General features: G+C 40.7%; 2 protein-coding genes across 7 annotated transcripts in view; one reads left to right on the forward strand and one right to left on the reverse strand.

Moving 5' to 3' along the window:
- SLC25A21 (solute carrier family 25 member 21) overlaps positions 1 to 2841 on the forward strand; it is a 424384-nt gene extending 421543 nt beyond the window's left edge. For 4 of the 6 annotated variants that reach the window (XM_016138606.2, XM_036238731.1, XM_016138608.2 and 1 more), the window contains one exon: positions 1 to 2410. This exon is cut by the window's left edge and continues 624 nt beyond it. Coding sequence is in view for 2 of the 6 variants with exons in the window: in XM_016138605.2 (XP_015994091.1) it covers positions 2452 to 2513 (62 nt within the window). In the remaining 4 variants the exon portion in view is untranslated. Of the gene's footprint in view, positions 2411 to 2451 lie in introns of those variants that run through there. The other 2 variants (XM_016138605.2, XM_016138607.2) reach the window with 1 other exon arrangement.
- A 3746-nt stretch (positions 2842 to 6587) lies between these two features.
- PAX9 (paired box 9) lies at positions 6588 to 20256 on the reverse strand. Its single transcript, XM_016138609.2, has 4 exons — positions 20110 to 20256; positions 18781 to 19407; positions 15650 to 15792; positions 6588 to 6918 (listed from the first exon to the last, which is right to left on the reverse strand). The coding sequence occupies exons 1-4, from the start codon at positions 20111 to 20113 to the stop codon at positions 6664 to 6666; spliced, it is 1029 nt and encodes a 342-aa protein (XP_015994095.1). The 5' UTR covers positions 20114 to 20256; the 3' UTR covers positions 6588 to 6663.
- Positions 20257 to 72089: the final 51833 nt, after the last annotated feature.

Raw genomic sequence — 72089 nt, forward strand, 5'->3', positions numbered from 1 at the left:
AAGCCCACAAATAAACTGGCTGCCATCCCCACAGAGAGAGTCAGCTGTCTCTATGTAAATAGATAAGAAAATAACTGCTGCAGATTCAACTGCCTGGGCAAATAGTCTTGGACTATTTGCAACCTAGTGAATAAGTATGGAAGTATGTGCTAGACCACACTTTTTTTTTTTTTTTTTCACCAGGCCACACTCACCTACTAAGACATCCTGGTAACCTCTCCTAGAACTTTCTCCGTCCTCCTCCCCTACCATACTCACACACATGCACATTTACCTCTAGATCTCAATCCAGTGAACCAGCATTCCTAAGAACCTGAGATATAGTCTATAAATTGAAGCTGGTGAGCAGTTCATACCTTCGTATTTAGAAAACACTCTTCAATTCCCAGTCCATCTATCCCAACCTTTTTAGGCATTTAAGCCTGGATTCTGCTTCATATTTGAGATTCAGACCTGCTTTGTTAGTCATTGACCCATGCATAAAAATGAACCCAATAATAATATTGGTGATTTAATGCAACTCTCTCTGCAAATATGTGGTGTTTTTCCTTCACCACGCAGTAAAAACCTGCTAGTCGACCTAGTATTTGAGAAAATCGTAAGACCGTGGCCCTAATACAGCTTTCTCAGGAGGGGGGATGGGCCTGCAAAGGGTGGCGACCCAGGAGAGTTGACTAAAATGGTAATTGACTGGAACCTTAATCCAAAATTCGTTAAATAATCTAACCCCAAGTTTTGTTAGAGGCTTGCAAATGTTTGGTTGGCTTTTTAAATGTTTTTGCATGAGGTGTTCTGTGTCACTGTGGTGTTAAATCCAATGAAAAGGGTTGCTGTGAACGTACTGCCCAGGCTAAACAACATTGTGAATAACTGGATATCTCATTCAAAACCCGGCCTTCTCTCTCATTCCAAATGTGCAAGTCCTAGCAACTACAAAGGAAGGAAAGGTAGAGAGAAAGGTAAGAGTTTTGAGTTAAAGAAAAGATTTTTAAAAAAGAAGAAGAGAGAGAGAGTAAAAAGGAAAAGAAAGGTCAACCTGGAATTGTCATCCTTCGTCCTAGAGAAGTCCTCTCCTCTTATTTCCAGCCCCCCACTGGTAAATATCTCATCTTATTTTTATAACAGCCTTAGCAGCTATATGTGGCTAACAGTAGGTACCTCCCATGAAAGGAGAAGCTTGAAGTCTGTGGTTTAAACTCCAAATATTACTTGGCTGAAAACCAGCCCAGTTCCATGTGACCTTGTCTTACATCGTGAACAGTTAATAAAAGTAAATGCATTAGTTATATCATATTAATGACCTTCTGTAGTGCATCCCTTCATGTTTGCCAGAGAGCTAAGAGGGCTACAGCAGCTGAGGGGAGTCTCATAGAATATCTGCATGGTTTAAAAATGAAAATTACAGGCAGATAATTATCTTTGGTATAAGGTTACACAAACGTGTGACCTGTAGATTTTTTAAGTGTATGACAAAATAACTAAAATCAAAATCAAGTTCTATTTTTTTCCATCACAAGTCAATCTCTTGTTCATATAGCCAAGTCTTCTCTAAGTTGTGCTGAGGATATTTGTCCACATTTTGATTTTGTGATATTTTTCACATGGGCATGAAAGGATAGAGATTATCTTAAAGGATATGTGCTATTTACTGTATCAGACAGAACACAAAATCATCCACATACGAATGCTCTCCTGATGTCTAGATATTCAGCGGGCTCAGGGCCTGTTTTCCTGTATCATGTTCCATTTGACATATTATGTAGCAAGCCTCTTTGCAACCAGTTTTATAATTCTTCTCTTCTAAGACAAATGGTGCTTATGACATCCTATCCCTACTACCAAATTTTCATATTAAGTGCAATTCATATGTGTCCTAGGCAGATAAAAGGAATGAAAGCAAAAGAAAGTTGAAAGCTAGCTTAGTTTTGCAATACAGATTTTTTAACTAGTCACAAGCTATTTTTCACAATGCAATTTTGAAAACTGTAAGAGAAAAACCAGACTCATTCATCAAGTACCATCTCAGAGATTTTCTTCTTGAATGCAACTACCACAATGCTAATTATAGACAGAAAAAGATAAATCCTTTGCCTACATATGAAGAATCTAAAGGTCTCTGTTCTTGGGAAAGCTACATGCCTTTACATGACTAAATGTCTAAATTTATTTACTTTTAAAAATTAACAGTGCCTGAAAAAGAATTTGATGAGAAATGACAAAAGTTACAGAAACTCTAAAGGGGAAAATGTATTTGGAGACTCAAAATGGTCTTGATTTTGCTCTGAGAATTTTCCACAATAGTTTCATATCTATGTATTAGAGCTCAAGAAATGATTCTGAGTAGCCCCTGCCCAATAGGGTGTGTGAGACTTCATGGATTCAGACACCCAGTGGGAAAGACAACACTACCACACAGGCTTTACAGTAACAGCCAGCTCTTTCCTTTTCTAGGTGGTGCGGTGATGCTGCTGGTTTATGAATATACCTATTCATGGCTTCAGGAGAACTGGTGATTGTCTCTGAAGTGTTTTCCTCCTTGAGATAATGGATATTTGCTATACCTTGAGAAGGCAAGACTATCAATCATCTAAGCCAATACAATTATAAATTATAATTGTACAATTATATACAATCATAAAGGGGAAAACATTCCAAGAACAAAATTTATTTTGATACCTCAAAAATTATCTCTAGACAATTTGAGACTGTAGTTTTGGCCACGTCCATAAAACTGTGAGAAGAAACATAGTTTAAAGCAATGAGGTATATAAACTGAATATGGAAAAATAGCATGGAAATCAGCTGTATTTCTTTATGTTTATAATAAATTTATAAAAGCAATATCAATTTTGTGACCTATGTTTTTCTTACATTGCTTCACAATGAAAACCCAATGTGTTGATAATCATTTTTTCCCGAGGTCAAGAAATGCTTAAAGAAAAAAAATTAAGCCAAAATTTAAAGTTTTTATAAGGAATTAAACTTTTCCATAAATAGTATTTAAAAGTCACAAGGAAAATATCTTTAAAGTGCACAAAAATGGCCTTTTAAAATGTTGACTTATGTTAAGATGTAAATCTCTTGGTTTTCTTTAGTAATAATACACATCTCAGCTATATGTTTCTAAATCTACTTTATATTTTGCACTGTTGTTTAAACCAGATCATATTTGAAATGATATTTGAAGTCCTTTATGATGAAAACATAAAGTTATATTAAACCACATTCCTTTACACAGTTCCCTAAGAAAACAAGTTTTGTTGCTGAAATATATTCTTGTGAAATCACAAATTGGAACCAATCCTTTGGCCCATTTGTGCTGTCTGTATTTGCATGCAAATACTTTTGTTCAGAACTCTTACCTATGCTGTTCTTAAAAAGAATGTTTAGAGTACATTTCCAGGTTATTAGTTATAAGTGACAGCTTCAGATGTGAAGTCTGCTATTTGCAGTGTTAAAATATGTATTATGCAGGGGAAAATGTTTCAAAATAGAAGTACATTCTTAGCATTTCCAAAGATTCCTGTATTAACATGCACTCCAAAAAATATCTCCTTGGCCTTGATATAACCAAACTTGATTTTATATCTGCATCCCAAATGATGCTACTTCAGTAGCTAAAGTCAACAAAAATACCTGCACGTTCTAGATGACACCTGTTCTTACTACTAGTATGAGATATTTCCACCATTAGGCTATGTCACTAAAGCATTTTAAGAATAAAAAAAAATAAAAGATAACATGGTAAGTATTACTTTTTATTAATTTAGAGCATTTGAAGTATAAAAATAAAGGCTTTTTGACATACTGTATATACATATACAGCCTTCAGTTGTACATCCTTTCCAACGTGTTTGATTTATAGTTCAACCCAGTATTCAATAAGAGGGTCATTAAAAGTAGGAAAAAGCAAGAGAAATAAGAATGTGTCTGTTGTACAACTGCATCTTATCCTTGCAGGTAATACTCTTGCATCCTGTGAGAGAGAGAGCGCTGCCTGCATAGAGGCCATGAAATTGAACCTTTAACCTCTCCATGTGGATGGGATGGAAAAGGATCTCTGAAGAGTGCATTTTCCAGTTTAAAAACAACACTTTTACCCCCTAAGAAACAGAGGAAATATGTCAACATTAACCGATAATAATAATGTTTAAAAATCAAACAAACCTAACCCCATATCCCATCCCATTTTCCTTCTCTATTTTTAAAAGTAGCTTTAAACCATAATTTGCTTTGAATAGCAAATTGTATCTGGGGTTTCTGTTGTCTTTTTAAATTTACTTCATATGAGTTCATTGTTGCTAAGAAAAGACCTAGCAGGGGGGAAAGAAAAAAAAAAGAAAACTGTATCATTAATATTAGATTTTTAAAAATACAAGAACCAGAAAAAATTATAAATAGCACAATAACAAGAGATTTCTTAATTTAGATAAAGAAAATAACATTTAGCTGTGTTTCCATAAAAAAGACTGATATTTTTTTAAAGACTCTTAATAGCCACCTCAAAACATCTGATAAGGAATAATTCTGTACCTTATGTCAGTTTTTCTGGACGGCAGGAGAGTCCCTGTACAGTATGGTTTTAAAGTTTCCACCCAAATATTGGACTAGTACCTTTGTTCCATTCAGTTTATAGTCTATTTTCTCACCAGACTGGGAACTCCAGATGTCAACAGGAGTTTTACAAGATCAAAGGAAGACTATGGCCCTGAGAGTTCATCTGCTGCTTCTGCTTATTCTTCTCCCGAAGTTATAATCCTCTGTTTGTAGCACTGAATTTCAGTTGCTTTAGAAATAAACGCAGTTCAAAGCTCTCTATAAGATATCTGCTGCTTGAAAAAAGCAACTCCTCGAACATAACTTGTATGTCAGAAATCTGCATACTGTTTACATCCTAGTGATTTGAAAACCTAACTAATCTAGCCATCTGAGTTTTAAATGAAGCCATGAAACCAATGTGACGGAACTGAATTCCCCATGTAGTCTGTGCACAGCACAGATAGGAAGAAATCAAAATCACCGACGAATGCATCTTTAACATCCATATCTAGTGATGTGCCTTTTCAGTTATTGCACAGAATTAATACCCCCAAACTCCAATATATTAATTTTCCAATAGATGGATTGTACGAATGTTTTAAAAACGTATTTTCAAGCCTATATTGCCAAGCAGGAAGAATTTCCTAAACAGAAGAGATAAAAACTGTAGAATTTTGTCCAAGAAAATCGTTTTAAAATACAACACATAATCACACGCTCACACACACATATACCCCACAGCTCTATTATTAACATTAAAATTGGTCTAGAAAGATTTATCAGTTAAACTGTGTCCTGTAACTCCAGAAATGAATAAAGGGAATTTTTAAAAATTAAATAGCATTTGTATTTCTAATACCACCACCAGTTTACCTACATGTGAAACATGCTTCTGTACAACAATGTAAACTTCACAGCAAGCCATTTTTACATTCATTAGCGCAGAATTTTCCATATTCTTTAAATCACAACATAATTTTGGGCTGAGATTGCGGAACACACAGGTAAGCCAACAATAACAGTACGATTTAGTTTCACAGTGGTTTTCTTAACATAAAGTTCATTTTAAGTGTCTTTGCAAAGCATTTCACATTAAACTTAAGTTTCTAAGTGACTTCCTTTAGAGCCTTCTCGTTCAGATATGTTCCACCCTCTTGTCTTTATATGTTTGGCATGTGTGTTTGATTAGAATATAAAATGGGAGACTGGCTTGTTTTATGTTTTTCTGAATCTTCTGCTGTAGAAAGAAAGGGTCCTTCATGAGATGTTGAAGCCTTCACTGCACACACAGAATCTGGGGCAAGTCCAGGTCCAGGAGCCCGAGCAGCCCACCACCAAACAGAGAAAAAGACATTGCCAGAAAGTCATCTTTGCAAAAAGAAAGAAAAAATAAAAAGGGGTGGGGGAGGGGAGTATCCCGTGGAATGAAAACACAAATGTACCATCCAGCATCCATATTTACAAACTAATAGAAAATATAAACATTATCGTATTTGGAACCAAGTCAAAACACCAGGAAGAGCTAAATTCAGATATTGCTTGTGTTATACATATATTCTCCAACAAAATAGGTCATCTCTTAAAAACAAACAAAAGATCACTCAAACAGATCAAATTATTGATTGGTTTCCTAATGATGAATTAAAGCTTATTGTCACCTTATTTGATTAGAGGGTATAACATAACTTTTTTTCTATATGTATTTTCCTTTATTAATTTTGCAAAATCTCAACAATTGCACGTTTCAAAAGTTTAGGCTGATTTAGAATAAATATACACATGTGGTTTTACCAAAGACTAATTTTAAAAGTTCCTTAAGCCCTTTGAGGGGTGCAGGTTTCTTCACTACATTAAAACAGTGTGTGGGCAGCACAAATGTCTCTCATTCAGTCCTTAATATTGCTTTTGTTTTTAAATCCTAAAGTCATGTCAGGTTTTCTGTGAGAGAGAAAGATGGCAAGAAATATTTAAGTGTCATCGGCACAAAAGATGTGAGTCTGTAAAGCCAGCTCTCCAGGCAGAAGGGTTGAAGGGCAGGAGGGGCGGGATCCAAGACCAGGGAACAGGGGCAGGGTGTGCTGACAGGGGGAACCCCGGTGAAGCTGTTGCAGATGGAACTTCCCATCAGAGTGCAGAAGCTGTGACAGAGTGACTACCTTCTCTGGCTGCCTGCATTCCCTTGAACGCCAGCGATGCGGGAATGTCACAGTTGTGGGGGGAAAGTGGGGTACCGCTGGCATGTTGCCACCCATGTCCAGCAACATAACCAGAAGGAGCAGCACTGTAGGTCATGTAAGGCGACACTTGGGCTGGGGTAGGATAAGGAGCCATGGTGGATGCTGATACAAAACTGCTCACAGCTGGGAGACCATTTGGTGCCTAAGAGGAGTAGGAGAAAAGAAGAGGTGAAAATAATCACATTATAGTAGTTGACATTTCATGGGTTCTTAGAAGGAGACTATAAGTTCTGAGTAGTAGCAGCTAACAATATTGACTCTACTTTCTGATTCTTTTTTAGATTTGACCTTAATTATACTTTAAATGCATTGACAGTCTTGCTTCTTAAAAGAACAATGCCAAAAGACAAGATATTCTTTCCACAAAGCTTTTGAGAAGGCTACAACCAGAAAATTCACAATATTTGCTTTGCTATTTGGTATTATAGAAAGGCAATGTAGGGTGAGGAAAGAATTAATGGTGGTTAAATACTCTTAGAATCTGTTCAGCTATCCATATGCCTCTGTCAGCCTTCCCCGTACTTGGGTTTTGTTTGGCTCTTTTGTTGAGGCATCTGTGAAGGGCCCGGTTGGTGCAGCTTTCATTTCCAGTAACGGAGGGCACAGAGTGTGTGCTGTCAGCTTAGAGACTCAAAATGAGCACGACCTTTGTTAAATAAAACACGGGCCGTATTTTAAAACATCACGAGTTGTAAATAAATGCCTGTCGGACAAAGGAGTGCAAAATTAGGCGGTTGTCTTGTAAGCATTCTTAAATGAAGATTGGGGCTATTTTATCAGAAAGGAAATTGGCTATGGAAGTACAAAAGAGCCGTATATGTGTGGTTTTGAAATGAGAAAACTGGCTTGCAAAGTTTTGGGGCCCTGTAATGTGAAGTTTTAAAAGCCACAAGGATAAAGCTCTTGAAATGAATTTAAATGTAAAATCTTAGTTTGCAAACAAAACGCAGCAATCTGGCAGGCAAGTCTGACTAGAAACCCGTACTCTTGGCATCCAATTATTGTTGGTGTTGTTACTATTAACGACACTAAAAACAGCCTGATTTTTTATTCTGGCATAAACACACTGCATCCTTCTTCAAGTAACTTAATTTTCCTCCCTCGATTTCTACATTATTTAGAAATAAAGAGTAAGTCCTGTTTTCCAATAGTGATGTGAATGAATTAACATATCAACATATTTCCTAGTGAAAGTAAAATGCAAATAATAGTTATTAGTAAAATTGATTTAATCTTTAGATGTAAGTAAAGCAGACATGTTAATTAACACTTTTACAATTCAACTGCAACATAGGAATTGTCTTCTAATTTAAATCATTTGTTGATTATTTTCATTGATAGGGTCCTCAGAAATGATTTTCTCAATTTAGAGTAATACATGCAGTAGAGTATATACATGAGTGACTTAACACTTGTCTGGCTTTCCAACAAAATCAGAATATAAGTAGAGAGGTTAACTTGTGTCCTTGGTCTGTAAGAACATATACCACATGTTCTGTTTGTCAAAGTTCCCATCCTTGGAAAAATGGGAAAAGGAAAAGGAAACTAAGGCTTCCTGAGTATGTCCACTGTCCTGGTACCAAGAACTAGCCAACATATTTTACCAAATAATGAGAATTGATAAATTGCAGCTCATTATAAACTACTGGGTTTATAATAATTACAAGATAATTTATAAGTAGTACAACAGAATGTTGAATTAAAATTAAAATGTATTACAAGGGTCCCAAAGGGCGATACCATATTTTGTAACAAAGAAGTCATTCCACGTCACATTTGAATATAAATGAAATCTTATCCTCTTTTTATAGACAAGAATACAGGAATTTAGCCATTTACCCTAGGCCAATTGGTAAGTCAGTGGCCTTGTGTTAAGAGAAGTTATCATCCCTGTCTGATACAGGATCCTCTGCAGCAAAACATTTTCTACTTTTGCTGGACAATTTAAAAACAGACACAATTTAATCTCAAACCAGAGCATCTTTTGAGATAACATCTGGTAAAAGGGTTCTTTCTTCTTCTAGAACCCTATTCTCATTGCTAGATCCTCATTCTGTTTTTCTGAAAAAAATAAACAATTCCTTCTTTCTGAGAATAACTCATTAGAGAATGGCTCAAGGGAGACACTTTAAGGCTTTCAGCAGATAAGTATGAAGATAACTATCAAATTGCAGAAGAAATCTAGCATTGCATAGAGTTATAATTCTGATCATGTTTATTTAGGATTTTTCCCAATAACCTATGAGAAATTAGTTTGGAAAGGAATTGTTCCAGTTCAGTTACGGAAAGGCCTGCATTTGGCCTCTTCTATTCTAGCATTAATTAATATTTTATCCTATTGATGCCAATGTGTGCCAAGAGTCATATATTAAAATGTTAAGATTAAAATGTCAAGGTTAAATCACTTTTAAAATAATGAAAACCTTTGCTCGACATTTTGCAAATACATAGGTTACGCTATTTAATATTACAAATGACAGAAACACCGTTATAGTTAGCAGGAAAAAAAAAATATTGGTGAGTTCTCATTTTCATCACAGCTACACTTTTCCTACTTGTTCTGTTTTCTTTGTATTTTTCTATCACCCAAAATTATGGTTCTCATTGAAATACTTGCTTTGTCATTTTCCCTTTCCTCTCCTTACAGCCTTTCCTTGAAACCACTGCTCCTCGGTGTGCCCCCTTTATTTGAGACTCCTCAGTTGTTTTATTGCTATGTCCTCAATCCCTTTACATACATCCACTTCTTTTTCGCCAGAGACGCTCTCATTGAGAAACCAGACTGGGCGAAGCTCTCATTTTAGAAGCTGTTCCTGGGGTTTAGAGGAAGGTAGAATATGAGATTCAGGCCCATGTTCTCTCCAGGTGTCTTACGTATTCTACGACTACATTTGTTCGTCAAATGTAAAAATACTACTCATTTTTTCCATGTTTTTCCAATTTCTCAAACTTAGGATGTCAAACTTGCTTTTATGTTATTATTCCTATTAGTATTAAATATTTCAAAATTCTCTAAAATCTGTGATATATTTAGAGTAATTTCAGTGATGTAGTCTCCTCCATTACAGACAGGAAGGAAAGCTTGGGGAAGTCTGACCTTCTCATCTTGTACAAAAAGGCAAGGGGAGGCTAAAGTGTTTGCTTTCAAAAAAAAGAAAGAAAATAAAAAGAAAAATAGCTCTTAGCTTTCCCTTACGTTAAGTTATGGCCCAGATTTGGAATGAAAAGTTTTGTCTTAATTTTTCATTTTCCTTTTAAGTTCAGATTTAGAAATTTAGGGGGAAAATGGTATAAGCAAGATGAGAGAACAAACAACATACTTTAAAGCGTACCTGCTACCTTCACTATTAATTTGTTCTAGTGACTCCAAAAAACACATCAATTTTCTCACTATTAATTTTGAAATATGACATTAGTAAAGATATAAATTTCTACTAGGTAAAGTAATTGTTATTTATGAAGCAATCACTGAAGTAGTAAAATTTTCCACTGCAAAGGAAAATAACTACAGGTAGCTGATGTTTGTTTATTCTTTCCAGTAAAAGAGTACATGACTTAAACTTCCCAAATCTGTTTAATGTTTTCAGTGAAGGGCATGTAGTTAATCTGAAAAGATAGTTAGGCTGAGTAGAGACTACCAAATGTCCGCCATAAATATAGTGGAAGCAAACATGCAAAATTACTCTTATTTAATTGGATTATAAATGTGATTTATAAATCAACCAACATATGGAACCCCCAGGGAAGAGTAAACAAATTTTCCAAATGAAACCCCAGCAATGGGCAGGTAATGGAAATCTCATTTTTGAAAATGATTTTACCTAAAGATTCCATAAATAAGACCTCAATCCATCAACCCCTTTTTTATGTGGATCTTCCTTGAAAGCCATGAGAGAATCTGTACAAGGGTCCTCCCTGAAGCAAACTATCTACTTTCTAATTTTGAGAATGAGATTTACTAATACAAAGTAAAATAGACCAAATTGCATATCCTGAAAAAAGTAAGCCACTTGCTTTGGTGAATATTTTTAGAAAAAGATTTTATTCCATTGATATTAAAGGAAATAAATACCTGAGATGCAATGTAATCTAGTTAAGGTCATCACAAGAATAAATGAAAGCATGAGTTTTCATTTCACTTGTTCTAAAAAGTTAGAAATATAGATATGCCAGTTTTTAAGAATATGTTTTTAAATGAATATGTTGAGAAGCTGTATGACAGAGAGCTAGATTGTAAACAGTTTGAGAACAGGGACTTCCCCTAATCATCTATCTCCACAAAACAGGACACTTTATAGGTGTTTCATAATCATTTGTATACTTATGTTAGTGCAGCCTTTTGAAAGCAAAAGATGTGATAATCTTGTTTTTTAAAAAAAAAAAAAAAGGCATCCTTTATTACCAAACAAGCATTACACTTTAAGCAAAATGAATAAAGTTGTTGAAAAAAGTAAATAAAAGTTCTAACCTATCCATTTCATTAGTTGATTTATGGTCGTTCCATTTATTCCCACCCCCAAGAAAATGGAAATGCATTAGTAGCCAAACACTTACAACCATGAAAAAAAACTGGTATGACAACTGTCTGGCAATTTGAGGTTATAGACTATTCTTCAAATTCTGGGAACTGTCTACTCAACATTTTCTCTCTACAAGAAAATGCAAATAGCGGTGCCAAGTCCTCTACCCACAATCTTTCATACACTCATCAATTCTACCTGGTCCTCCCCTTATGATAAAGTGAGTTACCTTGGCTTTATAACTAAATAGATTTAGCCACAAATAGAGATGTGCTTCACCTAGAATTTCAACCTCAATATATCTCATAAGCAAGAAAATGGTTTGGATCTAAACATAAACAGGATTTTCTCTCTTTTGTGTGAAATCATTTTTCTGATTGTTGTGCTACCCTTCCAAATTCATTATGAAGTGACTTAGTAAAACAGATCTGATCAAACGAAATGACAGTTATAAATATGGTTTCAATATTAATCCAAAGTTATGCTTAGTCACATTACGGATCTAAACGTCTCTAGGTAATGCAAAGCTCTTATTTAAATTTCTTTTTTCTAAGTTTTATGTTTCCAAAATGTTATTAAAATTGATGTACACTTAAAACTTTTTAATCACTTTTTTGTATTTTATATGACACACCTTACTGACACATAATCATTAATTTTGTTTTTAAACACTAATAGTTAAAAGCTAAACAAATCAAAGAATGTCTTTCATAACAGATAACACTGTGAATTTCAAAGACTATACTGGCATTTGTCTAAGATTGCATTCTTTACAAAATTATAAATTAACATAAAATTAACTTTACTCAATTTTAAGAAAATCCAGCGCAACTTCATTTCATTTTTCACAAGAACAGTATGTCTACAAGGACAGCCAGTTTTTAAAATAATACACTAGAAAATTATATTCAGTATTCTGAAATACTACATTTCAAATACAATATACAAACGTATGTTTCATAAGACTTTCAGATTAACTTATGTCTCCAAATTCAACTATTTTCACATGTCTGAACTTTTTCTTAAGTTTAAGTATTTATAGGCTATTCTTCAGTTCTGAATTTCTGACATCTCAATTTGTATACTGTATATCAAAATTGCTGTACGAGTTAATACTACCCCAAAATGAAGTTACTCAAAGCTTATAAACCTACTTTAGAGTGCCGGATATAAAATATTTTTTTTTCTAAGAAAGTATGCTCAATTGTAGAAAATTTTTCAAAAGTTATACAACTATTATAAACTTTAAATAAAATGAGGCATTGATTCACTAAGTACCATGTAAAAGGATAGCTATATTCCAACTCATGCTTCTGTTTTTTTGCCCTGCGATTGCATTTGATAGAGGTTTTATGCTTTCAACATAAGAAAACCAGCCATTAGAAACCAAAGATTATTGACATTCAGAATGAGATGAGATTAGAGAGTTCTAACCTAATATAAATGTGGGTGAAAAAAGCCAAAATAAATAAATATTATTCTCCTATTCTCAGAGGTAGAATATCTGAATGGCACTATAAAATATCAATTATAGTGTAATATTAACATGTAAGACAAGTTCGAATATTCTATTCTAATGTTTCAAAACAAAAGATAGGCATGTCTGTAACATACATACGTAAGATTCTAATTACTAGCAATTAGACATCTTTCTTTGCATTTTACACTGAAAATGGAAACTAGATTATGGTACTCAATTCTACCTACAATAAGATGTCAATTCAGCCTCTTTTGAAATTTTACAGGTGTCTTCTGGGAAAAGATTATGCTCCTATAATTCTGAATTTTCAATTTCTTTCTTTATATACGAAAATAAAACTGGAACCACATAATATTGCACGATTAAAATAACAACCACAAGTGCCCTGAAAGTATTATGTGCAAAAATTTTGAGAATCTATTTTTTCCAAAGATTTCAAATTTGTTTATAATACAAACATATATATATATAACAAATATATATATAAAATATTCCTTACCTTTGCATGTTTATGAGCAAGTATTAAATGTATAATTTTAACCCCAAGGACATCAATGTCTGAATTCCAAATGTCCTCACAAAATGACATAGCCTAAATTTATGTGTCTACTTAACACACCTTCAGCATTAAGCACTATTTTGATCAATGTAATAGAGTAGCCATTGATTTAATTGTGCTTAGAAATTTTTCAAGTTTTGAAATTTTACATCATAATTATCTTACTATATGGCAATGCAGAAGATGAGCATATTGTAATTGAGAACTTTCCAAATATAAGTGTGACATAAATAACTTTCTTGTGGAAAAAAATTTTAACTTGTTCACTTACGTATTTAGAATAATACTTATTTAAGTTATTTGCTTTTATAAATCTGATAATTTAGTGATTTAATATTTGGTGTATAAAACATAATCAATTTTCAATGTTCAGAATATACAGAAGAGATTATTTGAAACTGTTCTATTTTTATTTTTAAATTGATGGATTTAGTTTTGTATGTATAAGTTAATCATTTCTAAACAAGTTTATATGCTAGATCTATAATTCAAGAAAGATAAAAAATCAATCATTTCTGGATTATGACACTGCCTTTTATATAAACGGGGTTCATCAACTATAAGTGGGAATTAGAGACTATTTTTCAATACTTTACAATATTCTATACTTTACTATGTTATTCTAAGAAATGATGACCTAATAAAAATTACTGAGCATCTATTAAATGCTTGCTACTATGCTAGGTACCTTACATACACTCCGACTTTTTGTAACAAAATACCTTGATGCTCTTTGGCTATTAGTTCTCTGAACAAAGTATATTCTGACAAAAAAAAAAAATTGTTTGTAAGTCACCCTCTAACTGCCACTTACAACCACAGTTAATATTTAATGAATGCTTACTATGTGCCACATGCTTCCATTCTTTCATTGAATCTTCACTAAGTCTCTTGATGTTGAGACTATTATTTCCCCTATTTTACAGATGAAGAAATGAAGGCTTTAAAAGGTTAAATAACTTTCTTAAATGGTGGTGGTGCTAGAAGATTAGAGCTCTTAACCATTGTACATACTGTCTCTTCTTTCCGAATTACTGGCCCTTTTGTAAAAGAAAGTTACAAACTTTCTTATAATTTCTTGCTGGCATTCTTAACAGTAGAAACAGACTTAGGAAATGGACTCTTTTTCCTGCTGCTATTTTTCATGATATTTATCAGGGGAGAGCTACTAATATGTATCTGACTTTAATAAAATATGAGAGGGAAGAGGAAATTGAAATGGGTTAGAGAAAATAACAAGTAGGATTTTTTTTCCTCAAGTAAATAAAACTAAAGTTCCATTTTACATAAAAAGCTGGTTTTTACAGTTAAGAAAACATTGAAAGTTTGAAGACTTCAAAAGAATAAAATGAAAATGAGTATTTTGAGTCTTTGCGATTGGAATTTGGTATTAAGAAACTTGCAAACCTACCCAGCTCTGCTCAAAGAAACCCTACGATGATTTAAGATCCCCCCACCGGGGTTGTTTGTTTGTTTGTTTGTTTGCTTTTTGTTTTTTGGTTTTTTGGGGGGTTGGTATTTTGTTTTTTGTTTTTTTGTTTTGTTTTGTTTTGTTTTGTTTGTTTTTTGAGAGAGTTAGTTTTGGCTTTGAATTCCTGATTCTAGCGTGGCGATGAATTTAGACTCAAAACTCTTGGGCTTTTGTTGTTGTGGTTTCTTAGTCTTTCTCAAGAAACAAAAAGAAAGAAAGAGAGACACGGTGCCTTAATTTTTCTTTAGGAAAGTCGAGGGAGGGACAGAGGGGGAAAAATTAAACGGTCCACAGCCAGTCCGTATAATTTGAGGTTTTTCTCACTAAGCTCCCTTGGGAGGTTACGACATGACCTTTAATCGGGAAATGGCAATTTTATTAAGTTTATCTGGTTGCCCTCCTCTCACTACCGCAGGACAAACCTCACTTGTTTGCTTGCGGGGAGCCACGGCGCGCGCAGGGTCGGGGCGTGGGGACCCGCAGCCTCAGGCCGCGACCTCGGGTGTGCGCTCGGCGGGCGTGGAGACCCGTCACCAGGCCTTTCGGAAGCGCAATCCTCGGTAACCCGGCCGGGGCGGAAAGGGCTTCCAAACAGGCCCCCAAGGCGCTTCCAGGGCTGCCCCAAGCCCCGAGGCCCCTGGCGGGGGTCAAGGCCTCAACTCCGCCTGCGAAGGTCGAGGCCTCTGTCCTGCCCGGGTCAACCCAGGATGGGGCCAGTGCAGCAACGGGAGGTCGGCCTGGGCTTCCCCTCCGTCGAGGCTCAGAAAGCCACACGGGTCCTCCATCACCAAAACCCCCCGCGGCCACGCGGCTGGCCCACCGGCGGGTCCCTCGCCTCCTCACCTGCCCGTACTTGGCTTCTTGCTCCAAGGCTCCCTTGTCCAGCCCGTTCACCGCATGCGAGGCAGAGGCTGGGAAATTGTTGCGGCCCAGGCTGCTCCACTCCTCCACCTTGGGGCTGTGGTATGGGGAGCTGTCGCTCACGCCTGGGGAGGAGGAGAAGGCTTCAGGCTGGAGTTCTAAACCGTGCGCCTCTGCCTAGAGATACAACCCGAACCCGCGACCAGCGAGCCCTAGGGCTCTGACCTCAGTCTCCTGCCCTCCGCCTCCAGGGGCACCCGGCGCAGGCGCGGCGGCCTCTCGGGCTTCCAGCCCAGCGCCCGGTGAAATCTACTCCCCTCGGAGTAGGCCTCTCCCAGGTCTCTTACCCACGCCTGCGGGAAGACTTTTTTCTTTATTCTTTTTCTTTTATTTTTTTTTCTTTTCTTTCTTTCTTTCTTTCTTTTTTTTATCAACCGGCCTTTGATTTCCTTCTCCCCTCCTCGCTCCCCTGGAGAAACGAGTGGAAGGATCCCAAGTGTTTTGCCAAAATTTTCCCAAAGCAGGGAAAGAACCTGGGAAGGTGGATGTGCCATTTTCCCAGTCCTAACCCAGCGCCGACTTGGGGTTGACAAAAGTCTGGGACTGGTGCCGATCGAAGAGGGAGAGAGGAGTGTCCTGGCCTAACCTGGACCCTTATGCTGTTGCGCAGACACATGCAGGTAAGTGCTCCCTAGGCTGTAGGTACCTAGTAGTTATGTCAATAGATGGAACAAAAGACCTGCAAAATTCTTTGCAAACAAATAACTAAATGCTACCCACAATACACATGCAAAATATATATGCATAGGATTTTGCCTTGTGTGTGGATATCTTGTGTGTGACCAACCTCAATGCTCTCTCTATACATTAAATATGTGAGCTTGTGTGCATATGACTCAAAAAATAAATACTATAGTTACCATTGTAAATGTCAGTGGTAAGATTACAGAGAGGGAATTGCTTTGTTTTTATATAAAAGTTTAAGAAAATGAAAGCAGAACTGAGTGTTTTGAAAAAGTAGTAAAGCCATCGGTTATCCTTTATGTTCTTACTAGAGATGCAAAGAAAATTATTGTGTGAACTGATTACCACAATCCCTAGGGGTGGGCATACTGAATCATTGGTATCTTTAAGTAACCAAGTGAAGTTTTAAAGAGAAGATGTTTGAAGACTATGAGCAGTGTGTTTTTGTCTATAGGATCTATGGTTGGACAACCAAAGTTTGACAAAACCACTACAACTTGATTTTAAACACATCCATCTGACACAGTGCTTGGAAGCAGTGATCGTTTTATGGAAATGATCACTTATAGAAAAAAATCATTTTATAGTCACACATTTATCAGAAAACAGGTTGTTTAAAGCTGGCATCCAGAATCAACATCTAGAAAAAGGAGTTACTCCTCTCCGTAATTCAATAGTTTTCCAACTGACATTTGGTCTGATTATAGGATCCCTAGGGAAGAAAAGTTTTCTTTTCAACCCTGTCAGTCTTCTTTCACTATTCTTACCCCTCTCCAAAGAATTATATTGTGTTCCAGTTTGCATCAGGAAACTGTATTTTTGGCCCAGAACTGCCAGTCTCTCTTGGCCTTTCTGGACAAAAGGCAATCGGTGGGCACAAGCCTAAAGTTATCTTAAGAAACTGAGATCCCCCTGTGAGCCCCCATTTCTGCTGATCTCACACTTTCCCATGAGCAGGGGCTTCCTTTAAATGTCAGTAAGGTCAGTTTATCCTATAAATCAAGGGCAAACTCTCTCCAACTAAAGCTCCAACCAGCTCCGAATAGGAGAAAATTGAACTCAGAAAGATCTTGTAAATTCACAGTCAGAGAACTAGAAGATGAGAAATTTGGGCTCTGCTTTAATTACTTAAAAAGATAATTGTGACAATGTGATGGTAACCAAGAAAGGCAGGAAATAATTAAAGGAACGATCTTCCTCCCCCTTCCTATTTAAGTTTTCCTCTGTGCTTTTTAAACTTTTAGCTGAGAAATTAAGAAGGTAGGCTCTTTATCTCTGCAACATTTAAATTCTGCATCTAGGGCATTTTGACTTTCTTTTTCTCGCTAAAGAGAAACAAGTTTACCCCGTTTTTGGTTTTGTTTAAACAACGCGGTAAAAGAAAACAAGTTTGGGTCTCTTAAAGAAACCCGCAGGAACAGAACTCGGGGAATCGTTCTGACCTTGCAGAAAAGACACCTAGGACATTGCAAGGTCAAGGGTGAGAGAGGAAAGAAACAGTGGGGTGGCACGGTTAAAAACGTACAGGGACTAGATGTCCCCTCGCATTCCCAGGCACAGAGGGACCCTAAAGGGAAGAGGCAGGCGCGGGGAAAACGGGAAAGAACAGAGTACAGCAAGGAATCGCCAAGCATTTAGTCTCCAACACAACGGTGGTTGGTGTCACTTCCTAACGTATATAGTAAAGTCTGTTAAGGTAAAAGAGGGAGGGAGGAGAGAGAAATAAAGCATAAAGTTATTCCCAGAATGAGCAATGCAGTAACTTGCAAGTTACTAGCAGTAGTAACTTCGGGACCTCCGTTTCCGAGGAAAATGAAGTGAAGCATAAGAACGAAACCAATTAGGTGACATTTGAACTTCCTGCCTGAGCAAATTTGGCCTGATTGCCAGAATCCAAGAAGAATACTGCAATTTCCACAGGGTGCCCGATTCCTCGCGGCCGCGTCTGATCCCAAAACAGGCTGCCCGCAGCGGTGTCTGCAGCCTGCAGCCCCAAGCCGGCTCGGGCCTCCCGGGTTGCGCCCCAAGTCCAGCCCCGGCCGCGCTCCCCAAGTGAGCGAACCGGTCTGAGGCAGCCCCGGCGTGAGAGGCGGGGGAGGGTGGAAAATGCGAACCATGTGTTGGGGATGGGGGGAATGTGTTGGGTCTGGTAGTTTGAGATGAGGCAGGAGACTGTGTGTGGCAAGGAAACGAAGGGCATGAATTTCAAGTTAATGAGATCAGGACACCCCCTGGGAGGACTCCTTACATTTCCAAAGGAAAAAGCCCCAGGTGGTGGGATAAACGCGGGCGGAGGCCGCAGATAGATACACAGGCGAGGGTGGGAAAGGAGGCTCTGCATGTCCACCCAGCAGCCGTTGAGCCCTTACCTTGGTCGGTGATGGAGCGAATGCCCAGGATGTCAGTGACAGAGTGGGAGGAGGGCCAGGTGCGCGGCATGGCCACCGAACCCGGGATGGCAGGCACCCCGGGAGGCGTGGGTACCTTAGCAGCGGCCGCCGTGATGGGGCTGGGGTATGAGTAGATGTGGTTATAGGGCAGAGCGGGCTGCGGCGCGGGCTGGTGCTGCTTGTATGAGTCGTAATGGCCCTGTTGGGCCAAGTTGCCGATCTTGTTGCGCAGGATGCGGCTGATGGAGCTCACAGAGGGTACGTTATACTTGTCACACACGCCGTCCGCCAGTAGGCGGTCCCGGATCTCCCAGGCGAAGATGCCGGGGTCCCTCTGCTTGTAGGTCCGGATATGCTTCACCACGGTGGGGGTGGTGACCCGAGGCTTGCTGCCCCCGATGGCTCCTGGCAAGATAGAGCCTGTCTCGTTGTAGCGCGCCAGGATCTTGCTGACGCAGCCGTGAGAGACCCGTAGCTGGCGGCTGATGTCACACGGTCGGATGCCCAGTTGGGCCAGTTCCACGATGCGAAGCCGGATGGCGTTGGGCAGCGGCCGCCCGTTCACGAATACTCCTCCCAGCTGGTTCACCTCCCCAAAGGCTGGTTCTGCAAAACAAACACACGGCGCGCGAGGACGCGCACCCTCAGTTTGGGACAGCCGCCTGCCACTCGGCCTCCGCGCGCGACAGGGGGCAGGACGGATGCAATCGTTCGGTACTAAAGGCCCGGGGTTTCTCCAAACCATATGGTCCCGAGCATTGTCGAACGGCCCCAAACCACCGCGGTAGAGTCAGAGCCCTGCCCTCATTCCAGTGGTGCCTGTGAGACGCAGGGCCGCTCCGAGTGTTCAAGTCTCGGAAGCAGGCGGGGAAACCGGCTCCTACTCGGCTAACTCCGTACTAAAGTCCTGCTTGATTCCCAGCGCCCCGCCTGGGGACCTGTGCAATTAGACAAGGTCTAGGGGAAACTCCAGGGTTAATTTTCTCCTGTTTTGTTTGCTTGTGTGCATGTATGTGAAACAAAACTTGGTCCGCCACTGGGGCTGCTGGGCTTGCTAATGCCACCGCTCCCTTCTCTTAAAATCCGAAAATGGCATCAACAGCAATCCAGTAGCCAGCGTTTAAACTGAACTGCTGTGAGCCTCTGACCCTTAGCGTGTTCCTACAAGTCGTACGAACAGGAGAAAAGTCAATAAGAAGAGTGTGAGCGCTCAGAGGTGCGCGCCCTCGCGCTCTCTCCCTCCCTCTCTAGCCCGCTCGCTCCCTCCCTCCCTTCCCGGCTCTGACAGTGTCCCCCGCTGCCACTCACCCATTGCTCCGAGCAGCACACCAACCGGGCCCCAGTTCCGCGCTCCCAGAAAGAAACTTTTCTCACGGCCTCAGTGGCCCAGCCTGTCGGTGCCCTGGGCCGCGGGTGCCTCCGCTTTTTCCCGAGAAGAGGCGGCGAGAGTGCAAAAGGAAGGAGTAAAAGGAAGTCTGTGCCCCGATGAAAGAGGCTTGAGTTCTGCATTTCAATCCAAGCAGCAACGTGGGCTGGGCTGAGTGGGGCCGGGCAGCTCAGTCTATCACTCACTAGAAACACGCCCCCCAAAGAGGAGGGCCCGAGGGCAAGCTGCCTGGTGATTGGTGTGGGCCGCTGAGCGACAGTGCGGTCCGGGAAAGTCCTTCCGCTGTCTCTTTCAAGCTGGCTCCGCACCTGGGTGACTAAATACAATGAAAATAGGTGTTTGACACCTTCCGAGGAACAACGCAGACAGACAGCAAAATCAGGCTGATAAAAATGCTGAATAAGCAAATGAAAAGCGTTTGGTCCCAATATGAGAAACTGGAAGAGGGAAGGGGATGAGACTTATTTGGGAGACAGATGGACATCTCAGAATTGTTACTGGCCGAATCTACCTTACGTATGCCTATGCCAGGTGGTGAGAGCACAGGTGTGAGAAGGAAGGCCCATCGAAGAGACAAGGAGATTGGGAGAGACGGAGCCAGAGGTGGAGGCCACTGTTACCGCCAGGTGGAGATCCCTCCTCTATCCCCGCGACTAGTTCCCCATAGCAGTCTCTAGTGGGTCCATCCAGCTGCGCGGGGACAAATCTTAGCCATGCATGCTCCAGGCAGAACCGCGAAGCGTGCAGAGAATGTAACCACTTGCAGCTAAAGCTAGCGCACAACCAAAGCTGACCGATTGCCTGTACGCTGGGCATTCTAGGCGGAGGCCAGCGTGCCGGTCCGCTGGTCCTCGGTGCTAACACTTGCCAGTACCCCACCACCAGCACTAGCAGCAGCAAACCCCTGCAAAGGGGTTTTGTTTAAATATGAAAGAGACTTGGTCCCAAGAGGGTGAACAGCGGGCCTGTACATGTATGTTATTCTGGTGTCTTCGGTTTAGCTAGCCTACTTCTGAATTTCCACTATCGATCACTCTAAATCTAACCTAGAGTATACAGTGCTTTGGGGGGGGGCGGGGGAGGAAGCCAAAACTATTCACATTTTGAGTGAGGGTTTTGTCAAATACGAATCAAAATTTAAAAACAAGATAGGGAACATTTTTAATGTACTTGGGAGTTGTGTTGCTTTCGGTGGATGATACACATACTGCTTGCTACCTGACAGTCATAATGCTCCTTTTTGTGCACAAAGGATTTGGGCTGATCCTCTCATAATCCGAAGGGATGTGGGTGGCCCTGGTCTACACACAGGGAGCTGACTGGGCCCAGATCTCAGACCAATAAGTGACAAGAATCCAGGAAAAACTGATGAGCAGCTGTGCTTTTTGAAATAAACAGCAATCTCCGGATCCTCGCTCTTCTATGGTGGGGGTGTACGCGAAGTTCAAATTTACAGATATGATGGATTTGGAACATAAGGGAAAGATGAATTCAAACATCTTTAATTTTTTACAGCCGAGTTATTTTGAAAAGTCCCACAACTAGAAATATAGTACTTGACCTTGTCTGCTTTTCCCCCTGCAATTGTTTAAAATCTCAAAATTTGACTTCAGAGCAATTTCACCCTGGTCTAACCCATGCCTATTGTGTGTCACCACCAGGCGCTTTACAACACTGAGGTCCTTTTGGGAATCCCAGCTTTTAAAAGCAGCATCTCCTTAGGGCTAGGGTGCAAATTCGTTGCAACTGTGATGTCTGGGGAGAGCTTAAGATTTTGCCTTAGGCTTATGGACAAGAATGAACATGCTGGACGTCTTGATCAAGAATCCCCCCAACCCAATCCCCACCCTACCCCCCTTTCAGACACACACAGTAAGTAACAACCTGCTGCGGGCAGACTCTGCTCAGCTTGCGATAGATAGTCCAGTTAACTCTTCGGGGTAAAAGACTATTCTGTCTTCGGGGTCGCAAGACCAGCATACCCAGTGTGGGTCTTATGAGCTCCGTGAGGACTTTAGCTGTTCTACACCACTAGCCTGGAGTGATTCAGAGACTCCTATGGTTTAGAGTTCTGTCTAGAACCTAACACACAACACCCTCTCATTCCCCCAACTCCTCTCTCCGCTCTGTTGAGCAGGTTTTCGCTATCTCTGCATTTCCACCTGCGGGACTTGGTCTTGGCTAAGCGCGGTCTAAGCTGCAGCGGACGCCCTGCTCAGAGGGAGCCTTATGGGGGGCTGGGGGCAGGGGGGTGGGGAGGCGGGCGTCCAGGTGTTCCATCTCTCAGCTCAGCGCATTCCCAAAATTTCAAAGTAGTCTCTGCAGTGTTTTGGAACACTAAGTATCCGTGGGCAAGAGGGGGCAAGAGGAGTGGAAGCTTCAGGGGATCTAGAGGAAAAGGCTGATGCTGAGTCCTCCCGAGGGGATGCGCACTGAATACTGTGGCCACATAGCCCGAGACCCAAAAAATGAGACCAGCGGTGACGTAAAAGAACCAGAAAAACGGGAAAAGGGAGGGCGGAGAGGGAGAGAGATAAGGAGGAAGAGAGAAAGAGATAAGGAGAGAGAGAAGGGGAGAGATGGGAAGGGAGAGGGGGGGGGAGAGAGAGAGACACTAAAAATCAGGAAGCCTTGATGGTGGGAATAGGGATGCAGGACTGCGAAAAAGAGCAAGGGTCAACCGGGGTCAGTGCCCCCTGGTTTCTGCCGCCCTGGCCCCGGGGGAGATCACACAGAGATCGGAAGAATTTCTACTAAAAGAAACAAGACCAAACCCAAAACAGGACCAGTAAGGCCTGAAGCTGACACAGGCCGGGGAGAAGCCAAAAGCCCTTCGCAGTCGTGGCCTCCTCTGAGGGGCGACCCTCTCTCTGGGTAAATATTTACTCAGTGGGAGACTGGAAGCTGGGGGGAGGGTGTGAAGCAGGGGGTTTCACATGTTGTGGAGAGAATCGGATGCTCAGCAGTGTAGCACTGAGCCCGGGACTCCAGAGGCGGCTCCGCCTGGGCACGCGGCTGGGAAAAGTTTGAACCGCAGTGAGCCCTTTTGGCTGGGCTCTTCCCTGCCCCTGCGGGGCCAGGCCAGATGCTATAAAGTCTTCATAAATCTGTCAGCGGGCCCAGCGCCGCGGACGGTCGGTCACCTGCGGCACCCCCTCCAGGCACTGGCAGGATCTGAGGAGAGACGCTTAGAACGAACGGGAATCTAGCTCCTTCCGGGAACGTCTTCGCGCGGCTTGGCAGAAGACGCTCGTGGCTGCCGAGGTCGGACCCAGGCGCTACAGGCTGTGCAGGGAGCGGGAAGCCCTCTCCTGGGTCTCCAACACTGCCCGACGCCTTGAGCGGCTCCGCCGGGCACCTGCATCCAGGGGTCTGCGGGTCAACGACGACTGCGATGAGGGACAGGTATAGCTAGGGATGGGCGTGTGTATGCGCTGGAGAGCGGTCCTGCTGTTCCCAGTTGCACTTATGAAGAGCAGAGTCGGCAGAGGAGAATATTAAGGAGCAGATTTCTCCAACCTGCCCCTGTGCCGGGAACAGACAGGACCTCAGGTGAGGCCCGAGCAACAGTGCCCACCCCTCTCCCTGCCCGGGGAGTTGCGGGCATCGATAGCAGCCAGAGTCTGAGCTCCCGGAAGGGTTTTCCAAGCACGGTGAAAAACACTTTTCCAGCCGTCTGAGGGGGAATGCGGTAGAGGTAAGATCTCGGATCCAGTTGGCCCCGGCGAGTGCCTCTTTCAGGGTAAGCGAAGGTCTGGGCAAGGCACAGAGAGAAAGGCGGCCGGATTTCTCCAGTCCTCGCCCAACTGCGCTGCCAACGCCAGGGCCGCAGGTTTCAACCCGGATCCGTGCACTGCTATGTCCGGGCCTCGCAGGGTCAGCGGCCGCTCTTCCGCGCTCTGGACCTCCCAGCGTCTGCTGCCGCACGTGGCAGCTAACAGTGCACCCGGTGCCCAAGGCGAGGGAGGGTCCACCCTGAGTTGAAGCCGGGCGGATCTGCGCTTAGAAAGGCGAGCGAAGGCAGGGGAGGCAGCCAGAGGAAAAAGCCATGCGGTGAGGGAGAGAGCTCTCGGGGACCCTGAACACTAGCCGTCTGCGGGTAGGGGAGGGGGCGGTGCCCGCACACTGACCTGCCGGCCTGGACTTCGCGGGCCTATGGACGCGATGGGACGCACCAGGCCAAGTAGAGGCCAAAGGAGCCCCTAAGAGGAGCCCGGAAGATTCTCCTAGAGTCGCCAAGGCCTTCCCGCGGCTTCTCCGCCTTCCTACTGGCGATGCTCACGATTCAAGACCCTTTCCCCAGAGGGCCAGCAGCCCGCCAGGTCGGTCCAGGGAGTGGAAATCCTGCTGCCGGCAGTGGGCTCGGCCCGGGGCTGCGAGCGCTCCTCACCCGCTTTCTCCTTCCGAGGGCAGGGGAGGGGCCTGTCGCCGCCTGAAACCCGCTTTTAATTCTCCGCCTGCCTGTTTCCGATCACCCGGGGTTGGTTTTTCTGTTTGCTCACTCCTTCCGTTACAATAAAAACAATCGACATTTCTTTTTCAGTTTCCCCATATTAGCGTCACTCAGTAATTGTTCTCCACCCCTCCCCGCCGAGTTGAAGGCGAGTGAGATTGCTGGTACCCTCGCATTGGAAGGTTTCCGAGTATATAAGCAAATCTTCCCTAAAGACTTTCAAATAAAAATAAATAACGGCCCGGGAAATTGCCATGACCCTAACATCACTTTCCGAATGCAAATTACACCCATTTTTCAGTTTTCAACAGCGGAATTGCTTTCAGAAGGACGGCGCGGAGCCCGTGTGATATGGTTACATTTGTTTATTAAATCCTCAAATGAATGAGAACACATTTTTGCGCAAGGGGCAAACTCGTGGCTGCGGGGCGGCAGGGGCAGTCAAGGCTCGGGGCGGGGAAGATCCCTGTGGGGAAGCAGAGCAAAGTCTCCCCGCCAGAGGGAGGAGGAACTTCACCCTGTCTGGGTCGAAGCATCTGTAGAAGCTACACCGATCAGTGACCACAGAAGGACACTGTCCGCGGCTACTCTACAGTTTTGAGCTGCGGCGGCTCAACAGAGTTGCAGCTGCGTATGTAGGAAAAGCAGGGTTTCGGAGTTTTTTTTCAGACTCTGCCCACAGGGTCCGTGAGGGGGCAGTGGGGTTGCCTCCTTCGGACGACCCAATTAGCTTAAAGGCTGTCTGGAAATGAGAAACGCGAACGAGGCCGCGCCTGTAAGGTTCGGTTTCGGCTCTCAAGCAAATGCCCCCCACCGTGGTCCAGGTTCTGAATGCAATTTTTTTATTGGGAAGTCCGGATCGCCTGCAGGGTTCTAGGAGCTGGAATTAACCTGCGGGATGGAGTCCTGGTACTAACACGGGGATTCCTTCCATTTTCACTTATGCAGAGAACCGCGGTTCGTTCACTCTGCGGTCCCCTCTTATTGAGGGTGGCACAGTGTCACCGCGAATCTCCCGGGGTCCTGCGCCGCCCTGCGAGTCCTCTCACTCCTGCAATGAACGTAGCGGTGGGACTGCCTGGCATGATGCTCTCGAGGCACAGGATTTCCAACCTGTCGCCTTCTCCGGGTTAACCCCACCACCAAATAGCCCCGCGCAGACCCCGAGAGGGGTCCATGCTGCACTGTTCTCGATTTCCCTTCGGAAACAGGAAGGGGGGCAGGAAACAAGAAGTCAGGGTCCGAGTCACGGAAATTTTCCCGCGGTCTTCGAATCCCTGGCTACCTATCTCCAGGCCGAGTCATCTCGTCACAGCGCCATCTACAGGTGTCAGATTTGATCGCACCCCCACAGTCATTTCTGCCAAGATTGGGAAAGGCCTTTGAAAATCCACAGAACTTCAAGAGTTCAAAATTTTCAGTTTCCCCTTTCAATTCCCCCTCCAGCCTCAACTCTCTCCTGGGCTCCAGATCCTCGTACCTTTCTCCACCACGTTGCAACGCAAACCCGAGCGTCAGTCTTTTCATGATTCCCCGAAAGCCCATCTTTCACAGGATGCCAGGGTGGATCCTCTCGCAGTCCCCAGAGGCTACTCAGCGCCACCGGCAGTAAGCTGTCTCTGCGTTGCCTTGGGAAAGCCGGAAACTGTAGAGGCTCCACGCCGGGAAGGAGAACAATGAGACCGCCCTTTATTTTTCCATTTGCTGAAGACTCGCAATGTCCAAGGGCTTGCAATAACCTTACAAAGGAGGTATTATTATCTTTCTCGTTCCATAACAAATAAAACAGAGGCTTAGATTAAATAAGAGCCCACAAGACACTAGTATTAAATGAGATCACATGGTTGAGGAGACAGAGAGTGTGAGCTCCACTATGTCCCCAGTGTCATTGCTCTCCCCACTTCCCTATTCTACAGGAACAGCTCAGCGCTAAAGCCCCAAGAGAAGCCCCCTTATTGCAGGGGTGGACACCCCCTTCGCCGCTTAGAGAGAGAAACCTGCCTAAGGCCTCATCCAGAGCCTGTGGGAAAGAGGGATTGCATCCTACCCTCTTTATTATGAGCACAGACTCCACTAGGAGAAAGTTGGGACTGAAGGGGCGAAGGAGGGAGAGACCCGGATCCGGCTCTAGCTGTAGCTGTGGATACTGTCCCCCAGAGCATGGAGCCACAGGCTGCAGCGACTGTGGGAATCCGCAGCGTCCCCAAGGAGCGATGCGCCTGAATGGCAGGGACAGGGGCAGGGCGATGAGGAATGAGAAGAATCGAGAGTGAGTTCTTCTTCGCTGAGATTTGTTCCCCGACTGCTGAGCCATGCCCTGTGCGCTCTCTTATCAACCGACAGGCAGAGAAATCCACCTTTGTCTTTCTTGTGAATTCATTCTGGTGCGTGCCTGTGCATAGTGGAGACAAACCAGGAGAAGCCGAGATGCAATAAAATAATAGAACCCTTAATTAACACAGTTAGCTGGGCCCAAGTGGCTCCAAAGTACACGTTGTAGCTAGTCATAATCTCTCTCTGGAGTCCCTGCTGCAGTTAGGTTTTCCTTGCTCTGGGGTGCATCTTGGAATCCGGCTCAACTCTTTTTGGTATCCTAGATACAATGGAGAAATAAATCATTTCATTTAAAAAACCATAATGATAAAGAGATTTCAGCGCACCCTGGTAGCAGAAAAAGAGAACGCTGCCGGGTCGTTAGGGCAGGGGTCACTTTTACTGGCTGGAAAAAATGTGCTCCAGCAGTGGCTTGAGTGGGATTCACTCGTCGTTGTCCGTTGGGGGGGGGGAGGGGATTAGGGGATGGGGACTCCTCCCAGTTTGAACTGAGGACCTGGACTGCGAAACCGCAAGCTCGTGTTTTCAGATTTAGGACAGAAACTGCGATCCATACCAGGATCTGACACTCGCGTCTTAGCTGGAGTCACTAGAGCTCTGCAGGCCAGGAGGAGCCTGACTTTATTTTTGCAGCAAGTAAGGGTCGGTATTCCAGGCTCAGGGGTCCTACAAGTCTTCTTCCTGTCTGGGCTTGGCCCTCCTGGGACTGGATAGGCTCAAGTAGCCCCTTTGCTCTAAGACCCTAAAATGCCCACTTGCAGTGTCCAGGGTGCACCCTCTTCTTTTCCCTCTGCCAGCAAGCAGACTGTCCTGTTAGTCTAAAAGCTCTACCACAAGAGACTAGTGGAAGAGCTAGCTTCCCACCTCCTCCGCGATGGCATAGTATTTGACACAATCCATGAGTAAGAGCCAATGGAAAACAGAGTATAACCACCTTTACCCGGACAAGAATGGAGAGCAGTTCTGGGGAAATTGCCGAAAGACCCAACAATGTGGTTTTCAGTGGGCAGATGGAGGCTACTGAAGAGAAGAGTGAAAAAAGAAATAGGCATAACCTCTCAAAAGCATCTCTTTTCTGAGACAGGAGAGACACGGTACATCTTTGCAAAGTAAACGAATTTCAATTTTTTTTTTCAAAGAGAGAGGGGGGAAAAATTACTGCCTTTATATTATTCACTTTCTTTTCATTTTCATTAAAGGTTTTAAAATTAATATGAATTAGTCCAAATTCTTTTTCGGGAAAACCTGAGTAAATAAATACTATTGGTTTTGTTCAGTAGATATACGCCCTTTGAGCAGATATGAAAAAAGTAATTTTAAAAAGGTTTACTGTAAAGGAATTTGCACATCTAAAAGCTACTCACACATTTTTAAATGTGCACATAGATGTTTAAGTGCATATCTTAATTATGTAGATCCACTTAAATAGTACATGTAGTAAAAATCATATTTTTAGTAGAGCAATTAACAAAAATCTTTATAATTAGTAAAGATGAGCATAGTCAAAACAAAGAAACCTCTTGAGGGAAGAATTTAAGAAAATAAAAAAGGATTTTTTAAATAATACAATTCCTGCAGTTCTGTGTTATTTCAGTTCCTAAATATTAAGGCATTATAATTTTGGTTCTGTTGCTGAATTATATTCAGCCTTTATGTTTAATGGCTGCAGGGGGGAGAGCAAGGATTACAGCAACCAGAGATTAGCACCAGAAATGCTGGGCTAGAGTCTTATGTCTGATGTACGGGCTACAACAGTGCAGCTGCCATTCTTGACAGACTCCCGGGGAACAGAGGATTGGGAGAACAAGGTTGATTCCATTTCCTGCAGGATCAGGATGCTAACCCATGACATGACAGCAGCTGGCCTGGGAGCCACTTCTTAAAAGGATAGAAAGCCAAAGTCATGGCTACAGAGGACCTTTAAAAAGCTCCCTAGCACCTTTCTGCAGGACCAGAGGTGTGAATCTGATGTTCTAGCGAGCTGACAGAACAAATTCCCTGAGCAGTTTTAATTGCCTAAGCGATTCCTATACTATTCCCTTTGGGATTGCATTCTGCCTAGCCACATGGCTCTGTTCTTGGAGACACCCCTTTAAGTTGGGGAGGAAATAATGATTCCATTACTCAATGTATAAAACAAAACAAAACAAACAAACAAACAAAAACAAAACAAAAAAAAAACCACCTTCCATAATGCCAGCTCAAGGCTACAGCTTTTAATCCCTAAAAGTCAGGAAATAGAAAAGTTAAAATTCTTGGGTTAAATCACCTTTGCTGCCCAGGCTGTATAATACATGGTATCTACAAGCCTCCCCAGCAAGGTGATTCCAGCGACCAGGGACTGTGGCTGCTATGTTTAAGAAGGACAGTACTGAAGTGTCACTTGGCTGGGTGGCTTTTCCATTTGTGGTTTGAATGTTTCACTCCAATAGATAGATTTCAGTGGTTGCTTGCTAGGTGAAAGTACTGCACTGTATGTATTGGTAAATAGGTTTAAAGATTAAAGAAAGCAAATTAACTTGTAGCTAACAAAAAGCCAACTCAAAACAAGATAGCAGCATGATGTGAACGTTTATATACCCCCCCCCAGATCTTCCAGATACTAAAATCAGAGGGTTTTATAATTTAAAACCAGATCTATACATTTCTTCAACTCTAACATGAAATGAAGCCCTCAAATGGTAATTGATGTAAGTTGGTGTATTTCCTCATCATTTCCTCAATTTTTATTTAGAACTAAATGTATGTATCCATAGTTTTCCCAAGAGGAAAAGATGTGTTATTTAAGTTCTGTGCTTGGAATTTCAGACATTGCTAAGTTATGTGTGAGTTATACTTCCAGGGTCTCCTCCAAAATGCCCTCTTTCAATGGAAGCACAGACAAAAAGTGTGGTGGGTTTTCCTGTAGAATCAGACTTGTTTATGTTTTAACTGTGAAACAAAATTGCCTTAAGACTGTCTGTTTCTCAAGGGCTCCAAATGACCAAACGACCTCACAAAACAAAAACAAAAACAAACAAAAACGGGCAGAGAGAAACTAGAGGGTTAACCTTGTAGAGTTGTGTGTAAGATGAACCATAGCTTCTGGCCACATATACACATGATCTGTGTATTTCATCATGGAACTGCTAAGTCACATGAGGGTTTGAGGGGATAAAGGTATTAAGTGCAGTGGAGGCATTATTATTCCTATTAGAGCAAATTAGTCTCATCGGGGGAAAATTTACCCTTGGGGTAAAATATAGATGGAGTTATATAGAAGGAATGAATAACATACACTCAGATGATACTACTTAAAAGCTGCATTTTTTTTTCCTCATAAGGGAAAGTTTCTTGTGTCAATAGAAATGATGAGGGCAAAGCTATGTAGTCGGTACATGTCATCTGTACAGAACTCAAGGCATAATTTGGGATTTCACAATTCTATCAGCCAGCTGTCCAAAAATCTTCAAACAAATATATTTGCAAGCTCTCCCCTAAAGACATACTTCTCATCATATAGTTAAGCCTTAATGAACCAGATCACCCAGGAAAACAAGTGTGGAGGAAATTTGAAGGAACATCGTGTCTTGAGAATGTTTTCTAATGACCTCCATGTTAAACAGAGGAGATTATAAGAATAAGAAGGATGTGTATGATGTGCTGTTCTTTTACAATGTTTTGACATGAAAACTATTTTAAAATCCACTTAGGTAATTTCCACGCCTTTCCCAGAATATGGTATAATGGAGAGCTCGGAAAGGTGAATCCAAGTAAATGCTTCTTTAGTAACCAAGCCTTCCTGGTAAATATGCTTAAGTAAAGTTGAATGATGATCGTTCATGTGAATGCGAATAGCGAACATCAGTATAGAGTGTCTAAATGAACTTTTTAGGGTAAAGAGTAGTTATTTGGAGAAGGAAGATGGAAGAAGAGGAAAATATTTTTGTCACTGATTAAAATATTTTTTTTTCTCCTTTATGTCACCCCCTTAGGGCATCTAGGAAAAGCAAAGTGAATGATGGGATTGATAGCAGAAAGATACAAACATTAAAAATTAAATTTACTGCTATTGTTGCTATAACATATTGCCAATATGTTTGTGTATGTATGTCTCTGTATCTCAATAAATAAACTTCATGGACTCAGTTACAAGAACGATTTGCCAATTTATCTCTGAATAAGTTATCTCTTACAACTGTGTGAGCTTTTCAGAAATGTCCAAAACTCAAAGGTCTGAATTTAGATCCCTTTTGCTTTTCAATCCAATAAAGATACTATGTTCAGTCTATGGGCTGATTTGGAGGTCCACAGACCCTTTCCCCCATCTTTCCTGGAAGTCAATGCTAAACTGAGGAAACACAGAGTCTTTGTTTTAATGCATGACATCACTGTGCCTATGAACCTTGGAGTATGAAATGGTAACTGAAATCACTGCAACTCATATCCAACTAGAGAAAACTGTAGACACTAAGAGAGGTTGCTCTTTAATTGGTATCCTATATTCTTCCTTTAGCTTTATTTCTACCCCTTTATCTGATACAATACTTTTGTCTCTCAAATACACACACACACACACACACACACACACACACACACACACCCCTATAAACTCCCTCGCAGAAAGCAGCATCTTATATATGATTTTGATTTTTTAAATGGTCTTTTCTAGTTAAAATTCCATGAAATCCTTGAAATATTTTAAAGCACACCAGGAAACTAAGCATAACATCACTAAGATGAGTTCCAGCGAGGTCATAAAGCAGTTAGCATTTTTCATATTAGATTCTTAAACCACCATAATGCATGTATGCCTGGATCTATCTTGAAGCTTGTATTTTAAATAAGCCATGAAAAGTATAACCAGACCTTTTATATATTTAGGAGAAATTAGTACAAAGCTAACACGAGGTCAACCTTTGCCATGTGTACTTGCTCACAAACCCCTTTGCCATAAAATCAAGCGGAGTGACTTTAGTTATACAGCTTTAGGACACATGGGTTTCAGTCAATCCAAAGTGGAATTTGGGGACATGAGAAGCTACTCAAATTATCAGCGTTTGTGGCTAGTTCTTTCTCCGATCAATGGTTTAAGTCCACACATACAATTGTACCGGAAACAATGATTGATTTTGACAGAGCTCCGATTAGTTATCTCCTGGAGCTCTCCTGGAACATGAGTTTGGGTTCTTTTCTGCAGTATGATTCTAAGCGCTGATCTCAGTTATGGCTGTTTCATTCCTTTAGGCTCATGATTGGAAGGCGGGAGGGTATTGGTTATTCATCTGACCTCTTAATAGCTCTAAATACCGATTGAATCTTTTAAACAATTCACTCCTCAGGTCACATGCCAAATAAAATGTGGCTATTTTCTTATTAGACCTCTTATGCATAACTTAGGGGGCAAATACTCTCTAACAACTGTTAAAGGCACCTCAAAGAGGAATGAGCCTTCATCCAAATTTAAACCCAGGGTATGTGCTAAATATGGATAATTTGCTAATAATGACAAAAACAATATTCTTTTGTACAATACTTACAGAAATGAAGAGAATGTGAATTTCACTGCTTTATTTGCAGGGATGAAGGTCAGAATGTCAAATTGCAGATCTTAGGGCCTCAATAATAGGCCACTGTGTCTAACCTCCACAACTTCTTTTCCCCACTTATAGGAAGGAACAAAATAAAATGTTTTGTGGAAGTTTATATTGAAATGAGGTCAGGTAAACTAATGACTGCTTGGTATTTTATGACAAGTTTTATAACCTTGGAGTTGCCATAACTTTCAAACGATCATCAATAAAGTTTTATTGCGAAAGGGTCGCCATGTGTCTGAATGCTTTTCACATAGTAAAGGCTTGCTACCCCATTGGCTTAGCTCCTCAGCCCCTTTTCACCCCAGTCATAAAGTCCTCCTCTTTTTATTGAAGGTTGAAAAGTCCTCAAGTCTGTTCTCTTCTATCAGGCTGGCAATTTGGGGACTACATGGAAATCATTTATTCACGATTAAACGATGTATGCCACTAAACGTGCAAGAATATGTGATAAGACTTCTAAAATTAAATTTTAAATGGATTCAGTAAAATAAATGAGTCTTTGGCGGGGGCTGGGGTATGGGCTCTTACATAGTTTACTCCAGAAACACGTGTTGAATATCTATATACCCCCAGAGGGCGGCCATTAAAAAATTAGGCACTTAAGGGTGGATAATAGTCTCAAAGACAACACAAGTTACTTAAGACTCCTCTAGCCGAGCAGAGAATCTTAAGGACTTAGGATACCACACATTTTGTTCTACCTTGAATTGTTCCAAAAGAGGGAAAGAGGATTGGACCAGAGCTGTTGTTAGCCTGATTACTTCCAAACACATTCCCAGAAACGCTCCCCAGGGTCAAACCAAGAACTCGAATGTCTAATTCACAGCGTTAGTTCTCATGTTCAAATTCAAGTCCGCGTACACCAGCCCTTCCTTGCCTGTTGTCAAACACGTAGAAATGAAGCCAGGGATAACTGTCCTGCGATTTGGATGAAGAGAACTGAACGAAAAATTACACAAAAACGAAGCCTCGGCTGTATGCGCCCTTCAAATAGTTACTTTCCTTCAGGCAATGTTTGTCATGGGAGAAAGTGGCAGGCGTGCTGTCACAGTGGCAGAGGAGGAGAGGCAAGAGGAAATCTGGAAAATCAGCCGCACACACTTGTCCCATTACGGGACCTGAGTTCAAGAGCCTGCCCAGGAGTCAGGCAGGCCCCGAGATGGGAAGACCCTGGGTTCTTTTTCGTACCGTCATGTGCAGATCCTAACCATCTCCGCCTTGCACAGTTGTTCTGGGGAAAGGTACTGGTGAGTATCGCCCTCCCCTGGATCTGCCGCAACTCTCCCCTGCGCTCTGAATCTTCTCCATCCCAGGCTCGGCGTCCTGCACCCAGCAGTGCGAGACCTCCGCCTTAATGCGACGGTGCCCTCTGTACGTCTTTTTGCCGCGGGCAGAGCCCTCCGGAGCCCCGGAACCGGGAGCCAGGCCCTAAGCCAGATCTGCGGAGCGCAGAGGGCCGGAGCCCTTGCTGGATTCCGCTCTTCCGCAGAGGGCAAAGCGCAGCCGCAAACGCTGTGCCTTCCGCGGCAGCGCGCCCGGGGCTCCGCGCCGCTTGGCGAGCGCGGCGGCTACTGCCTGTCCCCGCTGCTGAGTCGGCTGCAGTGGGGAAATAGGGCAGACCTTTCTAGGGCTTGAGCATTACCTACTCTGCATACCCGAAGAGCTCGACCTGAGGGTTTTGTGGTGTTTGGTGGCCACCTCGAGCGGGCTTGGGGTTCCCCACAGCAAAGAGGATGTCATGGGGAATTGGCTCCCTTTTTACCCCTCATCTACCAGTCACCGGCCGAGGCCCTGTCCTAGGAGCTCCCATTGAGGCTCCAGTAGCGGCCATGGCCCAATAAATAGCCCCTGGGGCATCATGGCGCGAGCGAACCCAGGTGGAGGGGGCGCAGGTGCCAGGGGACCCACGCGCCCTCCGTGCGCGGGGAGAGCCACGCGGAGGGGATCCGAGGCCGGCGCCAGGCGCCCGGATCGCCACGCGCCACAGGCCAAGGAAGCTCTGTCGCTGGGGTCACCGCCGCGGCCAGGCGGGGGCCAGTGACTCGCTCCACGGGATTTTTGACCTGTCAGAGGTCTGCTGGGGAGAAGCAAAGCTGGCAGCCGCTGCGCAGCGACGGGCTGTGGCGCCATCTCCCGAGGAAACCTCGCAGGAAGCGCGATTCCCCAGGTGGCCTGCGTCGCGATTTCTTCGGGATAGCGCGAGAGCCCCCTGCCTGCCTGATTGTCCCTAATACCTCCAGAAAGTCCTCTCAATTACTAAGCCGATGGTAGGTGTCTTCTCCAAGTGATGAAAGGAAGGTCCAAGCTCCCGGGATGATTTACATACACGCACGCACGCACCCGGTCTCTTGTGCCCCCGCCTGGGGAAGGCGCAGAAGGCTGCCGCCTCCCTCGGATGCGACGACCTGATAAACTCTTAAGGGATCTCGAACTCTCCTCACATCCTGGGGAGCTAGGTCTAGGCTACAGCAAGAAGAAGTAGGAGGAGGTGATTTGGGGTGGGGAGTTGTGCGTGACTCCCCAAGGTAGGCTTCAGTTTGCAGCGAGGTCAAGCCGTCTGTAAGGGATCCAGCTCTGTTCACCAGACTTGAGCAGAGCCAGTCTGTCTGAGACCACTTCCACTCCCTTCCCGGGGATGCACCCAGCCTCTCTCTGCACCACCATGGAAGAGAGACAGTTTTTCCTCTTCGTTTCTGCCAATGAGGTTAGAAAAATTCGAAAGTAACATTTTAAAAAAGAAATTCAGTCAGAGTTGGGCCATCGCATTTAGAAATATAGAAAGAACAATTTTCAGTTAGGTTTCTGATGTTCATTACAGTCGAGCCCCTCACCACCTTCAGAGGCACACCATTCCTGAATTCCTTTCTCTGGCTTCGTTCTTGCCTCGTTTTGAAAACATGGATTTCTGTTACAGAGCTCAGCGCTGGACAATAGCAGATTAGTAGGGCATTTCTCTTTACACATTAATAGCTGCTGTAAGCACACTTTATTAAAATCTGCCAAGGAAGGCTGTGAAAGGAGACTCTTAAGGTGGATGCAAGAGCTTAATCCTCCCATCCAAGTTATCTCTGGTGAACTGCTCTGGGTCATGTTCTTCCTGTAATTATCCTGCTATCTAAGGTTGGTCCCAAGGGAGGTGTTGCTGCCCTTTTAAAGCGCTGACCAAGGGGCTATATGTATCTCTCCTCATTAGTTTAGAATGGCAGCTCATGTATTCAACATGTATTTATTGAGCACCTGCTGGGTATCAGGCACTGTGCTAGGTGCTGCAAGTACAATGACAAAGAAGAAAGACATGACCTTATAGACAGGCTGGACCATTTGGCTAATGAAATACTGCTCTCAGCTTGGGATTCTCTATAGGGCCCGCTGTTTACCCCCACAAGGCAATTTTTTCATTTCCATCCTCAAGTGTCCTCGAATACAATTATCCTCTTTGGAAGTCAAAGAGAGGCCACAAAACAAGTAGATTCTCCCAACACGGTGCAGTCTTTCTTTATAGCTTCGGCAGGACTTAAATCAAAGGTAGTGGAATACCCAGAGAGAAGAGACACCCATAAACAGTAGCTGGTTCCTCTCAATGATATCCTGTTGTAACAGAGTGAACACTGCATATGCTGGTACCTGCTCAGCAAGGCAAGGACACCTCCCTGCTTATCTCCAAGATTTTCTCCCTTCCTTCTTTCTTAGGGCAAAGGAAAGTTTCCCATTCGCATGCCTACCAAAGAAGTTCCACAGACCACCCAAATGAAGATCTGCAGGAGGCCCTCTCCGGACCTGTCAACATGGAATTTGGAAAAACCCCAAAGATTAGGCGAGAGGGAGAACCCTGGATGAAAGGCATCAGCTTTCCCTCAGAGCCCTTTTCCATAGGGTGCTGGAGGGTTGTGGTGAATTTGGCTCCAGGCTTCATCCCCTGAACCTTTCTTTGCCCCTCTTTTCAGAGGCCTAACTGGCAGCCACAAAGCCACAAAGTTCTTACAAGGTCAATAAAAATAATTTCCTTTTTTGATAAAGCTGCTATAATGAGGGAATGCTTACTTTTTACACTTGCATATTTTGTAAAGTATTTTTACATATTATTTCTTTTATTAATCTTGATAAACTTTGACAATCTCCATGTGGGGAACTGAGGCACAGAAAAATAAAGTTACTTTTATTGAAAATGGAAGGTAACAGAGTTAATAGTAGCTATAGATTTGTATTTCAATAAGGCATTTGACAAAGGTTTTTATGTCAGTCTTGGAGCTAAGATTAAGAAATGTGGCCTGGGTGATAAAATTGATTAAATGGCTCATTCACTCATGCATTCTTCGAAATAAACAGTTTTTCTTTTATGCATGTGCTATGTGTCAGGACCTGGGCTCAGTACTGGAGATACAAAGATAGATAAGCCACTGTCTTTAGGGAGCTCACAGTTGAGTGAGGAAATAAACATGTAAAAATATAATAGCAATAAAGAAATAATATAATGTTGTCATAGAATTAGATACAAAATGCTGTGGGAGTGCAAGAGAACCCCAAGCTGATAAGAGCCTGTTGGCATGTTCTCATATTCATGGAAAACATAGCACTTAGAAAAGATAAGAAATATGAAAAAGAACATGATCAATGTGTGAAATACCTTAAATAGATGGAATAATTGTCTTATAACACTAATCGATATATGTGTAAAATACTCTACATTCAGATACAAAATAATTGCATAAATGTATAAAGGGACTGTCAGGATGGCGGCATAGGTAAACTCAAAGCCTTCTGTCGATTGCAAGCTCAACCTAAGCTTAGCATGTTAATGTCCTTAACTTGTGCTAAAGAAGTCCATTGTCGAACATAACGGTGGTTATTCTGTTCTTCTGGGGTTGGAACATGTCTCACACATTCTGGTCTCCACACATTGAAGAGGGAGTTTGACAATGGGAGTATATTGTGAAGGGATGCCGCCGGAATGATGAAAGACCTAAACCAAGACTAGTTCCATCTAATGATGGAACTGGGATTGTTGACAGAAATCAGAAGACCCAGGAAGGATGACATAGCTATCCTCAAATACTTGAAACACTCTCATATATATATTAAAAAAAAATGTTGGACTTATTCTGTCAAAGGAGCACAGCCAAGGTTTTCTCAGTTTGTAGTCTAGAGATTGATGGAGCAAGTCATCCTGTATGAGTTCGACTGTCCTTTCCTAGTTAGATGCTCCATGAATGTGGGGGCCACATCTGTCGTGTGTTCTCAGTAACCCCAGTGCCTTGCTCATAGACGGCAGTCGATGAAATTCTGCTGTAGGAACAAATAAATAAATGATTCCATGTGGCTCCAAAGGACAGAACTGAGACTTAAAGGAAATAGTATAAAGTTGGATGACAAATGAAATCAATTAATTTGGCTACTAATAAGGATTATCAATGTAAGTACAGATGCATGATTCAGATTTTTTATTTCAACCATTGCTCACCTGTTTGGCAAGTAACTTTTATTATCCTTAAAATTTTTTCCTCCCTGAGGGATGTTAATTAAAGAGTAGGTAAATGGGCCTTACTGGACCTTGGTTGGCATTCTAGCACCTTAATAACTGGAGGAGACACCAATGCATGATTTCTTCTTGAGAATGGGAGGGACATTAGAAGGAAGGGCCTTGATAAGATCGTGTTTGATCCTAGCTGCAATTTAGACCTGTCAGAGGCAGTCCCAAGAGTATCTAAGTCATGTAGGGAAAAGGTTGTTATGCTTGGCTTTGTTCTTGTTAGTTTAGTGGTTTTCAAACTTTTTTCAAAGGGATGATTTGAACAGTGTAGAAAAAAGATAGTGATAAGCCCTGGTTGTGGAGCTGTGAAAGACCTGTGTAGCCCTGGGGTTCCAGAGAATTCAATCTCTAAACCACTGGCTTATTTTCCCCCAGATGTAATGGCCATATGTGATATGAAACTCGGTTTGGATAGAATGACTTCTAGGTTTTATCAAATCATTGATTTTTTTCACTCATCGGTTGCACTTTGCTGCTTTCTCTCTGCTGGTCTTTATTCAGAGTTCTAGCAAGTAGCATCTCGTTTAAACTAGATATATGTTACAGTGGGTCAACAGATCTTGAAGATTTTCTACTTCTTATAGCTCATGAAGACAGATAAGGGTAGATGTCGCCATGGGATGCTAAACTCTGGCCTTCAAAGTGGTCAGTTAATTTCTCCAACATGCCAACAACAAGAAAGGTTTGAGATATTGTTTGTCCTCTAAAGTAGTAACATTTCTTTCTGTGGAGTATCTCAAAATACTTGTGATTAACATTAAAATTGAGAAAGAGCAAGTAAAGATGTCATTAGTCCCACTTTGCTGGAAATGTCATTGTTCTCTCCTTCCCATCTCCCCCCATTACAAAATTAGTTATCAGAACAATTGCTTAAATGTTGCATATAACTATCTCAATGAAAAGACACATAAGTAATAATAATAATAAAAGCTAATATTTATTAGTGTGCCCTCTGTGCCAGGCATTGTGCTAAGCACATAACATCTCTTGTTTAATCCTCACAATGTGATGAAGGAGGGGCTATTATGATCTTTTCTCTGCAGATGAGGAAACTTAGATGCAGGAAAGTTAACTTCCTTGAAGTCACATAGGTGTTACAGTAGACAAATAATTCAGAACATTTTCATCACCAAGTAGAGATTTTCTTACTCTTATCTGATGCTTATATTGTGAACGGATGGAAACAAAAGGAATACAACTTGTGTTTTAGCCATCGCTTTATTTTTATTTAAAAATTTTTTGTTATCTAAAGGTACTTTACCATAGTAGAGTTCGTATTTTATTTCAATTGGTTTCAGTTACACGGGTTTCTTGGTGAGTCAGCTGCCTCATGAAGTCACATTCTGTAATAAGTAATTCTCTCCAGAAAATGTTGGATATGACCAAGTAGTATCCAGGTCAATTACATTTTTTATCTGCCTCTTTTAAAGTAGGTTCTGTCTGGGTCATGATTTTAGTGTTTGAAAGGTCTTGTGACAGCCAAATTGCCCTTTGTCTTCCGAGTCCTAAAAACAGCACCTTTGATGTATTAATAATAATAATAATGATGATGATGATAATAATAGTAATAATAAGTAGCACTTAGTCAATCAATACTTACCTATGCCAGGCACCACTTGAAGCACTTAATGTATTTAATCCTCACAAAATCCCTACAAGGTAGATATTATTATTAGTCCCATTTTACAGGTGAGGAAACAGACAAGTAAGATGAAATAATGTGTCTAAGTTCACACCTTGGGGTAGGCCCAGTTGTGTGCTGTAGTCTTGGGAGGGTCAGTTATTAAATTTTTAGGAATTTAGTGAGCCAGTTGTTAAACTCACACATTATTAACAAACAAATTATATAAATTTACAAATAGTTTCTAAAACAAGATAATAAATATTCAAATTTATTATTTCCAAAAATAAAAATAAAATTTATTATTTGATAATTATATTACTATATTTTACTATCATCTGCGTTCTTAAGGTTATTTATGTCTCTTCTGTGCCTATGGTGGAAATACTGCACAGTAGCTTATTTAATATAATGATCTGCTACTATGCATCTCTTTCCAATTCCGTTCAGTGACATCATATCAGTAGCTTTAAATTTGCTACTGTGGAGTAGTTACACCACAGAAATCAGCAATTGCTCCAAGCAAGGCTTCCCCCGCCTACCCCCACCCCAGAGAGCCATGGACTACATGGATCTCTAGGCCCACCACTGTAAGCATGGGACCTGAAGAACCTAAGAACAGATGAAGTAAAAAAATATATTTCAAGTATGATTAAGAAGTGTGATTTCTGGAGACAGACTGCCTGATTTGAATCATGGCTTGGTCACTTACTGGCTATAAAAATGCTAATGCATTACCTCAGCATTTTGAGCTCCTACTCTTTTCCAGAGTGAAAGTCACACTCATGTACTTTTAAAAACATTTTACTCTCTACGGGATAAAAAAGACTCTCAAGTGAAGATTAATTATACCATCTTTTTCAAAACGCCAGTAGTTGTAAAATCTTTCTAAATTTTAGTTACTAAACTTACTAAAGTTACTAAATCTTACCTATTTTAGGAATATTTAGTGGCAGAATTAAAGGATCTAAGCTGGAGCTGTGCATGATGTAGTTCCTTGATGACTACAATAGATTATCTTCTTGAAAAGGAAGGAAGAGCCATCCAAAAGATGTGACTGTGTCAGTTTACTCATTGATCTGAATCATTGATTCTTTCTCCTACGTGTACTACATAAGAGGGCAGAGAGATTAATTTGACAGATGCCTATTATTTAAGGTCTTATAACACGTAGAAAGAAACAGCCACTCAAATAACTAATTACAAATAATGCAACGAAGAGTAACATTTTACTACTCATTTTGAAATGTACTCTTTAGGATAATAAGAATGCAATGATTATTGTGAAGAGATAAACAATTAGCCAAATGTTTATGTGAAAGGATATAAGAAGACCTGATTAATTCTGACAGGCCGAAGTCAAAGGCCTGTATATATTAGTCTAAGGATGTTATTCTGGCAGTACTATGACTGTTCTTACGGGATGAGTGGATTTGTATGCATGTGCGTATGTGAGTGTATGGTGATGTTCTTGGGGTTTTTGTTCTTTTTGTTTTGTTTTGCATTGTTTTCCTGAGAATAGAACTAAAATATAAGTGATCATGAAGTGTGTGGGGTTCATCGTAAATAACTCTGGACTTGAGATTTATGCCTGGTTTTTGTCACCAATTACCTTGGGAGCCTTTTTATCTCTTTTTGATCAACTATAAAATTTGGGGCTTAAATAAATAATTCATAAAGATGATCTTAGCTCCAATACTCTAAGATTACCTTGTGATAAAGATGGGGAGAAAGGAAGATTTGCACTGAGAAACATTTTTATCTTATAAGGTTCCTAGACGTGACTAATCAGGTTGAGAATGGAGGAAAAGATGGAGATGTTGGAAATCAGGATCACTATCTATGCTGTTGAGGAACTATTCTATCACAATCTTTCTGGGAGCTAATTGTAGTAGCCTGGCTCAGGATGCACCTGAATCATGATAAGACAAATGATGCTATAAAACAATCCCACGGTCAACTAGATTCAGCTAGGTCTTAATTCTTGGGAACTGTACATTACCTTTGCAGAAGAGGGCTGTGGCGTAGGAGTCCTGCTCTCGATGTGAGGATTTGGAAAACCTGTCTATTAAGTGCTTTTTGCTTACCATCACATTTCGTCTGAAACACCTATTTCTCTTGGACCTGAATTTTCTTAAAATTCTCTATTCATTCATACCCTCTGTATCCCTTCAGCCTCCCCGCCATCCAGCACATATCTCCCAGGACTTATTATGTGTTGCTGCTTCCAGCCATGCGACTTTACTCACACCAATTCCCAGAAGACCAAACATTTGTATGGATAACATTAAGGGCTTCTGATTAACTTTGTGATTTTTTTCCTCCTTTTTTTTTTTCTCCTCACGTGGAACTCTCATTGGTTTTGAAGAGTTATAAATATACTCTTGCTCTTTGTGTCTTTTGTGAATAACTGGGAAAGAGTTGTTTCAAAAAAGCACAGCTTTAACATCCTTGGTGTTGGAAATGCTTAGAGGTCAGAGTCAAGTGTGAGTGCACATGTGCAGCTCACATTGTGAGGCAAGAGGCAAGAGGGGCTTACATGCCATTCAGAGCTAGTGTTATTTTCTCCAACGGGAAGCCATAAGGTTTCAATGAGCTGTTTGTCAGCAATAGCACAAGAGATGGTAAAGTTCATCTTAACTTGGGCGAATTATTAGGATCAGAGAAATGAATGTGCTATGTCTTAACCCTTAGATATTCATGCATCGCCCATCATGCGACCGAGAAATTAAAAACACAAGATGTGCATGTGAAGTCTGAGTCTACAGGGTAAATTATGGAAAATTCCCAGTTGTGTGACTCAGCAGCCTTACCTACCCAGATTACTTATCTATATGGCCTCTGTATTTTCAAGAATAAAATACTTATGGAAAAGAGGGGAAATGCTGATGAAGATGAGGATCATTCTGTTGTTCATAGGTTAGACGTTGATAGAGAGGAAGGGATCCAAGATTCAAGCAAAGGAAATAAGAGACAAGAGCTCATAAAGAAAAGTCTCAGGGAGAATTTTATAGCATTTTATTATTATGAAAGCAGTACATATGTAGCAAATTAGAAAATAAAAACAAACATAAATTTAGAAAATATGTTTCTACTACCAAGCGACAACCACTATCAATTTTTAGTATATATTCTTTCAGATCTGTGTGTGTGTGTGTGTGTGTGTGTGTGTGTATTTGCTAAATGAGATCACACTGTACTTGCTTTTTTAGTCACCAATCTTTGACTAAATATCTTTCCATGTTAGTATGTTTTCAGTTTTCTTTCCATAAAATAACTAGGTGAAGTTCAGTTTTCCCAGTGACCTTCAAATGTCCTTTGCAGAATCTAACCCTCTGGCATCTGGTTTTGTCCCTTAAGTCTCCATTTGAATGTAGCATAGGCTATAATATAGACTGATTGATGATGCTAAGCCAGTTGTCCTGCAGGCTGTTGCCCTTTCTGGTTGGGTTAGGCTGTTTCTTCATGATGTTGTTTAGCTTGTTCTTCTAGCTCTTTTGTTTCCTCTAAATTGGAAGTTTGACTTTTGATTTGAAGGTTTGGAGCAGGAGATAACAAGTACCTGACAATTTCATGAACATCAAGAAAAGATGGTCATTAAAAATGATGTGTAAGAATACATCAAACGCCAAGAAACAGGGGAGAAAGAACACAGTAAAGAGATCTTGGTGGCTGGAGCTGAAAATCTTTACTATGGTCCTGAGAGAGGGATCCATTTGGGAGTTCCCAGACATAATAGGGAGATACAAAATGGGAGCTAAGTTCCCAAATGGACAAATGGAGACTCAGAACTATTACAATTTGGGCATAAATATAAATGTGACCTCAATTATATCCGTAGACTGTAACATTTGGGTTACACCTGGGAAGATGTTCAAGATGTATAAAAAGGTAATGCATGCATATGGTTTTTAAATCACGCTGTACAAAGATACGTAAAATAAAAAGTAAATTCTCCCTTTCCTCGATCCCCACTGTTCCCCACCCTGCTAACAGTTTCTGCTTCTGCTTCTAACAGTTATCATTGTAATTTAGAAAAATGTAATATAATCAGGCCTCTATTTCTTTATTTTTATTGAGTTCAGGCATTATGTTTTGGCACCTAGGTACAAAATGTGAAGAATTTGGGACTTGGATGGTTTCTCATTTCTCCTTTGCTTTTAACTCCCATTTTAAAAATGGCTTTAGTACTAATAGTGATTCCAAGCTTCTTAAACCATAACTTAGTCTTCTGTCCTTTGTCAATAGGTTTATAATTTATAAAGTTATTATTACATGAATACAAATCTCCCTAGAGAAGAATATGTAATCCGTGACCTTGAACATTTGTCACTCAAACAAGAATCTTTCACATACCCCTGTCTGAAGGATTGGCTTTAATTTTTATTTTTCACTTCTATAAATCTTCCTGGGTCATATTAGGTAGCTGTAGCTTCTTATATCTCATGTTTTCTTTTTTCTTGGCTTATTTTTAGATTGTTCTTGGTTACTTCAGGAGTAATTTTTTCTTACTGGGTGTGTGGTTACTAAATTTACCGAATTCTTATCTGTTTCCAAATGTCCTTCTTTAGCCCTCTCATTTGAAATTTGGCTCGTTATAAAAAACCAGGTTCAAAACTGTTCCCTCTCCCCTTATACGCTGCTGGTGGGACTGCACATTGGTGCAGCCACCATGGAAAACAGTATGAAAGTTCCTCAAAAAACTAAGAATTGACCTACCATATGGTCCTCTTACTGGGTATTTACACCAAAGACTTGAAAACCCATATTCAAAAAGATATTTGCACACCAATGTTCATAGCAGCATTATTCACAGTGGCCAAGACATGGAAGCAACCAAAGTGTCCTGCGATAGATGATTGGCTAAAGGAGCTGTGGTACATTCCTATAATGAAGCGTTACTCAGCCATAAGAAGAGGTGAAATACTGCCATTTGTGACAACATGGATGGACCTCGAGATAATCATGCTAAGCGAAATAGGCCAGACAGAAAAAGTTGAAAATCACATGATATCACTTATTTGTGGGATATAAACCTAAAAGCAACAAATGAACAAGACAGACAAACAGAGACTCATGGACATGGACTATAGGCTAGTGGTTACCAGAACTATAGACTAGTGGTTACTAGTGGAGTGGGGGAGGACAGGGGAGGTAGATGGGGTAAAAGGGGTCAAATATAGGGTTTAGGGGGAGAGTGAAGTGGGTAAAGGGGAGCGAATATATGAAGGAAACTGGACTTTGGGTGATAAATACACAATAGAATATACAGATGTCAAATGATAATGTACACTTGAAAATTATATAATTGTATTAACTAGTGTCACCCCAATAAACTTAATTTAAAAAAAAATTCTCTCAGAACTTGGAGACACTGCTCCATTGCTGTCTGGAGTGCCATGATGTCAACCTGAGTTTGATGTTGGGCTGAGGTTCTTTGACAGTTGAAAAAGGCAGGAGGGCTGTTCTCTGGGGTGAAGGTCTTCAGTTATCCACACCTGGAGGCTCTCCCTCTTTCCCTGAGCTGTTGTGGGATTTATCTCAAACTCAGTTTTGCTATTCTCAGCCCTCCAAATTGTTCACCAATAGTCTTCCGCCTCACTCCCCATTCTACTTCCAAAGAGAGAGAGCAAGCTCTACTTATCTCAGATGTCCCAAATGCAATCCTTTAACATCTCAGACTAATTTGTTAATTTGGAGCTAGAAACGTCTGAGGAATTCCTCTTCGAATATTTGATAAATGCCTTTATCTCTGGAGTTTGGAGTTTGTCCACTCTACTATAACTTTTCCATTTACCAAATGTTTTTTCTTTTCTATTGATTAGAATCTTTCAAATATTTTGACTAATTGAGGAATCTTTTCGCTGCTGTAATGATTTGAATTTAAAAACTCACCTTTTATTAACCATTTAAATGGGAACTTTGGAGAGAAAGTGGGTAGATGTGCGCAGAAATGCAAGACACATCATTTACCAAAATGTACAAAAGAATCTTTACACATACACACGAGTATAGAAAAATATTGGAATGATAATGTGGCGAAAACTTAACACTGGTTATTCTGGATGCTAGGAAAAGGCTTATTTATGTTCATTAAAATTTTTTACAATGAGCATGTTTTACTTTCATAAATGATAACGAAAACAAGGTGTGTGTGTGTGTGTGTGTGTGTGTAAGAAGGAAATGAAGGCTTTGTCATGGACAGATAGAGAACAAATACATAAGCCCACTCAGCAATGAGGGTTTTCAGTCAGTCTGTAACTCCTCCTCCTCTTATAACCAGGCAAAGCAGTATAAACCACATACATGCTCACTACCCTTGCATGAGCCCCTACACAAAATAGAATCAAGAATATGAAATATTTACTGAGCACCAACTGTGGACAATGCTAGGCTGTGCAACCTAAGGGTGCTGCTCCAGATGAGGGTCGGCCTCAGGAGGGGACAGTAGCAAAAGGCCGGCTCTAAGTTAGACCTATCTAACAAGGTTCAGTCTGCTTTGTACTACAGGGTCCCCCAAGAGACTGGGTAAGTTCTGGGCCTCCTTCCAGGTGTTCTAATCTCTGAGACTATAAATGTCATGTTATCCATTTAATCGGATTCCAAAAGGGCTTCTTGGCAGAAAAATGCGAGAACTACTATGGTAGATCAACTACAAAGACAAACCAGTTTATTGGTTCAGGCTTCAGAAGAAACACTAGATGAAACTAAAATTTGCTGTAAGAAAATGTGATAAATCTAGTATTACTTAAAAGCTTCTGAAGCAAAGGCGAATAATGATAATAATAAGTTGCATACCTCTTCCACGTGCACAACTTCTGCCCTGTGACTTCAAAGAAAGCTCTTCAAGTCCAGGGGGAGATGCACAGCTCTGCTGAGGAGATATTTATGGGGCTGTTATGGTGCCTAGGATGTTCCTATTATACTCACCATTCAAACCTCCAGATTTCCAGGCCCACAGAAAACAAAAGACCTGAGACATTTTTAAAGGCAGTGTGCTTTTTTGCCCATAACACAAACGATCAGGTTTGCAATGTTATCATTCAGTTTTGAACTCCTGGCATTAATTCTGCTTACAGTATGCTTTGCTCAGTTTAATATGGAGAAGCAGAACAGGAAAAATCCTTCAAGCAACTGTAAGTGGAATAGGCTGCTGGTGGCTATATTTTATAAATGTCACCAGACAAAGAATAACATGTTGAGCTTGCGCAATGGATCTTAGAAGAATAAGTGAATCTGATAATGTGGTTTGGCACAGAGAGGGTCATCCCTTTAGTACACCAATTCAGGGAGGTCACAACAGCCATACTCTTTGGTGAAAGGAGAGAGAGGGGCTTACTGCCGAGGGGGAGCAATCTGCAACTCCCCAGAGGTGGTGGGTGAAGGAGAAGCGATGATGGTGGCAGAGACTGAGGTGGGGAAATTGTTGCTGAGATCATGGCAGCTTCAGCCCTTTCTCCTCCTTTGCAGGCTCTCGGGCTGTGACAATGCAGAGGGAAAAATCCATAAGAAATACGATTTTGACTACTGGAAACTATAAGAGTCATTGGAAAAGTTTGAATAAATCAAGATAAGGATATTTTTTAAACACTTCTAGGGAAATTCCAAGTTTTAAAGAAATAAGGCTTTGAGAGACTATTGATGGTGGTGTTATCTTATTCAAATCTCAGAAGAGTCAAGTGATTTCCGACATTAAAAGGAAGAAATCTGGGGTGGAAGTTACTAACACTGAAGTGGTTTGCTAGCCATCAGTCTGGTAGAGTAGACCACAGACGGCAGTTCTGTCTACGAATAAAGGTATGTGATTTGGGGGAATTGTACATGTAAGGTAAATTCTTTCACTAGGTGACTATTTCAAGACACATGCTATTTTGAAATTGTCCTGTTGTAAGTTGCTTCATTTTTCCTGACATTCACACAGATAATAATAAAATAACAATGATGATATGGTTTTTATAGTTATTCTTTTCGATGATTATCTAAGTCTGAGATTCTCAAACTCTAATGACCATATAAAACAATGGGGAATCTTTTTAAAATGTAGATTCTGATTTGGTAATTCTTCGGTGGGGTCAGTCCTACTGCATTTCTAACAAGCTCCCAGGTGATGATAGTACTGTTGGTGTGAGGACTACTCTTGAAGTAGTGGGAGTTTAAGATGCTGCAAACTACACATTATTCCAGCAGCCAGTCTGCCCTAGATAAGCAGAGACATATGCCTAGTTTAAATGTACAAATTAAAAAAAAATGCCTTACTCATTTAGATCTACTGAGTCTGAAGGCATCAAATCATTTGTTGAAGAATAATTTGATTACCCTTACCCCCTCTTTACCCACTTATCTTCTCTCCCCCAACTTGGCAACCACACGAAATGCAGGCACACTGCTAGGCACACCCAAGTTTCCTCAATCAAGTCTAGAATCCATGAATCTAATGAAATCTTATCACAGAGAAATAAGTTTGGAAACTTTCCCCTATGTTCTTTTCCCACCCCCAAATGAACTCCAGTAATCAAGAAAAAAGCTTCCACTTCAAAGAGTTTTGCAACCTATTTTATGTGTCAGAAGAGAGGGAAAAATGGGTGAGTGATGCTGGCTTTAAGATATGGCTATAAGACATGCCTGTATTTGCACATGTTTATTGAAGACATCAATTTCTTTTCTTTTGTTATATACTTACCTTTTTGTTTATTTAATATTTTATTTCATAGCAGTCCTGGATATTAGGTCATTTTATTATTACATATGCTAAATATTATGGGACATTTCTTATAAACTCAGATTGTTATTATCATATCTAACAACAATTATGGGTATTTCTTTGGTATCACTCAAAAGTTAGGCAATATTCAAATTTCCATGATTATCTAAAAAATATCTGCTATAGATGGTTGTTTAATCCAAAATCTACATATTATTTGGTTGTTATATCTCTCAAGTATCTTTTGATACTCTCTCTTTCTTCTTCATGTCATTGACTGATCAATTATCAAATCGGATCAATTGTCCAGTAGTCTATCTTGCAGTTTTTAAATCTATCAGATTTAGAATATGGGCACCTATCTTCTCATCTCAAGATAAATCCTGTGAAGCACTTTGAACCTGTACTACCCCAATCTTATGATGGAAAAACAGGGCACAACAACTTTGCGTGATATGCCTAAGAAATCTGAAACTGAATCCACGTCTTCTAATTTCTTTTTTTAATTTAGTTTTATTTTTAAATTTTTTAAATCTAATTTCTTATCTAGTTATTTTTCTAACAAACTTTCTTGACTCTGTGTTTTGTAGTAAAGTGTAAGTATAGTGGAATACAGTAAATATATGTGGTTTCAAAAAGTGGACTTACCTATTTCACTTTGTAAGTAATTTAACAAACTTGATTATAAGTTCCATGAGGACAAGATCAGGTCTGTCTTATGTACCATAGTATTTCTAGGCTGTGACAGTGACTGGCATAGTTCAATACTCTAAGAATGTTTATTGAATAAGTGAATGGATGAGTGAGTATCTGTCGTGTTTCACCAAAGTGTGACAATGTCTTGAGTTTGAATAGTGCCTCATCCTTTACAAATTTCCTGTGTATAATCATATGACAACCACGTAAGGTAAAATTATTGCAATTCCCATTTAACAGAGAAAGAAACAAGATGGAAAGCATTGCTCAAGCATGCGTTAAGCATAAATAAATGTGAGGCTGTGTGAGGCTGTGTTCAAGGATGGTTTCATTTCATAGCTATCTAACCCTTTATACAACTTCACCCACTCTGATAGGACAAATATGCATGGTACTTTATGACTTGCAAAACCTCTAGGTTCTCTTGGTCTCTCCAGTAACCATCCAAGGTAGAAGTGATTATCTCAACTTCACAGATGAGGAAACTAAGTCCAAGCTATATTACTGCTAAGAAGAAAAGCCTGACTTGATTCCAGGTTTTCTGATTTCAAATACAGTTTGGTTTCTACAATAAAATAGGTTACATGCCCTCTCCTATCTGTCCCCTGCCTTATTCCACTGTTGGACACAAAGTTCTTCACCTTTCCTACCTCCCTGAGTAGCCATGGCATGTTATGGATGTGTTTACATCATATATTGTATCTTCCTCCCATTTATATCATACCAATCAGTTTCTTATTATTTCCCTATTACCTCACTTGAAGCAGAAACAGTTTTCTTCTTCATATACTTTATTCTATCCTGTTAAGCAGACAAAACTTAATAGAGGATATTGGCTGATGAGGCATCTAACTGCTCAGTATTTTGGATCCCTCTTACTTCTAACAGGAATCCAGAAATGAACGAACTAGGGAATTTTGCTGTTTGGCATAAATCATTATGCATCTAGGGTAAGTAGCTGTTTGAGAGGCTGATATAAAATAATTTATATTTCCAAAACCAAATAGGGAAATAAAAACAGCATTAGCAAATGATTGCAGAAGCAGCATGTGCTTAGATACTAACAGGATGGTGAAAATTTAGCTGTTTGGAGAATCCATTCATTACTTTTTGGGCATATATTCATATATACACTCTTTTTATTGTTCCTTATAATAAACTGAACTGCTCACCAGCCATTTAAAAAAATTTTTCTGGGATTAATTTTAAGAAATTCTTTTTAAAGGGGTTGGATATTTGTACTTCTTCAATTTAATCTTGAACTCAGGTCTCAGTAATGTGAGAATATAGGATTTGGGGTATCCACCCCCAACTACACTACACCTTTGGAAAATTACTTCAAAACATTTGGAAGGTTTGCATTTGAGGGAGGATTAGGAGGGAGGGAGTGGGAAGGAGTTTTATTATGCACGTTCTTTTATGGGTTGCGGCCAGATATTTTCAATGTGCTATTATCCTAGTTTTATGGAGTTCTTGGACCCTGTGGATATAAACATCTGGGAATAAATGGTTGACTGCGAGCTATATGTTATTAAGCCTGGGAAGGAATACATTCGTATTGCATTTAAAATTTAATGAATTATTCACAAGGGAAGTAATAACTTAATAAGTACAGTAACTACACATAAGCAAAATAAGAGATTTTTTTAAAGGCCTCCTACTTGCTGTCTACAAATGTTTCATTTATGTTTTATCTACATGCATGCGATTGAATTATACAGATTCTTATCCTCACACATGGCCATATCTTCCACTGGAGCACTGGGAAAGCAAATGAAGGAAAGATTCTGCCACTTAAGTCCTTTCAGGGGCTGAGCTGAGATGGGACATAAAATTGGATTTCATGGTGCTCACTTTTTGAGGGGAGAAAATCAATAGGTCTGTGATGAATTCCTCTTTTGAAAGCCTTTTCGATACTATTTTTTTTCCTCTGACTTCAGTACTATAGATAACTCTAAAAACATTCTTAAAGTACTAAGACATTTTCTTCCTTTAGCCTCACTTTCTCCTTCTCTTCTTCTCTTTCCTTTTTTTTTTTTTTCTTCTCACTCTCTGTGGGAAGCTCTTACACATCTCAGCGTGTTGGGGACCCAAACCACAATCTCCCGTGTCACAGCTGAGCACCAAGTATTTTACCGGTGTGAGTTCCAGCTTTGACAGCCAGTCTCATTTCTGTGCCAGTTCTGAGCTGAGTATAGGCAGTGATCCTTCTTCGGCAGGTAGTATAACCCCCTTCTGGTGACAACTTTACCAACCGCCCGAGGAATAGTGTTCTTTGGGTTTGCACTTTTCCTGGGACAGAATTTCTAAGAACATGTGAGGATGGAGCTGGAAGAGAGAGCTCATCCTCACTCTGGTCTGGTGGCTGCTGCTCTGACAGGGAGCTATCATCATCTAATAGATCCCAGGATAACAGCAGCTCAGATACTTATGGCAGAATTGAGCCTGGGTTATATCCAGCTTTGATTTCGCTCCTCAGATTAAAGTTGATCCAAGTTGAGGAAAGCAAGAAATGAGACAGGAGGAAAAAAGCAGGAGGGGAGAGAAAGAAAAGGAGGACAAGAACACATGTGTATGTTCAAAACTCTAACAGGATTGGGTGAGAGCCATTGAATACCTGGTCCACTGCAATTGTAAAGTCTGCTTTCACCATCAGGAGTGGGATTTGGCATCTGGAAGTGATTTCATTCTGTGATTACCTTTGGACTGCAATGCTTGTTGGTTCTTTACTAACAAGCAAGTACAGACCCAGATCAAGCCTTTCATGCTAACAAGCAAACAAGCCATCAGGCTGCAGATTTCAAAACCAGAGGCAGGAGGCGGATGTGAAGTGGGTCAAAATTCTGGGGCTTCTCAGGGAAAAAAAAAGTTGAGAGAGAAAGGAAAAAACGTGCCTTTGTCTTCCTTAGCCCTTCTCAAAGCACATGGAAAAGTCAACAATTATTTCATAGCTCATATGTCTACCCATGTATTTCTAAACTTTTGGAAGGTAACAACAAAGCCTCAGGCAAGCAGTAAAAGACACTCTACTCTCCTCAACTGCAGAATATAACTTTGGTGAGCAAAGTGGCTGTGGGCCATCTTCTCTCTAAAACACTTGGGGTGTCCAACCACAGCAAGACCTGAGAACATATTCCTTTTCTCCATGTGGATTCCCTCAGAAAACAGACATTCAAAATACAGGCAAAGATTAAAGTAGTAAAATGTGAAATATCAGCTTTGCTTCTCTTATTCTTTAACATTTTGTTCTCTGCACATTTATGAAATTACCTGCTCTAATTTTGAGATGCTTTATTTTTATGGAAGCCAAATACCAGAATTGAATCTACAAAGACTGTGATTGTAATTTACACACATCGTGCCATAAAAAAATATCCACGAATTTTTAGCATTGACTAGTTTTTAATAATCATAAGAGGAGGTAAGGCAGACTCTAAAAGCAGATGGTTTGAGAGAAAAGACATGAAATAATAGAAATGAAAACATAACAATAGAGATAGGTACCAATATTTAATATCTATAATGTGCCAGGCACAATCTTCGTATCTGTGATCATTTTTATTTAATCTCATCCCAAACACAGTGGCATGAGTTCTATTACTTCCCCCAAGTTTATGGATGAAGAAATGGAGCTTTAGGGACTTTCCTTGCCCAGAGTCACACAGCTAGAAAAACACAGAAGAGAACTCGAACCCAGGAGTCACAGGAGAATGTGGGGAAAATATTCCAGATTTATGTTTTGGGCTCTCTCTCCTCAACAAACTGCAATATAACTCAGCTTTCCCCAGGATCTGTATTTGGTGCATATCCGTGGTACATGTATACAGCTACATCAGTGCTTGGCTTTTGTAGGAAGGTGGTTGATACGGATAATTGTGTGTATTCCCCAACTTATTCAAAGAGGTGAGCCAGAGTTATGACCAGAGGGATATGACCATTACATCCATGCTTGTGCTGCTTGTAGCCCTCAATAACCAGGCTGGATTAAAACTTCCAAGGATCCTACCTCCTGGCATTTTAGCCCTGTGGATTCTTTTCCTCTATAGTGTGGGATGGACTTAATGACTTGCTTCTAATAAATAGAATAGAGCAAAATCGATGCTCTATTCATTTTTGATGTCATCATTGAGGTCAGATTATAAAGACTCTCTTTCTCACTGCTTCCCCTGAAAGAAATCCAATGCCATATTGTGAGTCGCTATATGGAGCCAGGAAGTGATATTTCCAGCCAACATCCAGTGAGGACCTGAGACCTGCCAACAGCCAGGAAAGTCAGCTTGGACGTGGGTCCTCCCCCAGTTGAGCATCAAGATGACTGCAGCCCTGGCCAGCAACTTTACTGAAGCCTCGGGAGAGCCCTTAAGTCGGGAGCACCCAGCTAAGCTGCTCCTGGATTCCTGACAGTCAAAAACTAAGAAAATAACTGTTGCTTTAGATCACTAAGGTTTGAAGTACAGTAGTCCCACTTATGTGAAGTTCCGCTTACCATGGTTTCAGTTACCCGTGGTCAATCGCAGTATGAAAATATTAAATGGAAAATTCCAAAAATAAATGCTTCTTAAGTTTTAAATTGCGCACTGTTCTGAGAAGCATAATGCTGTCCTGCTCCACCCTGCCGGAGAGGTGAATCATCCCTTTGCCCAGTGTATCCTCACTCTATATGCTATCTGCCTGTTAGTCACTTAGTAGCCTTCTCGGTTATCATAGTGACTGCCCCGATATCACACTGCTTGTGTTCAAGTAACCTTTATTTTACTTAATAATGGCCCCGAAGTGCAAGAGTAGTGATGTTGGCAATTCAGATATGCCAAACAGAAGCCAGAAAGTAAAACACAGAGAACAGCACAATAAGATATTTTGAGACAAAGAGAGATCACATTCACATAGTGTTTATTACAGTATACTATTATAATTATTCTATTTTATTATTGTTGTCGTTAATCTCTTACTGTGCCTAATTTATAAATTAAACTTAGCTTAGGTATGTATGTATGGGATGAAAAATAGCTATAGACTTTGATCCTATCTGTGGTTTCAGGAATCCACTGGAGGACTTGGAATGTATCCCTCATAGATAAGGGAAGGCTACTGTAGCTTTTTACACGGTGTAGGTAACGAATAACCTAAAGGTGAAGGGAGGGGAGTAAAGCCTCCCCTCTGTGAGTAACCACTGCGAGAGTTGACAAAGAACCTCGGTTCAAGGAGTGGGGCAAAATAGGCTTTCTTTGGGCTATTTCCTGTTACTGGAACACCTACCTAGCTGGAACCAGGTTGCAGTCTTAGGAGCAGTCCTCTCTATCTTTATTAATTGGTGGATTTCTCAGCTTTCTCCCACTCTATTTATTAGATCACGATTAATTATGTTGATTTGTCCAGGGGAAAGTGAAAGAGAATTTAAACTAAATTCGTACCTCTTGAATAAAGAACCAGGGCTAAGGAAGAGGCATTGACTTGACGAATAGTGAGGAAATTAAAATCATTTCCATTTTCAAAAATTCTTCTGACGTTCTATAAAACAAGCCATCATCCTACCCTCAGGTGGCCGAGTGAGATGGGCACAGCCTGTAAGACACCAGTATGAGTCATCCTTAGAGGCGGCCTGTAGCCACGTGGCTCCACGTGACATGGAGTCGACTCAGAACAACACAGTCTACCAACCAAAGAATAACAGAAAGAATTCAAATCTTTATTCAGTCTCTCGAGGAGACATCCAAACGGGGAATCCATTCTTAATGCATACCAAAACATCTTCAAAATCACCTCTCTCAATTCCAGCCACTCTCAAAACCTCCTCACTATTGGCAGCTGCTCCTGCTAATTCCCTCTCAGCTCCCACTTTCGGACACTTTTAAACCTAGCTTTTTACCCTGCTATCCTCTTCCTCACTTTCTCGTTCCTTTCCGACAGATGTCATCTTACCCAAAAGTGACATACTGACAGGCATGGGCCACACTGGCCTATAGGTTGTTTTGTTTGGCTTCTATGACAATCAGAGCAACAAATGAACAAGATGAACAAACAAAAACTCACAGACAGACAACAGTTTAGTGGTTAGCAGAGGGAAAGGGGAAATGGGAGAAGTAGAAAAAGGTACAAAGGGGTCAAATATATGGCGACCGAAGGAGATTTGACTTTGGGTGGTGAACACACAATGTAATATACAGATAATATATTATAAAATGATACACTTGAAACCTATATAATTTTATCAACCAGTGCCACGCCAATACCTTTAATTTTTTTTAAAAGAACTTTTCTCAGTGAAATTTATAACATTCTATACTGCAGATGAATCAATTATTCCCTGAAAAGTAAGATTGAAACTGGCCTGTAAAACTACTGAAAACTACTGCTTTTGATAAAGTTCTGTGATGGCTAAAATAAGGAATTTTGTACAGAAACCCAAATTTGGGGCTCGACTTGAAAAATGGTTCGATCTGGCCACAAGGGGGCTACAATCTGGCGGTCGTTGGCTGGGCCGAGTTCGGTGCTTCATCTCCTTATGCCTCACCGGCTCCTCTCCGCTCCTCTCACCCGCCGCATCCCTACCCCGCCCCTGCAAGTGCTTCACTTTGTGACTCCCGTCCTAGCTTCACACCCACCTCCCAACACCGATCTCAAAATGGAAGGGAAAGGAGGGTACCAAGTGAACGATGCCAGGATTTTCTTTAAGGGGCAGAGTGGAGGGAAGGAAAGAGGCAGAGAATACACACAGGACAAAAAACATTTGTCACTGTTACGTGTAAAATTGCAAGCTTTGATAAATGCCGTGAAGAAAAAGCATAGATTTTTGCTCTGTTCCTGCGATTGTAAAGCCCGTGTCCTTAACCACCGGGCTGCACAGCCTTAATAGAAGGTGTCCTGGTGGCCTGGGGTAGGTCAGAGGCTGATGGATACTTGGGGTCTGCTGTGCCCACGTCAGCGCTGTTAAAGGGCCCTGAGAGCTGCCCCCATGCCATGCGGAGTGTGGAGAGAGCAGTCTGAGAGCTTTTGCTCTGTGGAGTGTCATGGCTCTGCTCTGTTTTAAGAAGGAAACCAGGAATGAGCTGACGGGTTTGCTCTGGCAGCAAGATGCAGAGCTTGCTCAGGAAAGGAAGACCAAGGTTTATTATGATTTGGGTAAAGCCCTTAATTGCCACTTTAGATGGAGCTTAGTTTTTAAATTCATATTCTGTAGCCAAAGGGCCTCTCCTCACACAGAAGTACTGCAGCTAATTAGTGGCTGGGCATCTTGTAAGAAATGGCTATTTACTTTATTTTTAGTAAAAGCTTCTTGGAATTTTCCTGACTTCTGCCTCCTTTCAGTGCCCCTGGCTGCCAGAGGATATTAGCAGGAATGAGCAGGGTAGAACTTTGCTCACAGCCAGTTAGCCTTTTCCAGGGGCCTGTTTTTTCTCTCTGAGGGAAAGAGTGTGGCTTCTGGCTCCTTCCAGTCTGCCACACTTGGTGGCCCAGCTGCTATGGCAAGAGCCAGATCCCAATGATGGGCCCTTCGATTCCACTTCAGAGATGGTGAACCTCAGAGCTTTTCCTCTAGGGGAACAGATGTCAAGAAAAGCACGGAGACGTGCATTTGCCCTGTGAAGAGGGGCCGGGAGTGTGAGAAAGGCTCTGAGGTACACAGCTACTCATTAGATACCTTACTTTTGTCCCTCCGGAGCCACTCCCTATCCTCTTCTACCCTGCTCTGGACCCCCGTGAGGCTCACCTGTGTGGACCACATCAATTGGATTCCTGGTTCTCTGGTTTCCCTTTGGGTCCAGCCAGTGTGGAACACCAATGGGAAACATGGGGTGGGGGTACCATTCCCTGACCCACATCCCATGAGATTGCAGCTATTGCCAGCAGACCCTTTTCATACAGCTTGCTCCATTCAGATTCTGGAAACCACTTCCTCTCCTCTTCCCTTTAGACTCGGGACAGTAATGGAACCCCACCATTACCAGCCCTAGAGTGGTGTCCACCTGGCCTGTCCTTGGCAAATAGTTTGTTTAGTAATCTCCCAAGCTATCCTAATTTATGTGCACTATCTGTTCTCTGGAAGAATCTTGATGGATACAACTATCCTTCCCTAATCAGATCTTCAAGAACAAGGCTGGCTTTCCTCAGGAGCGTGGAAGGAACCAGTCAGGATCAGGGCTTAGACTGTTGTGTGCAAAAAAGAGCCATACCACCATGCCAGAGGGAACGGATGAACCCCACTGTTTACTGGGAAAGCCGAGTGAGCCCAGATCCCCTTGATCTGAGAGGACACACCTTCCTTGGACTCAGATGAAAGCCACTCAGAAACTGGACACCAAATCTTCTGATTTGCAGGCAAATGCTCCTTCCACATCCTGAGCCCTGAGGCCTGTGTTTGTCCTTGTGTGTGAATAGGATTTAGACATACCCCAGTAAAGAGCCTTGAAGACATATGTCCCTATTGACTCTCATTGCTCTTCTGTCTTCATTTAGCGATGGCGAAATGGCTTTGTGTAGTATGTTTTCCTCCTGCAGGAATCTCAGCTGCGCTCCCATGTTTTCCCCAGTAAATCTCCCAAACAAATGCTTTATGTATATGGCCTTCTTCCACGAGTTCCCTCTCCTCTATGAAGAGAAAGGCTGGAGGATGAAAAAGGGTAAAGTTATAGACTTGTACAAGACCTTTCTTTGTCCATTCGCTTCGATGGCTTTCTGTTACTTGTCTAGCCTCTGGCAAACTTTGAGACAATAGTAAAAATATGGATTCTCTACTATCTGGCCTATGTGTTTGACCCATGTTCAAATGTGGGTTTGTTCCAGGCGGGAAGGAGTTGGGGCCCTTAGAAGGATTTTGATTTCAAGGGAGAAAGCTCTTGAGAGTGATATGAGGAGACAGAACCACACTTAGATGGCAGGGAGATAATTTTTTGCTTTGGCCTTATACACCCTCATCCTCCTTAAGGAGTGAATTTTGATATCATGTCCTTCCTCTCTGATAATAAGTAGCCATTGTCATTGTGAGGCTGTGACACATGGTGCCTTATGTTAGTTTTATCCAAAGTTTGAAATTCTCTTCCATATTTCTCTCTCATGTCATACAATAATTCTTGGAAAGAAGCACTGCAACACACACATGTGCGCGCGCACACACACACACACGTGCCTTTTCAGGACATTTGAACCTCTTCCGTGTGTAGAAAAATCCTTGTCTTCTCAGTTGAACAAAGACAACTTTAAAGTACTTCAAAGAATCATGTGCAAAGGACCTGAGGTGAGAAGGGAGGGTCAGAAGCAAAACAAATATGAATAGATAGTTTAAGGAAGCAGGTTTTACAAACTTCCAGAAAATAGAAGAGGAGATAAATACCCTGCAATTCATTTTATGAGGCCAGTATTACCCTGCTACCTAAAACAGATGAGGACATTATAAGAAAATGACTAAGAGTTCAGGAATAGATCCATACATACATGCCCAACTGACTTTTGACAAAGGCGCTAAAGTAATTGAATGAAAGGATAGGCTTTTTAACAAATGATGCTGAACAACTGAAACAATTAGACACACTCATATTAAAAAAAAAAAAATGAACTTCAGCCTTTACCATGTACCATATACAAAAATTAACTTGAAGTAGATCATAGCTCTAAATCTTAGAGCAAAAACTATAAATGATTTGATCAAAATTTAAAACTTTCCTTCTAAAGACAATATTAAAAAACAATATTAAAGAAAAGGACAACCACAAATTAGAAAATATTTTCAAAATATATATCTGATGAAGCACTTTTATGCCAGATATATAGAGAACTTACAAGTCAATAATGAAAAGACAAATTATCCAATAAAAATGCAAACAAACAAACAAACAAACTTTTAACACATACTTCCCAAGAGAAGAGATACAAATGGCAAATAAAAAGATGAAAAGTTATTTAACATCATTAGTGTTTGGGAAAATGCAAATTAAAATCACAATAAAATAATTCTATACTATGGCTAAGATGAACCAGCAAATGTAGACAAGAATGTGGTCCAACTGCAAATCTCATCCATTGTTGGAGTGAAGACAAAATGGTATAGCCACTTTGAAAAACAGTTTGGTAGTTAAACATTCACTTACCATACAATCCAACAATCCCATTCCTTGCTATTTTTCCCACAAACAGGCAAATGTTCATACAGCTTTTTTTAATAAAAGCCACAAATCTAATGTTCATCAACCGGTGAGTGGATCAATGAGTTTTGGTACTTCCATGTATGTGAGATCCATCCACAGTGCAATACTACTCAGAAATAAAAAGGAATGAGCTATAGACATATGCAACAACAAAGATGAATTTCAAAAGCATTGTGCTAAATAAAAGAAGACAAATGCAAAGACTACATACTGCACAATTCTGTTTATATGATATTCCAGAAAAGGCAATACTGTGTAGTTGCCAGGGAATAGGGGGTCAGGAGGAAGAGACTGACTGCAAAGGAGCAAGAGGAACTTTTTGGGATGACGGAAATATTTTGCATCTTGGTCGTGATGATGACTATGTGACTGTGTACATGTATTAAAACTCATCCAACTTTCCACTTAAAAAGGTACATTTTAATGTATATAAATTATTCCCCAGTAAACCTAACTTCTAAAAAAAATAATAAAACACAGGTTTCTGCTTGTTACTCGACTAAAATTTAGCCCAATTGTCTAGTCTTATAAGCTAACGAAGACACAACATCCAAGTCCTTTCTCTTTCTTCAGCCCTGTGTTGGGAATTCAGCAAAACATTTCTCTTTTAGATCTTGTCGCTTCCTTCCACCACTTTCATCTGCACCGCTGATCTAAGCTCTAGCGTCCAATTCCTTCCAAGGGGAGAGAGAATGATGGTGGAGCTCTGCTCAGTCACTTAGCCAAGTAGGACCATGACTTAATTAAATGACTAAGAGATCCCACCCACCTTCATGTTCCTGTCCCTGTTGGAGAAATGAACCACTGGCTTTTAACTGGTACCTGTCGTTATATCAGCTCAAACCCATAAAATGACGACTTTTATAAGGAGTGAAAGAACATCATCCCACAGAGTGGACAGACTGGCACAGAGAAAAGAATAGAGGTTTTGGGGTATTCCAGTCCTGGGTCTGTCATTTGCTAACATTACCTGTGAGCAAACATGTTAAACCTCCTGTGCCTTGGTTTCCTTTACTGTAAAATAAGGAAACAATAACTGCCTTGAGAGGTGGCTGTAAAAATCAAACAATACCTATATTAATATGCTAAGAACCTACGCATAGAATTTTTCAAATAATAGTTGGAGATATCATCATATCATCATCATTGTCGTCATTAATTCTTTAATTAGGCTCGATAAAGAGCATCCTAAGAAATCAAATGAACTATGAGGGTAGGCAAGAAAGAGGTGGAACTGGAATTGAGATTACTATTTCATTTTGTTTATAACCAAGCCTTGTTCTATGAAAGAGTCAGGCAAGTTATAAAATATGTTAAAATGAAAAGATAGAAATAAATAACTGAAGAAGCCTGTAGCAAGGAACTTGGCATAAAAATAGTAATATTAATACCAGGAGGTGCATATCTGAAGATCTCACTAGTTGCTACGGGTGAGTCACAAATTTGGCTCTGAATTTTTGATAATTTAATATGAAAAGAAAGATATGCTAAGCTTCAAGATTCATACTTTCCACTAGCTACTAATAAGCTAGGTCATAAGGAGAAGTATGTATTTTCCTTACGTGCAAGAGACCTCGTACAGAGAAAGTGCAGTCATGAAGTGTTTGGTTTCTCACCATAGCCCCCATAAATTCAAAAATGAGTCTCTTGTAAAATCCTTCAGTGTAAGCCAAAGTATAGATCCACACTTCTACAAACAGCACGAGACTCAAATGGTCTGATATAATCCTAAGGTAAAATTTAAAAATATTCTGTCTTTTCAAGCCAGCCCCTATAAATACTTCTCAAAACTTTCGATGAAAGTATTGAAGAACAGAAAGTTCAGAATTGTAATTTCTGGCAAGAATCTGAAGGATAAATATTTAGAATTGTTAATTCAAGGAGAAGACAGTCACTGGCCAAGAGTAGAGTTAAGAAAATGAAGTTGTCTAACCAAAAACCACCTCTGCATGGTGGTGGGATAAGAGACGAACTATGGGCCATGGTCAAAAATACTCTTAAGAACAGTCCCGGGGCCTGCTCTGACACATCGAGGCACAGGCAACCGAGATCCAAAATTCTAAGCTATAGCATAAGGCCGTAATGATTTTAGCCTGGGAAAATTTCAAAGCAGATGTTAGCAATCACCCACCATGGGCATTGAAAAAAATCTCAATAAAAGACACATAGAATTTTAAGTGGTACAGGTTCTGGTCAAATACTTCAAGACGAATTAGTTGCAAATCATCTTCTCAGATAGTGAAATGATTTGACCAGTGGTAGGGGATTGTTGGCTATAAGCCACACGAAACATAGAGCACATCTGCCAAGGACAGTTATTTGGTTTAGAGAGTTTGGTCTTTCTTTCTGGTAACATTTAGGTAGCAAGGTCAAAGTAGGTGTGTGTATATATATACACACGCACACACACACACACACACATATATATACATATACATATGAGATAAAAATCACATAACATAAAATGAACCATAAGCCATTTAAAATGTATAATTTAGTGGGAATTAGTATGTGTTCATATTATTGTACAACCATCATTTCTACCTGGTTACAACAAATTTCATCACCCCAAAAGTAAACCCTGTATCCATTATGTAGTCACTTCCTATTTCCACTTCTTCGGTCTCTGGCAACCACTAGTCTGCTTTCTATGTTTATGGATATACCAATTCTGGATATTTCCTATATGTGGGAATCATACAATATGTGACCTTTGTGTCTGCCTTATTTCACATAGCATAATGTTTTCACGATTCATCTACATTATATTGTGTATCAGAACTTCATTCCTTTTTATGTCTAAATAATACTCCATTGTATAGATAAACTACATTTATTTACTCATTCATCAGTTGATGGACATTTAGGTTGTTTCCATCTTTTGGCTATTGCAAGTAGTACTGCTATAAACATTTGTGTACAAGTTTTTGTTTGAATACCTATTTTAAGTCCTTTTGGGTATCTATCTAGAAGTGGAATTGCTGTATCATTTGGTAATTCTACATTTCACTTGTTGAGAAACTACTAAACGATGTTCCAAAGTGGCTATACTATTTTACATTTTTTTCCTATTAGCAATGAATGAGGGTTCCAATATCTTTATATCTTTGTCAACACTTGTTATTTTCTGTTTTTTATTATGGCCAAACTGTGGGTGTGAGGTAGTATCTCATTGTGTTTTGATTGGAAAGACTAATGTCTAATGACTAATGATATTGAGCATCTTTTCACGGGCTTGTTAGCTACACACACACACACACACACACACACACACACACATGGAGGAATGTCTATTCAAGTCCTCTGCCCATTTTAAAATTAAGTCATTTGTCTTTTTGTTGTTGAGTTGTAGGAATTTTTTTTATATTCTGGATACCCTTATAAGATACATAGTTTGCAAATATCTTCTTATTCTGTGCGGTATCTTTTCATTCTTTTGATAGTGTCTTTTGATGCACAAATTTTGACAAAGTCCAATTTATTTATTATTATCTTTTTTTGCTTGTGCTTTCAGTGTCATATCTAATAAACCATTGCTAATTCCAAGGTCATGAAAACTTGTCCTTACATTTTCTTCTAAGAGTTTTAGAGTTTTAGCTCTACATTTAGGTCTGTGATCCACTTCAGGTTAATTTTTGCATATGTTGTGAGGAAGGATCCACACTCATTCTTTTTCATGTGGATGTCCAGTTATCCCAGCATTGTTTATGGAAGAGAGTGAACCATGTCTTTTTGAGGATGTAACAGGAAGAGATTTTGAGTATGGTTGTATATGTTCCTAGACCAAAAATTCCCATATTTTCTCAGTTCCTGATACTCTCAGATTCTCAGTAATTTTTTCATGGTGCTCCTAGGCCAGAAGTAATTCTTAACACTGTCATATATTATAAGTAGTTAGGGCCAAATGACTCGAGAAGTATTTATGCTCTAACAACTTAGTAGCTGTTTAAAACATATTACGCATTAACTGAAAGAAAAGATAACATCTTCATTTCATTCTTAAATAACCAAAAATTATTAAATATGTGTACCTGTTTGGTGTTGCACAACTTTTCCAAACTTTGAATTCAGATAGGATACTGCCACCTTCATTTCCCATTATATATTGTTTTTCACATGGTACTTGCTTTTTATTTCAATAATCACGGAAAGTCTTTCCTTGCAAACATACAATGTCCACAAAAGGAAAGTAACACAACCTAATATTGAAATTATAAACAATCTTCAGCTAGTAGCTCATAGGATGTCTGATAGATGTTAAGGATCCCTGTGTTTCCCTTGGAAGTTTAAAATATTCTGCAGGGAGACTGAGTTTCCTGTAGTGTGCAGAGAACCCCAGTATACAGCTGGGGAACCATGGTCTGAGACTTGTAGAAAACTGATTTTAGGGAACAAGGCAAAAGAGATATAGTTTCATCACAGGAAGCTCTAGAGGTGGAGGCCATTTAAGAATGCTGACAACTCTCACAATAAAATTTTACATGATTCTGGTATGGAAGGATAAAGAGAAGTTCTCAGAGAAATTCTAATGAGTCAAGACTTAAAAACACTATGAACCATTGATGGAAAGTGTGTGTGTGTGTGTGTGTGTGTGTGTGTGTGTGTGTGTGTGTGCGCGCGCGCGCGCGCATGTGCATGCATGCAGAAGACATAAACTGAAGTACAAATTTATAAGGGCACAGATAAATAATGGCAAGGTTGGAAAAGTTAATATCCCTTGTGATGCAAGTCTGAAGAAAAATACTAAAGACAGCTAAAAGGGAAATTAATTTACAGAATAAAGAAATTCTTTTTAGAGCAAGAAAGATCAAAGCAGGTGTAGACCAAATATTTAGGCTGTTGTAAAGTTTATGTAGATGAGAGAGAAATATGAAGCTCTGATTGCTTCTGTTCCCCTTGTCAAGGAGAATGATGTTCAGACTGAAAAGGCTGAATTTACAGTAGCACAAAGGCAAGTAACAGTAGGAGAGATTAGACATGCTTCAGTAACAAACAGCTCCCCTAAAATCAGTGGCTTAAACTACAAGGATTTAATTCTCACTTGCATAAAGTTCTTTACTAGTCCAGTTTGTCTTCTAGGTGGCTGTCCTCTGGATATGATCTCAACAGTCCAGGTTATTTTGGTTGCGTGGCATTGTGACATTGACATATGCTTCCATGCAGTGGATGAGGGCATGGAGGATCTCACACAACTCTTAAATGTTTCCACACAGAAGTGATAGTCTTTACTTCCCTTCACATTTCATTGGCTGAAACAAGTCACACGGTCACTTGCTTTGAGGGCGTGGGAAGGGGCAACCCTTTTGAGCACATGAAAGAAGAGGGGTTCGGAAATATCAGCAAGCAGCAATAATGTCTACCATAAAGTATCTCTACCTCCTTTCTTGATCCTGCTACAAATCTACATTTCCTGACACTTGGAACAAGTTTCTAGGATATTAGAGTGAAGAGATACAGTAAACAGAGGGATTTATTGGGCGCTTTACTTCTGAATGGACGGAATCTATTCTGGAGCCTCTGTGGTTTGATTACTCCTCCACTCGGTCTCCTCAGTCATCACAGTCCAGGTAGGTAGAATGAAGGCTGTCACCTGGACCATGCAAGGGCAAAGGGGGCAGGTCTCTGGGGGTGGGACGAGGATGGCTTCTGGGAGCCTAAAAGCAGAACACATGGCCAGCAGCAGACAGCAGGTGCTTGCAAACAGACTAGGTTATTTACTATTCACTTTCCTTTTGTGGACATTGTATGTTTATTATTCTGTTCCCCCAGGGGATTTAAGGGCGCTGCACCTTGGCTGAACAATGGAAACTGCTCTGTTACTTGGTTGTCCCAGGAGCAGCTTTAGGGGTAAGTAGAGAGGCTGTAGATCAGATAAGGAGGGGTCTTGGGTCTCCTCTTCAGCAGTAACCCTGAAAGGGCCATTGCAAAACCTCTAGGTATCCCAGAACCGGTCTCATGAGGTATTTAAGTCACTATCAACACTTCAATTTCTGTCATAAATTTTGAAATTTATCACTGCTATTCTATGAACTGCAGGAGTCCCTGCTGTTTACAGTTGGTAAAAATCTCAACTAAACTGGAATGCTCTTGTTGTAAATGAAGATTTTGTTAAGATTAAAAAAGAGGCAACTGGTGAAAGACATTGTTTCCATTTTTCTCTAAGTTGTCCCTTATGTACAACCCACCAACTAGTAGATCGGACGGATCAAAGATTGGCTATGGTTCTGAGAAAATTTAGAACTGAATTATAATTTCAAAACAAGACAGAAACTGTGGTTTCTCTGCTGACTCGGCTGGCGAACCTCTGCTCAGCAGTCCCATGTTTCTCTGGCAGTTTTGTGGCAGAGTTCTTACGTTATCAGTGCAGTGGAGGTTTTGGAAGTGACACAAAAAAAGAGCCTGGTATTATTTTTATAAGCATCGGCTCCAGGAATTGGAACAGATAATCCTCCCTGATGACATTGTACAATTTACTTGGATGAAACACATTTATGGAGCGGAGATTCCTTTAGAAAAATTGGTCCCTTTTTTCAAATAAATGATATGGGCTTAACTTCTAACGGCCAAAAGCCATAAACAGGAAGAATTGGGAGAGAACTCCGGAATAAATGCCTGAATTGAACTGAATTGTACCAGAAGATGTGTATGAAACAGGAATGGAAAGAATTAATAATATATTGCAGAAAAAATTTGCCTGGGACCACAGGGATCTGCTAGGCTCTAAGTCTCAAGCCAATCCTACATTTGGAGGATTTTTGTATTAAATTAATGCAGATTTCAGGGAGAGCTCTAGAGGGCAGCAAAGACATGGTTTCCTTGATGAAGAAGGTCATTTTCAAAACTGCAGAGAAATTCAATTTTTTGCATACGATGCCAATTTGTTTGACTGATGTCTGCGTTAAAAGAGTCCAGATTATTACAGAAACACAGAATTTTAAGGCTTAGAAGATTTGTTGTAGTGTTGTCAAGTTAGTACAGTCCTCTCATTTTACATAAGAGGAACTGTCCCTGAGGGGGTAAAGTGATTTTCCTAAGGTCATCTAGTTAGATGGTGGCAATTAAGACCGCCCCCACCCTTCCCCCACCTCATAAGTGCCCTCTCTCATATTTAATAGAGGTTCTAGACATGTTTTTTCCATCCCGAAATCATTCAGTCATTACAGAGGCTTGAGTTCAAACACATATTCATGTCCTATGAAGAAAGGACTGATTGGCATTCTTAAGTCTGAAGCTGGTGGTTTTTAAGTGCTGTAATTAAACTTGGACGGAGAGATTTCTCCAAAGAGCCAGATCTAAATTTCTTCAGCCAATACTTCCAGACTTTGGACTCTAGGTGGCGACATAGGACCTTTGTTGTGCTTTTCAGGAAATTTCCCCCATCTAGACACTTTCAGGAAGCAAGTTCATTATTTCGGTTCTTCTTGACCCAAGCGAACAAATAGCGTATTCTCTTAGCCAAGCTAATGATCAGGGCCTGAATGCTCACTTCTTATGCTGTAATTACTTTCACTATAATTCTTTGACAATGACTGCTAACAGGTCACACTCTGTTATGCCATGTTTGGCAGTGATCTATCTAAAGAGAAGAGCATTTTTATTGATTTTTAAACTTCATAGAATTCATGTGGCTGCTGCTTCTCCTTTTCCCTGAGCTACCGCTGCCTCCTATCCACTCTCCTCAGCCCAGTCACACTCTAATTCTATCTACTCCCCTCCCCTCAGCGCAATCGGCTTTAAATGTACATAAAGGACCATTCTGAAAGAAAAAAGAATGCAGAGGATGGTCTGGTCTGGTACATTAAGAAGGGAGAGAGTGGTACTTCATGTATTTGTTTCCTGGATTCATGAGAACTCTAGAGCAAGGTTTCTCAGGAAATGGTCTCAGAACCACGTGGGACGCTTGAGAAAGCAGAACTCCTAGGCTCCACTCCGACTTGCTCGGTCACAGTCTCTGGGCCTGGGTCCTAGAATCTGTCTGTTTGCTCGTACATGGATTGCGCTGTGAACCAGAACTGCAAAGAAGCTGCAGAACTTTTTTTTTTTTTTTGATCAGCTGGTGGCACCTCTTCCATCTCCCTCGAAGCCACTGGTTTACTGGTTTACTGGCCAGGTGGGTGCCTGACTTCCACTGCTGAATTTGGAGCCTTAGAGTTTTTGGATAAAGAGAGCCACCATCTCACAGCTCCCTTTCTTTCTTCCTTCCCCCATAAAAATAACCTGACCCCATAGCACCTGAGGACACAGGACTGTAAAGGTCATATGAAAAGGAAGGGACATGAACATAGAGAACTAGGATTAAATCTTGGATGAATTGTCAAGGGACTTACCCTGCAAGGGCTTCAGTTTTAACAATCAGCCACAATCACACCATTTAGAGATAGTCAGCTACTAACATCTGGGGAATATTTTCTTCTGGTATTTTTTTTTCCCTCTTTCTTCCCCCACTTTAAATTTTGAAAATATGATTTTAAATTTCACAATAAGCAAGTACATTCTCAGGACAGAAATTCAAATGATACAGAGGAAATTAAAGTCCCTTTTACCCTTCTCAATCCAAAGTCCCTGGCCTACCAGGACTGAGCTGCTATACATTGTCTTGAAACATGCTTCCGCGATGTGCTGTCAGCTTTTAGGAATATTTCCATGTTAGTATTTTTAAATCCATTTCATTCTTTTGAACTGCTGCAGAACACAGTCTTTTATTTAGGACTACAGATTCTCACAAACACAGTACATGTAATTTTGCACACTGCTTTTTTTCATTTCACATATTTAGTGACTGTTTCCCCATCTCATTATATATTCTTCAGAAAACATTATTTTAATAATTTCACAGTATTCCAGGGTGTAAATATACTATAATCAATTTAGTAATTGCTTTAATAATTCTCCAAATGTTAGATATTTAGGCTGTTCTTCATTTTTGGTAATTGTTCTTTTTTAATAATCAATTCAATGCCTTCTTATACTCACCATTCTCACCACTCTCTTAGGGAATACACACACACATATACATATGTCAAATATATGACATATATGTGTCATAACCAAATAATTCCAAATAATTGAGGTCCTTGAAAAGTGGCTGATGGGGTCAAGTTCATTTTGTAGTTTCTGCACTCACCTTAGGCACAAATTGCTCAATGAGCAAGGACGGATGTTGAATTTTAACGTCTTAAAATGTTGAAACTCCACTCTTCTCAGCCAAGTAACTGAAGCAAAATGAAGGTATCTTTCCAGAACTGTTTACTTTGAGCAGGTGAGCATTTTCACAATTAGAAGGGAAGTTTGCAATCAGTTTCTTTAATGGAAAAGGCGCTCTTATAGAATTAATCTGCGCATGGTTCAGAGGAAGTAAGACTCTCTGAAATTGATTGGATTAAAGGGGCTCCTTAAAATCAGAAATACTTGGGCACTCATCTCCTCTGCCGGGTGATTGGCAGAGGTCTCCAAACCATCATCCTTCATGGGAGGTACTTGGCGCAGATTCGTTATGATTTCAGAGCCTTCTGAATTAGGATCAATTAAAGCCATAAGTAGAAAGGAGCTGCCATTATTATCCCTAAAATGATACCCAACACCTTCACCTGGCCCACTCTTGTGTCATGCAGGAGATACAAATAGGCTTGTTGCACTTGAAGGGGCATGGCTAGATGCAAATGTTGGGAGTAACTGTCATGGGAAGGGATGTGCTGGGATTTTAAGTGAAACATGACCTTCAGTATCAGTTTTGCCCCTCTAAAATATAAGAAGAGCAGAAGACATAGCCTCTACCCTTGAGGACATGTTAATCAAATATTACTGCACTAAAAGAAGAGCTAAAACACCAAACTAGAAGACTTTACAGGGAAAATAAAATGCAATAGGAACTAATGGCAGTTGCAGATTAAAATAACATTGAGAAGGGAATGAATAGTGTTACTATTTGCCACATGTAAAAGTAATGTGGTTATTCCAAGCATTCATGTTTCTCCTAGACTTTCAATGCTCTTTGGTTCGGAACAATTTATATAATTTAGGGTAAATTTAGATTATAGAATTTCCATTATTTAACACCTGCTATCTTTGGGAGTGATTTGGAGGTGTGGCCCCTTAGCTCAAAGGAAACTAATATATTTCTGTTCTTTGTTTTTGCCCCATTCTCACTCTCGCTCTCTTCCACTCCTTGTCAGATTTATCTGGTCCAAGAAGAAAGAAAAATAGGATGTTGGACACTCTAGATTTATACAGCACCATCACTCGGGGCATCTGTGATTCTCCTTACACCATCCGTGATGCTGGGAACGTGGAAGGCTGTCTCTATTTTACTGAGAGCAAGTGAAGCAGGAAAGGGTGATTGGCTGGCTGGCCACCCAGCAAGACTGCAGCAAAGTCAGGATTAGGATACAGGGTTTTTTTAATTCCACACTATTCCTCCTTTCTCTTTACCCTTCTTTTACATTTTGGACCAAATGCTTGCTCTTTCTTTCTTTCTTTCTTTCTTTCTTTCTTTCTTTCTTTCTTTCTTTCTTTCTTTCTTTCTTTCTTTCCTTCTGGCTAAAAGCATTTCTTTCACCAATTTAACCACAAGTCAAAAACCTACCCTTTGGCCATCTCCTGGGTAGAACTTTGTTTTCAGTCATTCATTTCCTACTCCACAGGGTGATAAGACACTGGGTGTCCAGAGAATCTGTGCTGGGAGCCAGAGGGTGAAAGGTCATCCTCTTCTCCAGCCCCCGTTCTTCCTTTGGTGAGTTGTCAGGCAGTCTCTCAACCATTGATCAATCAGCCCTGACCAGAGTCTGTCTACCGAGCAGCTCTTGCTGATTGGATCAAAACAGGAATCTTCTTCCTCAACCCATCTGGCCTCTCCCATCACCTCCATGCCTTTCCCACCATTCTTTCTCTATCTTACTTTCCTCCTTTTTATATCCTGGACCTCACAGCTGCACTGACTCTAATTTCAGGAACTAGTCACTAACTTTCTGCTGAAATGAGAAGGTTTCCATAAATTCACACTCAGCACCTCATCTATCGTGTCAAATCAACCTATAAATATGGATTTTTGTGCCTATAAGATAAATAGGGAATGAATCAACAGAAATACCATAGGCTTTTCAGAGCCTCAAGGAAAGCTGGAAATCATCTGATACTACCAATTCATTTTTACAAATGAAGAAACTTTAAAAAAAAAAAGTTAAATGACTCTCCTGGGTTATAGAATTACTCACACAAATACTATTAACTAGATCTTCTGACATTCAAATTGCTTTTATCACACACTGAAATCATCCAGCTTCTACTTATTATAACTCTTTTAAAATGATATTTGTCTAATTCCATTCACATTTTTTTATTTTAGAGATGAATATATTTTCTATTTAATTAGGAAATACATATTATCTCTCAACTTTATTTATAAATAACATGATATATCTCACATAGTATTTTAAAAACCTAAAAATTTCCCCCCCTAAATGTTAAAGTAATACATGCTCAATGTATAAAACTTAGGAAGTGAAGAACTTATAAATAAAAAAATAATTACCTGATTTCATCAGAGATAATCATTCTTAATGTTATAGGGTATTTCTTTCTAGTTTTCATACACTTCTTACATTGTTGAAATCATGTTCTTTAAAGAGTTTTATATTCAATGGTTTTTGTTTGTTTGCTTGATTAACATGCTATTATAACCCTTTACTGTGTCATTACAAATTCTTTGTACACAGGCTATCAACAGCCACATAGAGTCCATCATTGGATGGTAACATAGTGACCTTAGTCATATGTCTAACCCTGGGTATCTAGGTTCCTTCCAACTTTTCATTTTTTAAGGCAATGCTGCAATAATACCTACACATACATATTTGTATATATTCTTGTTCTTGGAAAAAATTCCTAAAAGTGAATGGGAAAACCCAACTGTTTTCCAGGTAGGTGATGCCATCTGACACATCTACCAACAGGCTCTATGGTACTTTTAGGGTATTTTTTCCAAAAATAGTATCTCATTTTTATTATTAATTCAGTCTCGACTGGCCCATGGTCTAAAACAGTTGCTGCCAAATACCAGTCCTACATTCGAATTGCAAATAGTACTCACAGACCCTCACAACGATGTTTCTTTAGATTGTTGGTGCTCTATAAGGATTAGCTATGTCCCCACCATGGCGCTACAAAGGAAAATTGGCAGCTATTTAAAATTTGCTTTCTGACTGTATACATTTTACTGTATTAAATACATTTAAAGGTCTATTAAAGTGACAGTGGGCCATGTACTAGAAACCAGAGGTAAAAAACAGTTTCCAGCCTGAAGCTGTCCTCTGTATAGAGGGGCAGAGTGTCACGAAAGCCAGCAGGGAGGACGGACTGACTGATGCTGTTGTGATGGATGTCTGCACAGGGCGTGCGCATCAGGACCGGGACATGGAACCAGCCTCTGGAGGCACAGGCAGCTTTTCAGGAGACACAGCACTTAAGCTGCACCTTTAAGAGTAAAGATTGTGCCAGATCAAAGACCTGAGGTGTTGATGGTCTACACAGAGGGAATGTATTGAAGCAAATTTGACATCGCAGAGGTCAGCCTTGGGCTCTAGCACCTCTGGGGGCTTGTGACCTTGGAACAATTACTTAATTTCTCTGTACCTCAGATTTCTCATCTATAAAAATACTACTAATATAAACTACTTCATAGGGGTGTGAAGAATTATAGAGATAACAGAGGTAAAGTGTTTAGAAAATTGCTTGGTGCATTATAAGAGATCCAAAGATGTCAGATATCATCATTGTCATCATCATCATCATCATCATCATCATCACTGAAGCACTACATACACATGAGGAAGTGGTGGGAGAAGGGGATTGGCAGGAGA

Source organism: Rousettus aegyptiacus, unplaced genomic scaffold, assembly GCF_014176215.1.
Source record: "Rousettus aegyptiacus isolate mRouAeg1 unplaced genomic scaffold, mRouAeg1.p scaffold_m13_p_3, whole genome shotgun sequence".
Classification (NCBI taxonomy): Eukaryota; Metazoa; Chordata; class Mammalia; order Chiroptera; family Pteropodidae; genus Rousettus; species Rousettus aegyptiacus.

Excerpts from the sequence above, each read along its gene's own strand:
- PAX9 (XM_016138609.2), bottom strand. Across the intron at positions 15,793-18,780 it reads TCGCTCCATCACCGACCAAG|GCGTGAGCGACAGCTCCCCA; the intron begins GTAAGGGCTCAA and ends CCTCCTCCCCAG. Across the intron at positions 6,919-15,649 it reads AAGAAGCCAAGTACGGGCAG|GCACCAAATGGTCTCCCAGC; the intron begins GTGAGGAGGCGA and ends TACTCCTCTTAG.